The sequence below is a fragment of the Pungitius pungitius genome, chromosome 9 (assembly GCF_949316345.1).
Source record: "Pungitius pungitius chromosome 9, fPunPun2.1, whole genome shotgun sequence".
Lineage (NCBI taxonomy): Eukaryota > Metazoa > Chordata > Actinopteri > Perciformes > Gasterosteidae > Pungitius > Pungitius pungitius.
In genome coordinates, this window is record NC_084908.1 from 13,865,375 (window position 1) to 13,936,810 (window position 71,436).

A 71,436-nucleotide genomic window follows, 5' to 3' on the forward strand; every position below is an offset into this window, starting at 1 on the left:
GACGAGGAAGGTCATTCATACTCTTGCCTACAATATGCTGCACACTTTAACGATACCCTGCAGTCTGTTTCCTTGAGGCAAAGCAACATGTTCCATCCGACAAAAGGAGAATGAGAACTGATTCAATAAAATATTTTTCATAAAGGTTTTGCCAACATTAAGACTTTAAAGCTTAGTGTAAAAGTTCCTGCAATGATGGGCTAAACACAGAATCCCCATGAGGCTCAAAAATCAGTTTGTTATATTGCCAAGATATTTGCTCTGTTGCACAAACTCACAGACAGCCCCGATCATCAATCACCAGAACAAAGATGACTCATTTCTTTCAGAAAAGCGTGGAGACATCTGGCTTTTAAAAGCCAAACGTGCAGACATTTTCCAAAGAGCTGAGGCAAACTATGGAGTCCAGGGATAATTATCTGCAGATTTTTCCACTACAAGTGACACCCTTTTTATCACATATAATACTTAGATATCTAGAGTGTTGATTGCAACTGATTTATATTCACTTGTTACTCTGGTTGTTCAATATCGAAGTGTTTTTAATATGAAACTTTCTAGATTTGATCTAAAATAAAAAATACTTTAAAAAACAATAATAACACATAGTTATTTGTTAGTGATCAAACTACGTGATGGTTTGTCCCCACCTTCGGATCAGCATTTGCAGTAAACATTTGGTCAAATATTTTGGCTTTGAAAAACTGCTTGTTCTGTGTGCGGGTTGAACCTTCAGCAAACATACGATACAAAGCGTTTAGAATGAGATGAAGATAAAATGCTCGTTGCGCAACTACTGCAGTTAGATAAGTCAGGTCTGTAAGAAGAAACAAAAACTGAGAAGACAAAGCGTGTTTTATGGAAAGATCAGCCTCAGCCTCTGACTCTGTCTGCCTCCCTTCGCTCAAAGCAAACCTTTTTTCTGGTTCTTCACAAATAGCCATCCATGACGTCCATTTCAATCCAATGGAGTAATAAAGACCACGATTAGCCGATATCTCCAATAGAGGACAATTACATTAAACGAGAACCATAGATTATACAAGATGTCTGATGGATCAGCGTCTGCCCTTTGATGGAAGTTTATCAAACTGAACGCATCACTGTGTTAACAGGAGAAAGAGAAAAATAAAATAGTTCTATGCCAAGTTGTACTCAGTGTTAACTGTAATGGTACAAGTCAGAAAGACAGAGCTACATCAAAGCTTTAAACAGTGGGTTATTTTATTTTTTGCACAAATAAAAGACAAGCTGTCATCATAGTTAAATTTGGCAACAGATATTTTTTTTATCTCTCCTTTGGATACAGAAAAAAAGGTTTATCTCTCCTCCATTCCTCCCTCTACCATGTAGGTCAGTTTCAGTGAATCAGATGTAACACATATTAGGAGAAAAAATACAGAGCCACAGCCAGACCCAGACCGACCATCTGCCGATTTTTGGAACACGCCGGGGGAGACAGTCCACTTTGGAGCCATTACTCACGGAAATTACTTGACGAGAGATATTTGTTTATATTATATATTAAAGTCCTGTTGTATGAATGTCACCAGGCGTTTCTCTGAGCACCTTCACAGCCTTTTATTGTGAAATCAAAACAATTTTGGTTTGTGCAGAACAATTCACTTTGGATACCAATTATTTTTTACATGTGCAACAAATGGCAAACTCCTGATTTAATCAGTCAATGCCATCGATGAAGTGAAATTCTTCACATGTGTCCAGTCTCGGCTGCGGGATGTATGCTATTACATTGTGCTGTTTCCTCTGCTGGAGGTGCACATGTGAACCCGGTTGGGATCATCAAAGGAAGTGCAGCCCGTTCCCATGCTTGTTCCTCGGGTCTTGCAATTAAATATAAGAAGATCAGGTAAAGTGATCAAAGACCCTTGGTTTCTGGGGCTTATGTGTTGCTCCATTTCATCAAAGGCCAGCAGTCCCTTTAACCTCCACTACCTCAAGGTAACATTAAACTAGCGGGTAATAGAGCTTCGCCTTGCCTCTAAATACTGTACGTGTCGTCTTCAATGGGAGCCAATGTCAAAGAGGATATAATGACACGAAATGGCAGCTTTTAAAAAAAATTCCTCCAACCACCGTCAGCAGAGGCACCTGTCTCTTTAATCTGCAAAAGAACAATACAAACAGACTTCAAAAGAACATCCGGCCGACACTCGGTTTTCCTCCAACCAAAGTGTTTATCAGGCCAGTCCGAGGCATTGTGTTGCCAGTAACCCACTTCCTCTAGCCCCTGGGTGATTGTCACGACATGTGTCCTTCTCAAACCACAACTTGGGAGCCATTGGTATCAGCTTCCTGTTGATGACTATGACCACGTTGCTTTGTGGCGCCCGGGTTCCACTGAACAGCAGTTTAAGGCATTTGTTTTGTGTTTCTCAGCCGATTCACTGCTCAGGCAGAAATGGACAAATGAACTCTTTGATGCCAATGATCTTTTACGACATAATCTCCTGCGCACTTTGAAGTTTTCTCTGAAGTCCAATGAAGGACAATAAGTCGGCACGCTCTTGTACAGAACGAGACACAAACAGGGTCACAGTAGAGGAGGTCAGTTCTTACTGTGGCCATCCATGTTGCATCAGGGATACTTGGGAAGAAATCATCCTTAAAATATATCAACAACAACACTAAATCGGGTAAGCAGGTGCTCGTTTCGCTTCAGTTTGCACGCCAGCTCGACCAGAAGGAAAATAAAAGGAGGATTCCTTTCCTAACGCCTCTTTTCACCCATTCTTCTCTGCGTGAGAGACAGACGAGAGGTCAGACAACATGCACTGACTCCCAAACATACGGCCAGCACGTGTTGGCGAGTATCGACTATTTCCAGTATGCACAGCAGCCACATCACCACTGTGTACTTACGCTCGGTCCTCGCTGTCTGCGTGATCGATGAGTTGCTGAACCACTGCGTCTCTCACACAAGAATTATGCACGCTGACAGACCATGCAGGCCAGCGTGGGCCGTGCCTTATGCTGCTCGCTTTGTCCGCTTCAAAAGCTTACTTTCTTGGTGAAAAGTTAATTCCAAAAAAAGCCATTCAAGCTGTCCTTTTTTTTACGCCACACACAAATGAATTCAGACAAGATACGATTCACAGTGACACAATTTGTACGATTCGTTGCAATGGCTGGCTTTTCCACCGCATTCAATGGTGGCTATTGAGAATAGGCTGTTGACATTTTGCAAGAACTAGTTACAAGCATACTCTGGCTTTAAAGCCTCTTGAGCGAGACACTCAACTCCCTCAAGCTTGTGCACCACGGTCGCTGACTTTTAACAGAAATATCTGGGGGCGAGCAAGCAAAATGAGACTGTTCTCCATCACAACATATTCCATGTTGACAATGTCTTGGTGACAGATTTAGCATTTGACCAAGTAAGCGTCTAACGAACCTGAACCCCGTATGCGCCACACGCTCCCTCTGCACTAATGAGCACCTTATATTCTTTAACATAAAAAATACCTTTTTTTTCTAGCTGTACCGTCATTGCTGGCCCTCTTCTAAACTTTTTTCTGTCGACTTCTCAGTATCTGCTGCCAGCTGGCTGGGAACCCAAGTAGCCAAGTAGTGTGTATCGGCAAATATTCCAGTACAGCTCTTAGGCCGCACTTTTCCCAGACAGTAAATCTGGTGACTTCACAGCACTAATCAGATATCCTTTGAAGCTCCACTGATCTCACTTTGTAGCAGACAACAAATAACATGCACTTTTATTACTTGCTGGACATTTTGTATTTTTTCCCCCTAATCCTTTCAAGTTTGTCCTCGGCAGAATTGTGTGTGTTATGATCCCTCCCTGTGCCTCGTCCCTCTTTTTTTCTATCTAATCCCAGACGAAAGGGAGTTGGACACTCATTCCAAAAGTTGGATTTGTAAATAGCTTGAACCACATCTAAGGGAGAGACGGAATTAGCAAGAAAACACCAACTCAGAGCGGAGAAAGGAAAACACATGAACCATATTGTTCAATATAACCGAATGCATGTCCCATGAAAGAGGTAATGGGAGACGGTAATCTACATTTTAGACCCTCACTTAACTAACGATTGTTTATTCTGTTACTCTAAAGAGGCAAGTTCAAGGTAATATGATCACTTTTAGTGCCCTTAATAGATAAATCCCTAACAACTAACCCACAGTGACCATCTCAGCACCCTCATACTAAAAAACCACCTCTTTTAATGTGGCTGACGTGTCCTTCCGTCCTTCCAGCGAGGCACCGTGGTTCGATTAGGGATCTGCTGGCAAACAATACCAGGGCCCAGTGCCATCTGCAGCTGCTTCCTCGGCACAAAAGGCCTCACTGGAGTGGATTGTACTCATTTATTCTCTTTTAAAAAGACTGACATGAATGATGTGGCTGGTTATGTGTGTTTATTATGACTTGGGTTGGCAATGGGAAGAGTAGGACTCCCCCCAGAAAGTCAAAGGGCTGTTTTGTGTTTGATGCTGGACCCAAGTAGTCTTGTCTGTCTGGATCAGCTGGTTTCTCTGGGTTCATTAATTCTGCTGACATTCAGGCATGATGTAGCGTGACCTCCAAGCATCCACAGTGCTGTTTCAGCGCTATAAAAAGGCCAGACTGCACCCATTATCACACCGGTGCATGGGAGAAAAAAAAAGTTCTGGCTTGTTTTTTGATAACAATGAGAGCAAAATACGGGTTTTTGCAAAATAGAACCAGAGCTTAGAAGGGAGAATGGAGCAGGGCGTGTGAGATTACTGGCCAATGTTGGGCAGCCTCCTTACCAGCATGTGCTCCTTCTCGTCTTCTCTTCTTCAGGGCAAGGTGGCACACTGAGTTTTCTCAAAACCTAAAAGTGATGCCATGGCTTCGGCCGTTGTTGCACCAAGTACCTCCGCACTCACTCTGAACACTTGGCCACATCCCTGTGGGGAATGGCAAAGCCTCACGTCTGCAGCCGATTAGGGAGAGAGATTAAGGCCTGCCAGGAGAGACCGGGCCATGGTGGAGGTGTGGGTACTGGTGGAGATGGAATGAATAAAAGACGAGTTGAAACCACATTAGACCTGCCGGGCTTATCCGCCATCAGCTCCAGAGCGGTTGCCGCTTCCTGATAAAGATGCAAGGAGTCATGGTGGGAAGAAGAAGGGGGGAAAAAAAATCTAACTTTGAACCATTGAGTTTACTTAGGGTTCCACCCCGACTACCGATTGCTCGCATGCCATCCAAACTCCACTCGCTTATTTTACCTTCATCTCATCCCTCGCCCGATGCAATGTCTGCTTTGATTCTAGAGTCAGGCTGGTGCTTTAAGCTATCAACCAACCAAAGGAGATATTTCTGTCCTCATTGTAGTTTACAGTTCGGCATCCTTCTGTATGTATGCATTCCCAGATGAGGAAAAAAACTTCTGCTTTCTGGTTGGAGTCGTGCTTACCAGGGAATTCTGAAATGAGCCTATGATATGCATGGCCACATAATTTAAGGTTTCAGTTGAGGTGTGCCAAACAAACAACCATTAATAAGTGCTTTGCTTCGAACATCCAAATCATTTCAGGTTTGTAATTTTACTGCTGGATGCTGCAGTCTTTGTCCTCTCTTTGTCTCACTCTGGAAATACATAAGCTTTTACTGAAAGGCACTGACAATGTGGTAACAGAGGGTCAAATGCGTAGATGTATTAAAAGATCTTGAGGATGCTTGTAGCTTGTTTTAAATATGGTGAAACACACCTGTTTTAAGCGGTGATTATGTGGTTTTAAATATCCATTATCTTCCACTAATCTTCCAATTCTCCTCTCTACTTTTGAATCAGGAGCAGCTCCACCATCTAGTGGTTGCACTAGATGAAACATGTCTGCTTCCTTCAAAACTCAATGACCTCCTTCGCAATGCAACAGACCCCAATGCAGATCATAAAGAAGTACTCATGTAGCTTCTATGGTTACACAAATAACTCCAAGCCAATCATTTGAAGTTCATCCATACTGCGGTAATGATGCTAATAAGGGTAATGACAAAGAGGATCCTCAGTTCTCCTTTCATGTCAGCCACGGAACAAGAACAACAGCTCCCTTCCTTAGGACAGTATTGAATGGATTTTGGCTTCAGAGAGTTTCTCAATTCGCTTTGAAAATCAAGGTTTTCCTTTTTTTTTTAATCGCGAGAGAGGCGGCAACTGGAGCAAGGGAGAAAAAGCGGGAAAGGGATTGTTTGGAGTCAGAAACACATTTCAAAGGCTTCCCCCAAAAAACAGCCTGCAAAATCGGAGATGATATCAGCTAATAAAGCGCCACATGGTAATAAATAATGCAACAAGAGGAAACAACATGAAAGATCTGTTTCATCTCTGTGTGGATAGGAAAAGGAAGCGATGAGAATGTGTGAACGCTCAGTTCTGTAGGACTCTGGATTGTCGGACTTTTCCTTGAATCTTTGGAAGATTCGATCAGGAGGAGAAATATCTTTATGGTTCATGGTTTTGATGGCGTGCTCAATTAGTGTCGCAAACATTCTTTTGACGGGAACAACATGCTTCCATAAAGCTGGGGGAGATGAGGAGCGCCATGACCTTCGACACTTGTCTTGGATCTTTTCTTCCTTGAACAGAGTGCCAGCTGGTCTTAACGCACACCCTCTTCCGCTCTCAATATCTCTATATGGTGTAAAAATTAGATTACATTTCATCTGTTTTTTATTCCCCCTTTTTACCCCCATCAATCCATGCAAATAGAATACTGTAGTTTCCCTGATTTCATCCCCTCTGCAGCTCATCTCCCTCCTCTAGTCAAGACAGTAGAGCCAATTCTTATGACTCAGAACAATCAAGAGGCCAGAAAATCCCCCTGCGGCCAACCAAAATAGTTCTGTCCACCAGCTGACAGGCGAGGACAGAGATCAAACCGACCACAGGCAGGGGGGGGGGGGCAAAACAAGAGCAACAAAAAGGTTTCCGTTACGATTCTCTGTTAAATTAGAGTGGACGTGCGTGGTGGTGTGGGCACCGCCGACAGGATGAAGGGGCTTGAGTAGTGACTGGAAGTGGACTGTGTGGTTATAATATAATTAAAGGCAACACTGAGAGTGGACTAGTGTGTGTGTGTGTGTGAGAGAATAGGTGAAAGAGAGAAAGGGGGAGATCCCTACAGTTGTCCAACACTGACATCTTGGGGCCTGACGTGGAAATTGACCTGACGAGCCTCTGTTACATTTTCCCTGAGAGGAGTGCAACAAACAAAAATGTGTAAATGGTTGACCCTTTAGCGGGGCAGCCTATATTTAACCTCTACTTTTACAACGTATTGTGACATTAATACGTACTGGAACGTAAAAAGACACATGTGAAAATCTGTCATGTGTTTCGGTTTTTGGTTCATATAGTAAATAATAATAATCAGAAATGGACTGTACAGCTGCATTTCTTGCCGCTATACTCTTGTAGTTGCTTATAGTCACGGCTGTGCTTACACGTTTTGAGAATATGTGGCAAAAGAAAATTGACGTTGGGCCCCTGCCGCCATGTCCCAATCCCGTACAGTGCAAATAGCATTATTACTGCCACCAGTTTGTGCTCATATGATGAAATACAACTCAAACGTCACAATTTGAGCCAAATCCAAACAAAGATATATAACTGAAGGCTTTGGGGGGGGGGGCGGGTCTGGACATTATCAGTGTTTCTTTCCAAGCAGTATGCAGCGTGGCAGTAAGACATTGAAGCCAGTAGGTGGCAAAGGAGACCAAATTAAGTAGAAGAGAGAGATGCTGGGGTAGGGATGGATGGGGGAGAGACAGACAGACAGAGAGAGACGGATAGAGATGGAGGGGAGAGAGCGGATTACCGTCGTTTAAGCGGCGTGCGCATACCCCGCACGCGCCTCTCTCGCGCTCACCTGTCCTGGGACTCAGACGCGTCATAAGGGGGTGCTCGAGCGGCGCTCCTCGTGCTGCCTACTCTACTCCAGGTGCTATGGATTAACCCCCGTCTTCTCCATCCGAGGAAGGTGCGGCTGGTTTTGTGGCGCTCGTCGAAGTTGCTGCACGTCGGTCGGGACGGTTCGCGGGATTCGAGGGGAGACCGCGGCGGCTCGGTAAGGTCTTTATTACAGCCAGACGCAACGTGCCCGAAATAGATCTTCTGTCTATGTGATTTGTATTTGTTTCCAGTCAGTGCCTTGCTGCGAGCTAGCAGATGACGTCGCTTCGGCTCGACAAACATTCATTATCAAATAGAGAGAAAGACCCTAAATCATGCTCAAGACTCTTGGCTATTCCATCGGCTCACAAATATGCGGTTTATAATCTAACAAACTGGAAATGACATGAAGCCGTCATATGTGTACCCTGAAATGAGAAAAAACACCTGGCTAATTAACTAATTTAATCCTACTGTCATTGAACGTTACACCTTTCTGCTGAGTAAAAGTTACCTGCCATCCTTTTAGAAACAGCCTGATGGAGGGGTTTCTAAACTTAAAACACTGGCAGGGAGGGGGTCGTAATGCTCTCGCTCCATTCAGCTGAGACACAAACACAGAGGGATCCCCGGGCTCCTTTTGAAGCACATAACCCATTTTCCATATACAACTACTGCCAAAATAATTGATGAATAGACCAACAGTGCCTGAAATATCTGAATGTGTTTAATGCATCAATGCAACCGGAAACATGCACACACGGACACTACTGCATGTGTTTACATGTTTCATCACATTGTGCTGCATCGTGTCTCCAACCCCTGAAACGAGGCTCGCTGTGTTGATGCCAATGTAATGTTACGAACTGTCACATGCCAATCAGGGAGATTGAGTCTGCTGTATGTAGCTGGACCCCATGTGCATTTGCCCACGCCCCGCGGGGGGGGTACGGTGTATACACATGCATCCGTGTTTCGAGACATGAATACAAAGTCAACCGTGACACTTTGTGCAGAACTGAGACGGAAGAAGAAGAATGTGAGGCCGGATGTGTTCTGAAGCGTTTACTGATTCATGATGTTATTTTAGGCTCGGCTACATTTTTGATGCTTTGAATTTGTCAAGATTAATACTGAACAAAAATTCGGGGTCTCTAGGTCTATCTAACGTCGCTGTATGTAACTCATGAGGCCCTTTGGCGCTGCATTATTCATATAAACGGTAAAGTTGCGTTGAGCGCGTTGCCAGACCAAAGTGCCTGACATGAAACAGTGCACTGTTGAGCTTTAGCTTACCTGATGTAATCAGCTCCCTCTTCACTGTCTGAGCCTAAAAGCTTTACACCCGACGGGAAAATCAGAAGCCTCGTCCAATTGGGTCACGTCTCCAAACTAAACAAATGACGTAGTGAACTTTTGAACCCCAAAACTCAGAGCCACACTTTTTAAAACCTCAATCCCTCAATGCAGCTGGTAACATTTGAAGATGTGAAGGTGTCAAAAAAAGGACAGTTTTAAAAAAGTGCTTCAGTTATGCAAAAAATAAGAACACATGCACTGACTTACTGCAAAATGGTGGACGAAATACTAAAGACATTGGGAGGAACTGCTCTTATGAGGCCTAAAAGGTTTTAGGTCAACCCTAATCTCCTTTGCGATGCAGACGGCGGCTTCAGTCTGAAACCTCTTATTTAAAAAAGGCAGAAATAGTTCAAGACGGGTGACAAACTGATCTTTCTTTTAGGTCAGATTTGACCTCCATGCCTTTTGTAGAAGAATTATTTTACACATGCAGGAATGTGTTCTCTGCATTTTAACCACCCCACGCAGTGGGTTCAGTTACGGGTTAGGCGTCCTCCTCTGGGACACTTCAACATGGGACATGGAGCAGCTGGGGTTAGAACCGCCGACCCTCTCTACTCCATGCGCCGCGTGTCGGCTGTTATTGGGAATAGTGCCAGTGTCCCAGCTGCAGAGGAAACACACACTTATTCTCAGTGAGTTACTGGCTTAGAGGCAGCCATCAGTACACAGACGGGGAAGCCGTACACTTGATGCAGCCGGTTTTTTATTTTTAGATCTAAAGATTATTGTCTCAGAACTTTGCCTTTTTTCTGAATCTTGAACTCCTTTTAGATTTTGAAAGGAAAAAGGGTTTCTGCAGCTTTTTTTTTTTTTTTCAGCCGCTCTGCTCCGAAGGGAAAATTAAGTGGCTCCACTACGCTTCCTTTTACATGCTGGGTGTATTTTTGCCAATGTAGATGATTTATTCTAACGGTGGAATGATTATAAACATGTTATATAAGTGAACCATCAACATAAAGTTGTTGCACGTTTATGTCACTGCACTGACCAAGAGAAGGAATGCAACACATTTCAAACCTTATTACAGATGTTACTAAATGTGCTCGTGAAGAAAAGATTTCTGCAAACAACTGTAAACAGTAGAAATGTGGCAGATGAAAGCCACATTACACCTCCACTGGACATTGGGTTTGAATCAGTTCTAGCAAACTCTTTGTTCTTGACAGGCTCGGATTCACTAAGCTAACTCAGCAAACACATTTCCAGTCTTTTAATTTATTGTCTTGATTCAGCAGATCCAAACCCAGCTACTAAAAAGGTAACGCCAGTGGCGGTTTGTCTCAATGAGATATCCTCCCAACAGGATGAAACCGGAGACTTGCCATCTCAACCTGTTGCTTTTAAATCAATTCAAAAAAGCATTTCTGAATTAAATGGAGTTTGCGGCATTGGCCTCGTAGCATATTCTCACATCTTCCGTAAACACCTATTTAGCTTATTGACTGAGGGGAGCTCAAAGATGAATGTGTTCTCTGAATCAAAGCCAAACTCCTGCTCGCTGAGACTAACAGTTTGCATATAATAAATTGCAGAGTCACATAAATCCTGTCGATGTAGTGGGAGACCCGCCCCCTGCTAGTTGTTTGGTCCGCTGTCCTGCGGTAGACGCTTCACTTCCAGCAATTCCCATGAACAATACTATACACAGAGTTGAAGTTAAACACACAGATGTGCACAGATGTTTACATTACAACACGGATGTGTGTCTGTAAGCAGAAATATTTCAAACAAGAACGTTTTGCTGTTCCTAGGCTATTTTCGTCAGTTACAGCTGACGACACAAAGCTCCCAACCTGGCCCTCCGGATGGTTTGTTGCACGGAGCCATCTGAGCAGCCATCACTGAAAACGGGTTGAAAAGGGCCGGCACGCTCAGAAAGTACTTGGCAGTTTATTGGCTGAACCATCGGCCAATCAGACCTCTGGAGAAGAGCAGCGTCGTTCTTTTGCTATTCTTTCAATAAGGAAACACTCACACTAGTTAAGGCATATACGGTCGTCTCTGAAATCCTACCGATCGCAATGTGTGGTCCATGGAGCAGATAGGTCAAGAATCAGGAGATCAGTTATAGTACAGGAAAAATTTTGTGGTTTTAAGAAGCTCTTTTTTTTTACCAGAACATGGTGATGCAGCGCAGGCGGACGTGTTCAATGATACTTTAGTGTGGAAGAAGCTGAAGGAGAGCCCCACGTGTTAAGAAATGTGAAGCAAAATAAATTGCAGGGCCCTGTGTTATTATTCTCCCAGACAAACAAGGCTAAGGTAAGAAAAACAAAATGAAATCTTTATTTTATCGTTGCTATACTCAGAGTTTTTCATCAAGTGAGTGTTTAGATTGTGAGCAGACGTGGAACGTCATTTATAAAGTAGATGAATTGAGAGGTGTTTGTGTTCAGGGCCTTTGATGTGTTAAGTTGGACTGTACATTCTGCAGGAATAAGAATAAATCAAGATGTAAAACGTTCAAAGTTTGGAAAAACGCTTTGGCTCCTCCTGTTATTTTGTTGTATTGCAATGTACCTGTGTCGAGGTATGCACTGCAACGACATTTTAGATAAGAACGGCTTTCAGAATTAAACTAAACTGCCATTTCATGCACAGAATATTTTCCTTAAGCTTGATCAACTAGGTTTGTTAGAAAAACGCTTATTATTGTATTGTTATTGTAGTGATGATGAAGCATTTAGAAATTAGGCGAACAGATAAAAACTCACTATTTATAAAATCAGAATAAACTTGTGATTCTCTATTTAATCAGAACCCCTGTATGATTGCATCACTTTGCATGGCATATGAAAGAAAGCTGAGACTGAGTTAATCAGATATTGATACTGTGTATTAAAAAAAGCTATCAATACTAGATAATTGGAGTATTTTCTCACACACACCAAACAATTGCAATGTCTGTTACTCACACCCTTTGAATTAGCTCTAGCATAAACCTCACACAGCCACTCAAAGGATTGATGCAAACTAATATTTAACACCCACATGTGAAGCGAATGTTTTTTAATCTCTGTCTATCATATCGTCTACATCTCTCACCATCGGGTTATGGTTCACATTTCCCTTCCTCATCGTTCCTCTCTGCCGTCTTATCCGCTCTCTCTCTCTCGTTCTGTCTTCCTGTGTGCGTCGGTTTGCCTGTTAGTTGTTCCTGGTAGAGTGAAGCGGCTGCATTATCTAGATGCATTATTGATGCACGCGGCACTCGGACTAAAAGACGCACGCGCACAAACACACACACGTTGAGAAACACCACTCACTTGCATAATCAAAACATGCGAACACTCATAGAATCAAGCACATGGTTGCACATAGACATATTCATTCAGTACGTTACCACAAAGCGCATGTGCCTCAATTTGTTTTTGAATGTGAGTGAGTACGGAGGGGGGGGGGGCAGCACACGGTTCCTCACGGTTCTTTTACAGCTGAGAGGACTCAGCGGATCGTGTTTTTAGAAGAAGCAGCAGTCATTGCGCAAGACTAACATTATCACACTATTGCTAACATGCTCAGAGAGAAAGGCAGCAGAAGGGACAGAGGTACCAATAATGATGAAAAAAGTAATGAATGGCAATGTTTTGAGGGGGGGGGGGCGGGGGGCAGAAGAGTTCCCAGCATCTCGTTTACCAGGGCTTTGTAAGGGCCTCATTAAATATGGATGGTGTTTGGAGCAGAGCAGGGGCAAGTGGGACTCCGCAAACAGAACAAGCAGCTCCGGCGAGCCTGTTCTATTGAGACGGAGCCCAGCTGTCTGTCTCTCCCCCACCCACACTCCCCATCTATTCACTTGATTGTCCCCCCACATTAATTTCCTCTCTTACCTCTATCTCTGCCATCATGTGTCTGGGAAGTGTGTTTTTTTTTCTTCTTTTTGCTTCTCTTCCGTCTGGTCTCGTGTTTCACTGTGCTTCCGTCTCCTTTTCCTCTTTAACTCCTCACTAACCGTGTAAGAAAATATCAAAATGCCCTATAATCGCGACACTTGAATATTTAAATGACCACTTTTCGTGCAGAGATTCGTTGCAGAGGCTCAGAGGACGTTACACTGACCGTGATCAATGCAGATCCCGCGGTCACTGGTAGTACCTCACCAACACTGACCCCCGCCCCCCCCGCACACAGTCTCTGTCGATGCACCGTCCATCAAATCGGACGATTTTCCGATACGCAGGGCGATTTGCACTGTGGGATTCGGACCACATCAATCTAAGGCACCCCACGGCGTGCCGCTCTTTATTGTGCTTCCGTTTCTGCCTCCAGGAGATGGAGACACGTGCCGCTGGTTGTCTTCAGCAGAGCGATGGACCGAGGGAGAGCAGAGCGCGACTGTGACTGGGCCCTTCATGGAGCCCTGATACCCGGGGCAGACAGCAGGTGTGTGCTTATTTATTTTTTTCCCCCACTTTCATTGCATACAAATGTCCCACAGACTTTGCACGTGTGTGCATAGAAAGGAAGGTGACAAGTTTAGAGGATTGAAAGAGTGGGACAGACAGGAAGGAAGGTGAGTTGTGGACCGCTGAATGTGTTTTATGGTGGTAGTCTGTCGCCCTGAAGAGGGTTGCGGTGACGCTCTGTCTAATCCGGCTCAGAGGGTGTGACGCACAAACTCCCTGCAGACACACACTGTAATCCCATTTGCCTGCTCGGCGTGCGTGGGCACGCGTTCAGAGCTTTGTGCAAATATTGATTATTAACTTGTGAGTAATGCGTAATATAATGTAAAATTAGATTGTCATTCGACATTTGAACATGACCATAAGGACTGTAATCATGTGTAATTTGTTGTAAAAATGGATATTTTGGGAAGCGTTTTACACATTTTACATTTTTTAATTAAAATGTTATTGATAAAAACGTCACTTAAGTCGCACTACTTTTATCATGAAAGGTCTTTAACCCTTAATAGGTCAATTAGGCCTATACTGTATATCTATGTATAGATAGATATATTTAATTGTTTTCACACAAATTCACATTTTGTTTCAGAGAAAAAGCAAGTGATGTCCTTGTTGTGAAATGCAAACACGCTTAACAGGATAACACGGCATTTAGAGGTGACAAAGTCAATCAGTGCAGGTAGAACAGAACTTTAGGGGATGATCTGTTCAGTGAGTGCAGCAGATTGTGAGTGTCAGTGCTTTCCTTGCCCATCCCCAGCATCAGCCCTAAAGGAAGTAACCATCCTAAAACCACTTCATGGCTGTGAGACGGCTTTTTTTTGCCGTCATAATTTGGAGTCAAGTTTAAAAACAGGCGATCAGATCAATTTGTCTGTGTTGGTCATATAATTGATTGTGCTGGGGGGGGGGGGGGGGGGGGGGGTTCTGTAAACAAGAGCACAGAGCCTCAGTGGATCGTTCTTGTCTGCTCTCTGATGATATTCCGCAGTTGAAAGAGATGTGCACATGCATCTGTAGAGCAGCCAATAGAAACACTCATTCTCTGAACTCAACTGTGATGGGACAAAGTCTCCTTTCATGGGCTGCATTTCCGGAAGGTTTAAAACAGCACAGATTTCTCTCAGATATTTGAAAAAATGAAATGCTGAAATGTGTTTTACCAAATGACGGCCAAAACTTAAAAATGAATCCTTTAACGCTTGAAACCATTTTCTTTTTTTACTGGTTCAAGGCTGCGTTAGGACTCAAGAGCAGAGACAGACACTGCAGATGAGATGAAAGGGAAAATTGATGGTTCTTTACTTGTCACCAAAATGAATAAACAAAAGAGACTCCAACCGGGGAGCGAGCGAAGATCAACATTAGGGCAAAATCATGAGTCAATAAAGAACCACAAGGGATTTGCACGGGAGACACAACGCGCACAAAGGGAAGAACAACGACAAATGGACAACCGGAGCAAAGCACACAGGGGGTTTATATGAGTGATGTGATAATTGGAGGCAGCTGGGTGGACCGGGCAGGTGAGTAGGATGAGTGCAATCAGGAGAAGCACACACCGATAGGAAGAGACGTGATGGGACTTACGAGACGTTATAAAAATGTTGCATTTAACTGAAGGAGACTCGACCGTGAGCACTCTTGAATCTGTCCAAACTATATAATAAATACGAACCACGATAATGTGATTTATCTAGATGAAAAGATGAATCTCTAAATAATCGTATCGATGGAATTGTTGGAACAAGAAAGCAAAACAACATTTCCTATCCATTTATAAATAGTTATTCACTAGCAAAGAAAACTCAACCAACTGAATGCATTTAGCTATTTTATTTGAGAGACGCGAGCTATACGATTGTAATTCAATTCCATCTAGTCGGTCTAACGCGGTGTGTGGAGCTATGTCGGAGGATCCGCCGTGACTCAACGAGAGAGAGAAAATACCGGAATAGGCGTGTTGGGGGCATGGTCCTGCTCCCGAAATTACACCAATTAGCTTCAAGAAAAGAATAAAGTGTCTCACATCCCATTGATCTTCTTCAGAGAAACACGGTGTGTGGCTTCCTCTCTACCGGACACAGAGATAATATTTATGTTGCTTTTCTCCTCTCTCTTTACAAAAGGACCCACAGGTGCGTTTCCCCAAATGTTGGTCTCCCTTTAAAATATTCACTGGAGCAAGTTTTCTATTCGAACCTTTTCAGAGCCAACTGAAAAGTTTGGAAGTAAATCTGTGTCATCGGGGGTTTGAAAGACAAAGGTGATTGAATTTCTAGCACGGAATATGTATGCATTGAAATTATGTATCTGAATGTTTTTCAATGTTAAAATACTGCAAAATATTCAACCGCAAATAATTCAACCACAACATCTGGGACCTCAAGGAAGAGCAATCAATTCTAGATCCAAGATCAGGGGCGTGCGTCAAGCAAAAGGAGCGAGCGCCCAATGCAACTTGGGCTTGTCGGCACCTCCTCCTCCCCAGGAGGGACAGGGCAGCAGTTCATTGTATTGGACATGAACTAAGCGGAAGTTGGGATCCTTCCACTGACCACTTTCCTGCATGTCCTGTCGGGTTTATGCGTCTGCACGCTCTGCTAAAGCCGCTGCCCTCCTCCCTCCCCCCCCACTACGATACAGCAGCTCATGTGCCTTTTCAAGAGCGTTCCTGGTTTCAAAACTCCGCCAATCACTCCTAACAGCTTGTCAAAGGATCTCGGCATCATTAAATGAATTCAAAACTAGAAGAAGAGGCGTATTCTGAGCGGCTGTACGCTCTCGTTTAACTTCCGCTTAGTTCATGTCCAACACAGTCTGTTAATGTACAAATGTCAGCTGTCTATTACGGAATCTTACAGAAACAAACCACACTGATGGCATGAAGAAGAGTTAAAGCCCCGTTATTATTGGACATGGCTACAATCCGGTCACCGTGCTGCCGACAAGCCCAAGTTGCATTGGGTGCTCGCTCCTTTTGCTTGACACACGCTCCTGATCTTGAATCTAGAATCGATTGCTCTTCCTTGAGGTCCCGGATGTTGTGGTTGAATTCTTTGCGGTGTAATTTTTTGCAGTATTTTAACGTTGAAAAACATTCAGATACATAATTGAAATGCATAAATATTTAGTGCTAGAAATTCAATCACCTTTTTTCTTTCAAAACCCGATGACACAGATTTACTTCCATAGAAAAGTTTCAACTTTTTGGGAAAGACTCTTAGCATCAAGTATACTATAGGTTTCAAAGAACATTAATTGTTAACCATGCGTCTGCACATCAACATGAATCGATGTGAACAATGTGAACCTTTCTGGGTGAAGTCCACCCAGACTACTACAGAACAACATGTCTGCGGTTCCCACTTGTCTGACATGATTTTTCACATATGTGGTCCGTTTGCTGTGGCAGACAAATGACTCTCAAGCATCCACTTGCGTGTTGGCACTTTGTGACTCTGGAGGAGATGGAGGTATAAGGCAGTGTTCAGTCTCTTGTTTACTGTCATTGAGTCACAGTTCTACATTATACATGCACATGAATACGGATCTCTCTATGTGACCTACATAAGTAAACAAGAGCGTCAGCAAGAAGATTGTCTATTTATTTATATAGAATTATTACTAATGCATCTCTTCAGTGTGAATCCATGCAATATCATCAGGTCATTCAGCAGCAGCCGGCCCACAGCGGGTAATGTGTAGATAACTACGAGTAAACGAGTAGAGAATGCTTTCATTTTCATTTAAATTACACTCCGTGATGGATGCACCCAGAATATTCATGAAAATTTTCAGGCTGAGAATTGCAATCTTGTGTTGTGGTTAAAGGGAAGTGCAGTATAGCATTCCCAGCAGCCTCTAATGTTAGACCTTAAAAAATATATGCCGACATTTCCTGTCATCTCATATCTTAAACGCTGTGGTTGCAGAACGGGAACTGTGCCCTCTCAACACAATTTGAACACAACGGGTCGGATCACTGGACGACTTGGCCTGTGCTTCATCAGTGTAGTGAATCAAAGCCAGAGAAAGGAAACCTGTTTATGGGATTACACGGGATTAGATGTCTATAAAGGCTTCACCCCAATGTTTTTTTAAATGCACAGGCGTTTGTTCGGCTGCAGTCCGTCCCTCATCATCCACTTCTAGGAAAATGGATCTCCGATTTCAGAGCTTCAAATAACGCTTCTTCACATCTGTGTATGTATAGATTTCCCGTGTGCAATGACCCCCCCCCCCCCTGGTGAGCTGTTTGGCTCAATCTGACCCTGAAAAAAACCACGTATAGGTCTGTGTCTCCGTAACTCGAGACGCGACATACTGTAAGTGAAGCAAACGGCCCGAGTGAGCTATGCAAGAGATATAAAGAGAGAGAGAGACAGAGGGAAGAGGGATGTTCACAAGCAGATGGATGGATAATGTGCTTATGACCCAAGATCCCCCAGGAGACATTGCTGTCTGGGTGTGTGTCGCTCGCCACTTCCGCCATTAACACTTCCTCCTCTCTTACCTCATATCGTCCTTTAGTATATCATTCGGTTGTCTCATCGCCGATAATGACGCGGGGGACACGCACCTCCTTTTGTATTTGTTCTTCAGATACCAACCCCCCCCCCCCTCCCCTTCCTCCCTCCCTCCTCTTGTTTCCTCTAATGGACGGTGCTAATGCCCATTATCAGCCACGTCCGTCTGGGGGAGAACCCTGCGTCGGCTCTCTGAGGGACGCAACCGACCTGCTGGGATCCTTCACACATTAGTTTCATCCATTTATGAATTTATTCAATTATCTGCCTCTTGCATCACTCTTGTTATTGGTTGATTTCTTTTAATAATGTAAATTATTCATTGTTTTGAATGGCTTTGATGCTTTTTAATCCGTCGTTCAGAGTGAGGTGATTTTACAGAAATGCTCAGTATCTCTTTTCCACTCCCGGTCGATGATGTAAGGGGGGTAATGGCTAACGGTTAATGACCGAGTCTTTGGCTAAATGTCCCCCCCTAAACCCTGAACTCTGATCTCTCAGGGACTTAACTGACGTCACCTTGTAAGTGGTTGAGTGTGACAGCCTGAGGGCTTGTAATGGTGTAAATATCAATGGGACAGCACTTTGCTGGAACGTACTAAAAAATATGATGTACAATTGAATAAAATGAGGTGATTTTAAATAATATTTTGTCAAAACCGCATCAATGACTAAATGTAATATTTGATGAATAAAAGATCAAATATTTTTTTGATTTCATATTTTTTGTTTGCTTAATGTCTCTGTGTAAATGCAATATGACGAGCTTGACACGTGACGTTTTGTTTCGTCTCCACACTTTCACTGCTTAGCCCGTGTTTAACGTCACATTGCAAGGACTTGTGGGTAATTCCATTTGTAAAGTCAGCATCTAAAAAAATAAGGGTTCATAAAGGGCACAAGAGGTCTGCCAGAGAGCCCTCAAACACTCGTCAGTGTGACAGGACTAAACCCTCATGGAGTTAGCAAGAGCAAGAAGTCAGAGAGAGGAAGAATTTGAGTTTGTTAACTAAATAAACCCATGAAAGCTGGTTAGCAGTAAACCACTCACTACAGTCATAAAAGACTATAAAAGATTATTTGACTGATCCTTCCCATAAAAGACCCATTTAAATGTAAAAGTACATACAGTATATTTGCTGTCTCAACCAAAGTAATTTCTGCTTTATTATTTTTTACTTTCTCAAAGGAAGTCTGCGTTGCCTAAAAAGAGTTGCTGCACAGACACCAAGTGTGTTTCTTGACAAATGTGATCACAACTGTGTAGTTACGCAATGGGATTATGAAAATGTATAATTAATTGGCCCTTTTGAATAGAATTTTTTTTTTAAAAGCTCAAAATCTCATGTTGTTTTTAGCTTCCTAAATGCTATGATTTTATATTTATTTTCCATATAAAAAACGTGTCATAGTGAATAATGTTGTTTTTAGCTTCCTAAATGCTATGATTTTATATTTATTTTCCGTATAAAAAACATGTCATAGTGAATATATATGTGTGTAAGTGTATATATATATATACATCATCATAATGGGCCTTTATTATTTTTCACCAACATTTCATATACAAAGTGATTAATAGCAGGACAGGCACCAGACGCGACCCGTGTCCATTACATCCTTCGTACCAGCCTCGCCTCAGTCTTTTATGACGACCATCTGCCTCACAGCAAACACAACAGGGACCCATTTAAAAGAGACACCACCATTATTGATAATTAAGAATTATTGAAATCGATGTTTACATAGACTAGAATGCAACAGGCAAATGGCCCATAAGTCGGGCTTAGAGACCATTAGGCTGCATAAAGTGACGAAGCCGAGCAGAGTGCAGGTCTGAAGAACTGCATTTTAATCTTTAATCTTTCCTTTGTGAATGCAAACAATCTCATGAGTCAGATTTTACAGTTTTGTGAACACACAAAACACTGGATTTTATGCTGCTGGCATGTTTCATTGCATTTTGTCGTTCATTTTGACCCGTACAAATATTTCTGGCGTATGTTTAACCCCTTTGAACTTTCCGCCCCCCCCGTAGGTAAATGGAGGTGCCGGACAGGAGCCGCTCCCCATCCCGTAGAACCAGCCGGGTGGAGCAGGTGGTGGGGCGATGGCTGAGACGGTCCCGAGACCTGGGCAGCAGGTCTCACTCTCTGAGCAGGTACACCTCTGCTTATTCATGTTCACAGGAAATCCACACCAGTCTAGTCTGTTATAATGTATTATTTCGCTCTTTATAATATATACACCAACATAAAGATGCGAAGTAGGATTGTGAATGAATCCCCCACCTGCTCTTCTCCAGAGACCGGGTTACATTGGATGGGAGGTCCGCAGAGTGCAGCGGCTTGGATCAGAGGAACTACCCTTTCCGCTTCATCGTCCAGATCCAACGGGACCCGGACCTCAACTCTCACGGCCTCACTCTGTCCTCGCAGAGCCCCATCCTGGTGCAGGAGGTGAACCCAGGTATGACGAGACGTAGGATATGTAGACTATGTAGAGGAGGCACAAGGCAAAGTAACAAAGAAGTGCGGACAAAAAGGATTTCGTTATTGCCCGTTAAGCGCCTCTCTTCCCTCTAGCGCAGATAATGCCGATCTCTGGAGTCATAATCAAGGTCAACACGTGACAACCTTGTTGTCTTCTGCTAATGAGTAGCAGGAAAAGGGTGCTTTTCACAGTGTGTGAGTTTGATTTCATGGCTGACACAGCATGTTTAGGTGAACCATGCCATGTTTGGTTGGTATTGCTTAGACCTCTTCCAACATGGAATATCACATTTTATGTGCCAGTTTTCATTTTCCAACCACTGCGACTGTTCAAGTGACTACTGTAACAAAAGCATATTACTCACACCTAACACATTGATATATGCTGTGCTTGTAGACACAGAACATGATGGATTCAGTGTGTGCAGCCTTTCCAAATGATTTCACTGCCGGACCCACCCAATTTCATAATTGATAGCAGGGTGTTAAAATCAATACAGATATCTGCTGTTCTTTCAGGAACAGATCCTTTTTTTCTTCCCCTCTCCCCCTGTTGTTTCTTTTTCTGTAAGTCTCCACTGCAAATGTAATACTAGAGCTGAGCCAGAGAACTGCAGGCCTCTGGCCAGTGTACAAGACAAGCTGTATAAAGTGGAGGCTGAGACTGCATACTGGTACACAAAGTTACATTTGCAAAAGAAACCTACTTGTGTGTCATCTTCAGCATAATCAGGAGGCAAAAACGAAACAGGCGCTTTGGAAACAAACTCTTTTTCACCCTTTATCAAGGCTGTCAGGCAGCACACCTCTTTTGGGCTCTACACTGCCCCAGAACCTCTTACGATCAAATGCGCTTTCTGTCGTGTGAGATTGGGATTAGGGTCTGATCTGGGACTCGGTGATATGCACACAGCTGAAGGTGTGCCTTTGGACCCTTTACTCACAAGTCCTCAGCTAAATGACCATGCCTGGGTAAAAGGGTGTGGCACCTTTACCCCGTCTCATAGCACAGCCCCTCCTACTAATCACACCATAGATCTGTGATTTTTTTTTAACTATATGATATATGAGTGGCAAAAGCAACACAACTTTTTTTAAAGTAGTATTGTTGGGGTTGTAAATAATTTTTTTAAACATACATTTTCCACAAAAATACAATTTGGACTTGTTAACAAATTACAATCACAGCTCTCAAGACACCATGTAGGTTACACCCAAAGGACCGCAGTCCAAATTGTTGAAACAATGAGTAAGGACAATTTAATAAGCCTTTATTATAGTGACTAAGTCATTAATAAAAGTGTCGACCACTGTGTCTTTCCCGTGCTATTTTAATAACACAGTATCACATAAATTTGAGCAAATGAGCCGTGTGGCAACATTTTTACTGCCCCCAAATACAATACAATACAATACATTAATGTCTTCCGATGCTCCCTTCCCTTCGGTGGGGACGGGTGGAGCAGCCAGAGCCCCTACAACAGGTCGAAGGCAGCAGTAAAGACACGCCTTTCCAGCTGTGGGTCTTGTTCACGTGTGAAGATTATATTGGAGACAGTTTGACAAAGAGCCTAAACTTACTCAGTACCTTCACATAAACAAAACCAAAATGGGTTGACATTGTTCCAACAATATCAATGAACAAGAAACAGTGCACGCACTATTTATGTATCCTGTTCTAATGCAGGACTGTATAGCTAGATTCAGTGTTTGTTAATTCCCTACTGAAAAATTGCATTTTCTCTGAAAGCAAAAAGGAATCTCGTACATTAATGTATAATCCGATTACATTGGATTACTTCCAGGGCATTGAAACAGTGTTGTACTCTATTCTTGTTCAAGAAATAATGTGCAAACGCATCATAACACTTAACCTAATGTCATTGTAAAGTGCTTTTTGATCATTGTTATAGAGCATTATGAATTTATGTGTTAGAATGCTTCCCATAAATATGATTCGATTGCTAGTCTCTCCGCTGTTAGTTTGGAGAGCGGCGTAAACATTTAGGCTTCGCCGTGCGATGAAAGGAGATCACTGGATCACCTGGCATCAACCCCAGCCAGTCAAACACCCTCAGGCATGACAGCACAAGGGCATTTTGTGTGTCCAGGTGGGCCTGCAGATGGCCGGCTCGTCCCTGGCGACCAGCTTGTGAAGATCAATAACATTGCTGTCGATGACCTGACCCCGGAGCAAGCTGCTGAAATAATCAGGTCCGCCTGCTGACAGACACAAACGTGCACACCTACACACACACACGCGCCCGTCAGCACACACACCGGTAATAAAGTCCAACCTTAATAAGAAACTGTTTTTTTTTTCCTTTCAGGGAGTGTCAAGATTCATTAACAATGACTGTGCTGAGAACGATGCTGGTGAGTCCAGCCACAAACACACAGTTACATTTTTCCAGTGAATGTTGGCTCATCCAATTCCAGAAGCATTCAAGATGACCTTCAGAACGGCCCTTTTGTAAAAGCATACGCGAGGATGCACATGCTCAGACCTGTAGATGTACTGTGTCTCTATACGAACCCATCGATTACGTTGATAATGAGGATCTGTGGTCAAGCACCCTGTGTCCCACCAGTGCATCAGTGACAACATCATCCTAAACTCAGATTGACACACACTCTATCATGATCACAACATATGTGTGTGTTTGTTGTGTGTGTGTGTGTGTGTGTGTGTGTGTGTGTAGGTTGCTGATCTCACTCTGTGAAGGGGGCGTGTGTGTTTGCACTAAGGTGAAGTAGATCGGTAGATCAGTGGCCGCTCCTCAGTGATGCTCATTAGCTGCTCCGCTGATAGAAGCCTCGTTTCACCATCTGATTCATAGCGCTCATCTACATCAAGAAATGTATATTGAGCTTTGAGAAATGATCATCATTTTCAAATTTCCTCTGTGTGCACGTTGATGGTGACAAAACAGTATTGGTCAGTTTCTTCCGCTGCTTTTAATCCACCATCCAGCACTAAACTGGCTTTGCCGTCATGACAGCCGCAACATGCTTTCTTACTGAGCAATCCTATGCAGAGCATGACATCGCTGCTGAATGGAGGCGTCAGGGGTGAAGGAGGGTTGTGTTTGGTGCACGCTGAAACTAACTGAGGAACAGTTTGTAAAGTGTGATCGCAATAATACGATAGTAAGTCTTGGTCTGCAACCTGCCCTAGAGGTCAACCGAAGAAAGTTATGGTTTATATTATCAAACGTAGAAATGTTTTCGGTTACATCTCTGTATGCATGCATGCAAAAGCAGTCTGTGTATTTTTATTTCTCCCTATATATATATATATATATATATATATATATACATATATACTACTTCATTACTAAAATATCATCTGAACATTCTAAATTTTTAAAAGAAACACTGTATCAAGCTGATTAAGTGATTTGTAACCCACATGTCCAGGGCCCAAAGTCATCATTCATCACACCAGAGAAGAGGGCCAAGCTAAGGTCTAACCCTGTGAAAGTTCACTTTGCTGAGGAGGTTGAAGTCAATGGACACTCTCAGGTAAGTGAGAGAATTTTACCCAGGCATGGTCATTTATACCTTGCTGTAGGCAGGTATAAAAAAAAAGATTTTCCGTGGTCCCTACTTTTATTTTCCTTTCCCTTTTTATTTCACTCACACACATATGACAAGATATGCTGCAATACAAGCAAGGAGGTTGAAGAAGCTAGTAAACCCTAGATGTAAACAATGGTGGCATTTAAAGTCGGCTGCTGGGGTGTAAAATGAGATTTATCATTACTAATTGTGCAATTAGTATTATTGATTGTGTCTGAAGGGATGATTTTGTAATTGGTTGGTATTCTCTGATTAGCCTGGCTCTGCTTTGTCAGAGTCCTCATCCTGCCAGCGGATGTGGAATTAGCTGGATGAGGAAAACCACTGAAGCTAGAGTGGCCATAACTAATCACAGAGAAAACACTGATCGATATCTGCCTCATGCTCGAGTCCTAATGTCTGTGATTACAGGACATTAAGCATCGAGAAGGGAAAAGTGTAGAGAACAAAGGGTAGGGTACACAGGAGGGTGGAAAGGGAGGAGTTGTTTAAAACTTGAGAGCTCTCCATTAAACTTCAAAACAGACAGACATTAATTTTGCATTACAGCTCAGTGTCAATACAGAAGAACGGTTAAGATGACTCACCACAGCGAACAGGCCGTGCAGACAGAAACTGGAAGATGAAGAGCAGAAACTGAGACAAAGCTTATCTCTTATCGAATTTTTTTGTGGGTACAAATGCAGAAGAGAATTAAATTATGATAATAGGGAACTATATTATTAGAGGGATTTCCTTGCAGCTGTTTGTAATGTGGTATTTTATTCCACCAATCATTAAAAGCTAAATGTATCAATGTGCCTGGAAAACACATGTAGGATGTATCATGCGTATTATGAAGCCTGTGTAGCACCAGGGAAACACAGATCTGTGTGCAGTGATGAAGAGACTGCAAAAATGCTGAAATGAATACATGAAGCTTAAAGCATTATCTTGATATCCACAACTGGAGGATTAGCGATATTGTTTTCACAACAGCAATGTTTCCCCCCACTGAAAAAAGTGTGCAATTTTTACAACACTCGCAGTTACCTTTGGCATTCCATTGACCTTTGACCCCATGTCTGCTTTGCAGGGCAACTCGCTGCTCTTCTTGCCTAATGTTCTGAAGGTGTATCTGGAGAACGGGCAGACCAAGGCCTTTAAATTTGATCCCAGCACAACAGTTAAGGTACAAAGTAGTGAACAGAACCATGTTGATATTATTTCCTATTGTAATTTTGAATACCGCATTCTATAAATAGAGTTCAGAAATGAAGCTGAGGTGACTCTGTAATGGAGGTATTTTCTTTGACACCTAATAACTAAATAATAACTAAAACTAATAACTAAAGTTATTATTCTGACCGTACCTTGATGATGTTGCGCAAAGTCTGCAGTAAAGCCCATTTAAAATATAACGAAATGAGATCAGTTGGATTAAATTCACGGTCTAATTTTAAAAAAACGTATCAGTATAAACTATGCACCAGTTTCCTTGATTCGCCAACTACTTAGCGCTTATCTTGCTCTACTGAGACCTACAAACCTCAGATTAGCTCACCTCAGCAATTATGTTTCCCGATGTCTTCAAATATTGTCTCTCAAGAGGTAATGTTCTTCCCTGTGCATCAGGACATTGTGATGACTCTCAAGGAAAAGCTTCCTCTGAGCCGTATTGAACACTTCTCCCTGGTGCTGGAGCAGCAGCACAGCATTTCCAAACTACTGCTGCTACATGAAGAGGAGCGGATACAGCAGGTACGCACACACACACACACACACACACAGACACACAACCACAGACACTAATAACCTTTCCTTTACTTACATCTATATCTGAAATGAGCCTTTAACCTCCATTTGAGAGTGAGTTTAATCCATGACTGCGTCAGTGCATTCACCTGAACTCAAAGAAATACATTTGAGGCACATTGTGTGTGTCTTTCTGTGTTCAGGTGGTCCAGAAGAAGGAGGCCCACGACTTCAGATGTCTGTTCCGCGTTTGCTTCATGCCCAAAACCCTGCAGACGCTGCTACAGGAGGACCCAGCATCCTTTGAGTATCTCTACCTGCAGGTAGATTGATGAGCTTTGGTCTCCCCCCGCGGGAGCTGACTCTTCATAACATAAATCTGTTGTGATAATTTGTACATTTTCCATTATCCTCACAGTGAAGTTGTGTGAGACCTCTGAAAAGTCCAGATAGTGTTGCATTGACACATTTCACCTCAAAAGTTGGATTCTTGCTGTGTCTATTTCCATCGTTTGGTTCAGCTCGGCTCGACTCACTTTTGGAACCAGTCCGTGACTTCGTTGTTTATGCAACTTATTTTTTATGCATAGTTTTGCAGACTGGTGGTGGCTTGGCTATTTAAAAATGGCGGGTTTGTTCGAATTAGGCTGCACGATGGTTGTGACGAGCTGCAAGAAGAGACCCGATGATGCTCTCCAATCAATAAGTGGTCTAGATAGTTTTAACTCAACTTTATAGCTCCACAGGTATCACAGAAAGTAGTAGGTACCAGGTATTATTCACAACCTTTTTCCAAATGGAAAACCCCAAAAAGAGTTCAGCCATGCTGCACCATGCAATTAAGATGCAGCATCAGTTATGGATATTTCTGCTCAGCTCACTCATATAAACCTAAATACTGCAAATGAGCCGTGCCAGTAGTTAACAAACCACAGATGGTCTTACGTGTTTTTAAATGACATGTTTGTTTATTGTGTTGTGTTGGTGTTTAGGGAGTGAATGACGTGCTGCAGGAGCGCTTTGCAATAGAAATGAGGTGCAACACCGCCCTGCGACTTGCTGCGCTGCACATTCAGGAGAGATTGGCAAGCTGTGGACAGTCGACAAAGACCAACTTAAAGACAATTACGTGAGACACACACGCACAGTTTGAAATAAAGAACAAGTGGAGGTTTTATCTTTTTGGCGGGACGAAAATACATTTTTACTGAAGAACTGAATGTTAAATTAGTTAAATGTCAAGATTGTTAATTATATAATCTTCAAGAAAAAAGGTTTTAAATGGTATTCCAATTCCATTTATTGTAAATTCCCACATGCTGACGGCCGTTTCAGCTCTCTAATGGTCTCAGACTCTTGTTTTTCTGTGTTTGCTCCAGGAAGACGTGGGGCATAGAGAACTTTGTGTCATCCACCTTGTTGAGGAACATGCGAGAGAAAGATCTAAGGAAGGCCATCGGCTACCACATGAAGAAGAGCCAATCACTCAACGATCCCAAACAGAAGGGTCTGTCGGTCGATCAGACCCGGATAAACTACCTGGAGGAGCTGAGTGAGCTCAAGTCCTTTGGAGGGAAATCCTTCAGTGCCACCATGATGGTGGGGCTTTGAAGTACTCGCTGTAGATGTAAAAACGTTTCATTTCTCCTCATCGTCTATAATGTAATTCTGTTTAACCCACCCCTCAGCTTCAGGACAGGGAGTCGATGGTGACCTTGTTGGTGGGGGCACGCTTTGGGGTGAGTCAGGTGGTCAACCACAAGCTGAGCATCCTATCCACGCTCACGGAGTTCACCAGCATCACACGCATCGAGCTGCTGCCTGAATCCGACAAGGTCAGCCTGGTCAAAATATACCTGCAGGACATCAAGGTAAGAGCAGGAACACCCCCCCCCCCCCTAATTTACAGAGCAAAGAGAAAATATTAAAAAGCTTAACAAAAAAGCACTTTTACTTTGAAGGAACTGAATCAGCATTACAAGCACGACTTCAAAGGTGGGTTGTATTGGATCGTGTACTAATTCACATTATTGGTTCCCCTTTTGTTGGGCCAATTTTGCAGGCAGATCACAAGCTCAAGCTTCTTTCTGGAGGTCTAAAAATTACACATCAAAAGGCCTATTTCATATTTTGAGAGGGCATTTTACCCAAAATGAAGAATACATATTTTCCATTTTACCCGTAGTGTTAGTCACTTCAATATTATGGGACTCTTGGACAGTTTAGTTCCAAAATAATACAAATGAGAAACTCAACAGCAATGTCTCTTTTCAGGAATCAAGTCCTGGTTGCCCGAGATGACCCCTTGTTAGCAGTTTATGGTTGAACTATTTAATTTCTACTAAACTACATACACCAATCACTTAGCAGAAGGAAATATTTAGCTGTACATGATACTGGTACCTCACATCACACTGAGGAAGTTAATGTTGAAGCTCAGATGAGGAATGCAATCGATATTAATGAGTAGATGAGCCTCCTCCCGCACGGTGGTTCAATTTGGAAGAAAGAAAAAAACTTTCCTACATGACACTGCTAAAGACTGCTAAAGTGTCCAGGTCATCATTTCTTCGAAGAGACATTGCTTTGAGTTTCACAAGTGCATTATTGTGGCGGTTGAGTGCTGTATAGTTTCAGAAGAAAATGTTTAAGAAAAGGCAAAAATAAGCAAAAATCAAATCTAGATTGATTAATAGCACTACAGGTGGGAGGCAAAATCTTTACTCTTATATCATTTGGTGTAGCTGAGGTTTTAAGTGTGAGGATTTTATGTTATAAAATGTCCAGACTTCAGCATCCAAAGAAGTACAACTGCTTTTTCATCATGCTCATGGCCCTTTTGGATTCGATAGGATGTGTGATGAGTGTTTTTCCACTCCTGGAATTGACTTGACACCCCCGTCTCCTCTCTCATACAAAGCCCATCACATTGCTGTTGGAGTCAACGGCTGCCAAAGATATGTCCTGCCTAATAGCCGGTTATTGCCGAGTGTTTGTTGACCCAAACCTCAACGTCTTTCCCTGGATGCATAACTCCAAGAAGCATCGAGTGTCTGCTGAGGAAGGTACACACGCGCCGTAATATTCAGCCACAAAATGTATCCATACATTCCCCAAGTGTCACACCGGTATGTTCTGTGTTCCCAGGTTATGTGTCACGATGCGGCAGCGACTCAGACACCTCCTCCGACTTGGACATGGAGGAGCTGGTCACCTTGGTGTCTTGTGACGAGCGGTCCGGCCATCGTGTCAGATCCTCATCGGACCCGGAGGGAAGAAAAAGAAAAGATCGCAACAGAAGGAGAAACAAGGATGGCAAAGAAAAGGGAGCTAAACCTTGGCAGGATAAAAAGCAGAAGGAAGAGAAAGATGCTGACACGGAAAAGGAGAAGTCTCCCCCAGATAAGAATAGAGAGAGCGAGGACACAGTGCACAATGAGGAGACAGAAAGAGGGCAGGATGGTCCGCAAGCTCGGACGGAGATAGCCGACAATGCCTCTGGGGAACAGAAAGGACAAGAAGGTCGGGATGAAGTGCGCGCAGCAGAGGAGCAGCCATCTTTATCAGAAGCGTCGGATTCGTGGAACAATGACTCTCGTGCCATCACCAGCCCCTCCTGCGACTCCCTCGACGCTTTGGAGGAAGATGACTTGGTTTCGTGTTCTTCCTCCTCCTTCCACTCCAATGCTCCGCCGCAGATTCACAGCCACTCTCAGGGGCACGTTCAGCCGCACCTCCTCGCCCCTCCACCAGCGCACGTCCACCCTCTCGTCCACCTCAAACCTCAACAGGGACAGGGACAGGGCGGCAGGAGGTCGGGCGACGGCGCTGATCCCCAGCTCCTCGCGGCGGCGTCCCCCTGTGCGAGCCTTCGCCGCATGCAGAAATATTCAGGTAACCCCGACGACAGCTCCATGTGTTTCGCAGAGCTCTCCCGCCTCGTGGACTTCCTGCCGAGCCCTCCGGAGGCCAGCGAGGACGACGAAGATGAGGAAGAGGAGTTAAGGAGGAGGAAGAGAAAGTCGGCACGAAGAGTGGGGGAGAGAGGGAGCGCAAGCACTGAGGCCAGTTTTACAGAGCCAACGTCCCCGTCCTCCAACATTGAGTTTGTGTTTAACTTCGACCAAAGCGACTCTCGCTGCTACTACAAACTCTGCTCCAACATCACCCCCGACAGCGCCCGCAGCCTCCCCCACCCTCTGCATCATCAGGAGGAAGAACACTGGGGGGAAGGAGAGGAAGAGTCTGTTAAGGCAGTGGACCTGGAGCCAATCCCCATCCTTCAGCCACCACCTGGCTTCGGAGACAGCAGCTCTGATGAGGAGTTCTTTGACGCCATCGACCGCTTCACCTCGCCTGAAGATTCCACCTCGGGGGCCATGCCAAGAGGTGATTCGCTTTTTCCTTTTGAGGCTGATCACATGAAAATACAGGCTGTTATTTGGGCTTTTGCTACCACCTGGTGGTTGAACATTTTACTGCACAAAAGGGCCAACGTTTCACTAAAAAGTAATAAAATGTCATTGTGGAAGTGTAGTGGACCACACTTCTGACAACTCCAACTGTACCCATGCCTGTCTGTATAGATTCACTTTATATAGCATGTGGAGCTCAATGCCATCGAGCTTCACAGCCAGAGAAGAGAATCATGTATCCAATACTCTTCTGCAAAGATATTTATTAATTAGTTACACAATTAGACTTTCTGCTACTTTATAGTTCTATTGCACTAATGGAAATACTGTACATTATACGTTCACTACTCTTCAGATACAATGCAAGTTAAAGATTAAACCAGTTGTTCCCAAGCATGTGACCACTGACAAATATTTGTCCTGATTTGGCCCTCTTGTCAAATATTTTTCTGCCAATGAATTGTTAGGTTTCTCCCCTAGAATTCCCTAATGGCTTCATTTGTAGACGTGAAATGGTCAAATAATTTACAAAACACCAGAGTGTTTGAAGGACTTTTATGTGTTGTTATAGAATGTTATTTTAATATTCTTAAGGATTGTTGAGGATCTGACTAATTAACTTAAACACTAAGGTGACATTGGTTATGTAATACCATGATAAATGGTTAAATATCTATTCAAAATTGCTATTTTCATTAATTCTTCAAACCTACTAAATCTTTTTGGGATTCTCCTTGACAAATGTTATCGGCCTATTGCCATTTTTACTTTCCAATTTCCGGCAGTTGATTTGTGTATTTCATTGTAGCATTCATTTTTATGATACTAGCGGTAAATAAATCTATACAAATCAATACGAATAAATATGTATGCAACCATGCCATCAGTTATGAAAAAGAGTTTAAAAGCGCAGCCGGCCCTCGGAGACCCATAATTGAAAGAAGTAGCTTGCGAGACGGGAAAAGAGTGGGCACCCCTGACTAACATGAAGTAGAGCCCTGCTATTGCAGGTCAGACAAACAGTGTTAAAATCCTGGCAGCAGCCGTTTATATCATTTATTTTATCTCTCATTATTGTGGATCATTCCAATCAATAATACAAATAGGATTCTGATTTACCCTATTTTAAACACAAGATTGCTGAAGCTGAGACTTCTTTACTCTGTTGCAGATATTCGCACAGAGATGAAACTGGACCTCCTCAGCACCCTCAGCCTCAGTGACATCAGAGTCTCGGTGACAGATGCAGGGGAAGAAGACAGAAATGTAGGAGTCGAGGAAGGAGGAGGCAAAGAAACGTTGTTTCAGCTCAGAAAAAGATCCCGTAAGCGTCGTTCGTTCATAGAAACCGATTTCACTTCTAGGGTGTCATATCCAGAGCCAGATCCAGAATTGAAGGACATTCTCTCTACTAGGCTTCATGAGAACCTCATGGAAGAAGAAAATGATGCACACACTCTGAGTTCAGATCCTGAACCTTCAGAGCAGACCCAGAATCCCAGTCCGACAGTCTCCTCTTTGACCCACTCTGAAGGGGAACCAGCCCAGCTTGAGTCAAAGCCCATCCTGTCTAAATCCCAGTCACATGGACCTGAGTCTCCTTGTAGTTTAGGGTCTCCTGAGCAGACCAGAGATCCACTGGCCACCTCCAGGACGAGGAAACAGGAAATGGAGATGGAACCTGACTCAATGGAATCCAAATCAGTCACTGATCTGGCGAAGGCATCGTCTCCTACCATCACAGTTTTCCGCTGCCGGGTGGACCCAGATGGAAAGGAAAGTGCTGATCGGAGGGGTGATGGAAAGGCGGAAGGGCGGGAACGGGAGGACATGGGTGAGGGGAAAGAGGAGGGCGACGAGGCAGTAGGTGTGTCAGGGATAGGGAGATTCACTGGTCATATGTTTTTGCCAGAAAGCACTGAGGAGGAAAGTAAAGGGAAGGAAGAGAAGAAAGACGGGCTGACAGGGAATTTATCCAATTCAAAGAGACCAATCATTGGTGCAGAGAGGCAGCCAGAGGCCAACACACTGCCTTCATGTTTGATGGATCTGACTAAAAAGAGGAGTAATGGCATTTTGGGACCCCATCTCATTGCCCGAGAGGAAAACTTGTATGGAGAGGGACAATTGCTTGAAGGTGTGTATGAAAAGTCAAACCTTCTATCATACTCACCACAACCCCCTCCACCCTCATCACCTCTTACTCCAATACCAGTTCCTCACATATCCCAAAGTGACTGTTATTTGAGGGGAGAAGTCAGTGGAGAAAATTTGGGAACCTTGACCAAAATGTCTTCATCTTTTCCTGAAGAGATCCCAGAAAGACACAGTGACAAAGCACAATTATATTTAGACCTTCATGCCAGTATTATTGAGGATGATGCCAATGGTGTTGTTAGCTCTGCTAGGACTATTAGCGATGAAGTTACAGACAGCACCAATTCGGACAATGTTTTCTTTGATGACTACATGAATAATTCCTTAACTTCTAGTTCAAGTGACAAGAAGGATGAGTGGGCTGTAGCTGGTAAGCATAGCATCAGCTCAACTTTGGCAACAAGAAGTGACGAGGATTCTCAAATGGGTAAGAATTCACCAACCAGTGAAGCTCCTACGATGATTAGTTCAGCACATTCTGACTATACGCGAGCTATAAACTCTATCACCGCAAAGCTTGGAGTTGCAACAAGTGCAACATCTCCTACATTTATTTCAGGGCCCAGATTGCGACGTGACATTTCAGATGTGATTGCATCGAGTTTTAATCAAAATATAGACAAACCCATAAGTGATTCCACTATGCAAAGTGCTCCAGTGGAAAATAGCTTGGCGAGCCCTAGCTTAGCGAAAGCTAATACTGTCATATTACACAATCTTTCCAAGATGCCTCCTTCTCCAAATCACTTCCTCTTCCAGACCTGTTCCCCTGGCATTATGGGTAGCTTATCTTCATCCACACTCAGGGGCAAGATTCAAAATTTACCCCTTTATTTATCACGCTCACAGGAAACCCTCAACCAAGCTGAGATGGGTATCGTAAGTCACAGTTCAGCTGAGGACAACAGTAAGGACAAAATCGAGATCACCATCAAAGTTACAGACGTTGATGACGTCACACAGACTATAGGCTTTGAAGAGGGACCAGCTGAAGAACCTGCAGAGTCAGATGATTCGGATACAACAGTTACAGGATCTGAGGTGGATGGGGAGTTTGTTGAAATAAACTCAGCAATGAGTTTTCAATCATTGTCAGAGGTAAAGGAATTAGGCTCGGCATTGCCCGTCCAGGTAGAGCCCAAACAACACCGGCATTTGCCTTTGAACGCCGGACCTATCAAGGACACACCAGGACCAATAACAGAGCCTCCAGTCACCACAGGGAACAGCCTCCAAAGAGACCACATGGGTCTGAAGATGGACACACCTGGCCCCATAAAAGAAGCTCCAGAATCAAAGATGACGCTTACGAGTTCAGGTGAAGACATTCCAGGTCATAAAATGACCACCCAATCACGTCCTTTTGCACATCCAATAGTGGTGACCACACAGAATCTGAATGGACCAGGACCCCCTTTTCAGGCACAGAAAGTAAGACGGACCAGTAGCGACAGACCTTTGATAGCTCTTTGTAGGCCTACAGAGCGAAATGTAATCTCCCCAAAAGCACTTTCTTCAGGCTGCAGGGTGTTTACCATCTGTGATGATTCATCCCAGACAAAGAGCCCAGCCATGGCGGCTACTACCCCACCCTTGAAGCCTGATTTTAGCTGCACTTCCGTGCTAGCGTCTGGATGTGAGTCCCTAGTGGAGGAGGTGCAGGTGCCTCTGGAGGCTTGTGGTTGTCCGACGGTCTATACCAACTGCTTCGGCAGCGGGGACAGCTTTGACGAGGAGCTGACCGTCTACGAGTTCTCATGCCGCACACAGAGCAGCGGTGTCGCTCAGACCTCTGCAGCGGTTCTTCCTCCCGTAAACTCTCCGCCCATTTCCTCTTTCCTCTCCACCTCCTCCCTCTCTCCCTCCTTTCCACGCTCCAACCTTTTCTCCTCCTCTGCCTCAGAGCTCAGCCCTCTACTCTCGCCGTTATCTGACTCGTCCGACCATTTCCTGCCCCAAACGCACAAGGACAAAATCGGTCGGCTCGGCCAGCAGCGCTACCCAGAACCCCCGAAAGGTTTCCAGGTACTCCGCATAGATGTAGACCAGCTCCTTTGCATTCTGGAGAGCACCGGTGTGGACAGATCCGTAGCAGGCCCCGCATGTCGCCACCCAAGGGACTCCTGCCCTGCCCACTTTACGGAGAACAAGAGGGTGCTCCAGCAGGAGGCACGGCGGTTGATGTCGGGCTGCCAGAAGGTGGTGGGGATTGGCCAGAGCCCCGAGGAAATGCTCCATTCCCTGGCGGACAGCTTCCGGACCCTGGTGGAGTTGGCGGGTATATGCCTCTGGTTCTCTGGTTGCGAAAGGTGCGACCGAAGGAACGCCGAGGCCGTGGCCGGTCTGGCAGATGTGGCCCGTTCATTCAGGGACTTCTGCCTGGCAGCGGAGCGGGCCAGCAGCAAGCGCAGCTGCCAGGACCTGAGCTCCAAGCTGCTAGCGAAGCAGTGCACCGCGCTCACCGCCTCAGTCTTCTGCCTCACCCAGCTGTTCCGCACCCTCACTGCGCTGTGAGCCAGCAGCAATCGCTGAAGTCTTATGAGAGGACCGCGGGCAGCCCGTGGTGTGTAAACTCTGCTTCACAGGTTCACTAGTGAGCCAGACGCGGGCGGGGCGTGACTCAGGACGGCCATGTACGGGACGGTGTGAGGGGGAGGTTACCTCAGAAACACAGTGATGTCACTGAGAAGCGGTGTCAACGCCATGGAGCCTGTTGGAGATCAAGGTGCATGTGGTTACTGACTATATGCTGTGCACGCACCACCGAGTGGTGCTGCTTGTTTCCCAGTAGTGAGAAACTGATGTACTTGAATGTATTATAGGTTATTGTTTATTTATTCATTTATTTATTGAATTATAGGTTACTGTGGTTACAGTGAGCAAATATGGAATGTAAAGACAAGAAAGAACGAAATGTGGAAATGTTTACAGGCATCTCTTTAGATGGAGCAGTGGGCCTTTTACACATACACAAGCACACAACCTCAAACACACAGAGAATCTGTATTTGATTCTGATCATACACATGCCTTTTGTGTGACTGATTGACCCTTCAGTTTACTGATGCTCATATATATCTTTACATTCTCCAGGAGGCAAGTGAGTGAATGTTACTGTTTACAAGTCCAAAAATCTAGAGTGAATAGTGATTTGCTCAAATCCCACAAATCAAGCCTAAAACTGTATTTGCCATTTTATAAATGAATAGAAGAATGCTGATGTATGTGCATTACGTAACTGGATGAGATGCAGTCCTTTGCACATTTAATTTGTTTTCATTTTGTTCACAGGCTCAGTGTGGTTTATTGAAATGTAATACATTTTCTATCTTTTAATTCATTTATTTGTCAACACTCTTTCTCTACACCCTGTGGAAACACTGAACCCTCCTGTGCATGGTGTTGTGGCTGTCAACCTCCAGTCATTTCCATACAGGTCATCTTTAGTACCAACATGTCCATCAAGAACAGGGATATCCAGAATTCGATCGGAGACTTGGTCACACTTTCCGATAGATATATAAGGTACATTCTTTATGGGAATTTTATGTTAAGCAATTTACAGTTATTGGTAACAGTCAGGAACGACTTAGTTACGACTCTATCCCTTACACGAAGTGCATTATATTACAGATTTCCCAGTATGTCCACAAATAGGGGTAAAACAGTGACTGACCATGAGCGAGAGCCCAAGCATTTGCAGCATTACAGAGTGCAGCACATGCTGTCTGCATGGGCTTTTCCTTCTACTAAACAACACATTGAGTGAGAGGGTCTCAGAGGACATCTATAAAACTGACCTAATCATTGGTTGATATGAGTTTGTTGATCTCCACGCATTTGCCACAGAATCATGTATGACACTGACTTACGTGATGCTTTTTATTGTGGATAAGCTGACATAATACAGCATTTTCACTTGGAATGTTTCTTTAAGTACAAAGGACTGATGCACACTGGACCTGCATGTTCACTGGAGAAATTAAAGTCATCAGAGAGAATTTCACCACATCAGTGTTGGGAACACAGTCTGTTGCAAACAGTGTTTCTATATACAGTATATATTTATAATAGCAATTGAAACTTAACGTGTCCTGTTTTGTTTCCCTGGGTTTGCAAAATAATCTTTTTCTCTATTGTATTCCCTATTTTCAGCAGTGAAGAATTGCATTACTTTTACTATGATCTCCATGAGAAAATTGCCCTAAACAACTGATGGAAAACTTTTAAAATAATCTGTGCTCACAAAGCATGCTTTAATAAGCCATAAAATGCATTGTTGTTTCATCAGGGATTTTATCTGTGAATGACTGAATGATGCCGTCTGCTCTTGCTTTGTAATGCTCAACTACCACCATTAAAAACAATGTTAAGATTTTCTTTTTAGGATTCTTCATTGCCAAACCATTTGTACCCTCCAATTACCAGGATAGGTTAGTTTACACATGTCGAAAAATACCTTTGTAGGTGTAGGAGACATGCAGAACTTAGAGCAGTGCAACAAAGAATCACAGGATGGCGCCATTTTAAGTAATGATGTACCATAAAACATCAATCATTACATTATGGATACTATTACAAATAGAACAGGCATCTCTGCATTTAGGGCATCTTCGGACTGCAATATTTTTTCAGAATAAAAATTATTATGACCTACATCACTTTCATTTTAAGTTAATTGTGCCCGAGAGCAGCAAACAGAATTGGCATGAATAATCAATATTTATTTAAAAAAATGATAAAGGTATAAAATCCTGGTTTTTATAAATGATTCAATCAAATAAAATGTATTGGTTAAATCGGGTAATATGGTTTATTCTTTTGGTAGATAAGACCAGCTAAACTTCTGAAGACTACATTACTAACTGTACTTTTAGACTTCATCATTGATCTTGCTGTTTTCCAATGAAGGAAATGTTCAGGAAATCTTTTGTCTGTCCCACAGCAAGGAATTCAACAAACAATTATGGCCAGAACGGGGGTCGCACCCACTTCCTTCAGGGCTATTAGCACATGAGGAACCCCCACCTAACCCAATGACATGTTAGGGTAAACTAAGACAGTCACGTAAAACCCTTTCCCATAAAATAAATGTGTATTTGTCCCGGTTTCTGCCAGAAGTAGGACTCATGCACAGAACCAATGTTTCAAACCAAAGAACTCTGGTCCAAAAAAAACAAAATGTCAGGAAGCAAGCTGGCACAAGGCCATTAAAACCATCTAAGGACGCCAGTGAGTGGTCGCAGGGAAAACCCAAGAATTTAGAGAGACAGGAATCACATGTGAGACAAAGGACACACGTGGCTTAAATACACAGGGCAGGTGCAGGTGATTGGACACAGGTGGGAACAATTAGAGACAAGGCAGCCAACCTCAAGGGAGGGAAGAGCCCACCTGGGGAGAAAGTACAGCAAACAGGGACAAAATAAAAACAGGAAATAATCCCATACCGTGAGAGTATTGTTAAAATAATTGAATTGTAAACACTTGACAAAATGCAATCTTTTAGCTGAAGTTGAAGTTATCTGCCCATCATAAATTAGTTATATCCGATCTATTTCAATTATTGTTTTATGTAACCGACATTCGTAAGAGGAACACAACAATTGTGGTTGGCGTCTTGGCATTTTAATACATTTCAATTTTAAATTTAAAGGACAAAATAATTTCCTAAATTTCTTTTAAACTTTAAGCTCTGATAATTAGAGAAAATACTAGCATGCTTACTTTTAACAAACATATCTGTGTCTTTGGGTGGGGAGGTGCATTGTAGTTAATGAAATTATTTTCTAGGACTCACTGACATGGATTAATATTTTCGAAAGTGATCAAATACAAAAGGGCTGATTTCTGAGTTTTATGTTTTTATTATCCCGGCCATTTTCCAGTTCTTGGTATCAGTATAATCATCGAGATCCTTGAGAGATGCTTCCCAGCACTCTGTGTGTTCATACTGACATCACAGCCTACTTCATGTTAGTCTTCCACAGTAGAAACTTATCTTGGAATTTGTATTATTGTTTTATAATTTCTTTTAAATTGCAGTATCGCGGTGCCAACTGTATTTCAGTGTGAATGTGGTGGCCTCCAGTAAAAGCCTTGATTCTGTGTTTCTGTGAAAAAAGCTGCTCAACAGTGAGCTTTGGTATCATGTTTGTTTTCCTGGCCTGTTCGTACCTTTGCTTAGTAGCGTGATCTGTGCTGTTTCGTGCCGACTTATGGGAGCGGTAACTTGAAGTGCGTGCGGTGTGATCCATCAGAGGAGGATTCTGTTTCCTTCGCTGGGCTTTTCTCATCAACACTGGACCCCTCCTACTGGATGTCAAACGGAGCCCAGAGGTCGCCAGGTCACTCCCAACTTGTTTTCGTCTCCGTAGGAGCAGAGTGGAGGAGAAGATTGAGTGTGTGAATGCATTGCTACAGAATGAGGAGAACTTGTCTCGATCACTTGTTGACTTGTTAGCCTAATCGGGGCTCAAGTCGATTCCTCTGCTGCTCACTGATAACCTTGTGTGTTACATGTTCATGATACAAGGTCTTTTGATTAAATTATTTCCGTCTAACAAACACACCATTATTAACAGTTATTATTATACTTTAACACAAATCATTCTTTAATACTATCATATAGTATAGTATCATTTAGACCCAGACAATCTCAGTTTACACTTAGGTAGTATTAACCTGAGAAAAAGGTAAACTCATCACTCATAAAAACTTGCCAATACATTATCAGCATACAGCCTATTAGAGGTAAATTCAGACTTTGACATATATACAGATGACCTATCTATGATTGAACCAACATGTAGGCTCAGTGTTCAAAAGGGTTTTTTCTCTGTTAAAAATTAACCGCAGTGTGCAAGATGCGAGACCGACACTGAAGCTTCTCTTGGCGAGACCCTAAACTGGTCATGTATTATAATTGCCACTTTCTAACATATTCATCTCTGTCAGTTGGCCTTTGCCTTTAAGAGTGACATGAATGACCCAGTACGCTGGAAAATGTGCTTGAATATGCTGTAAAAAGAAACAATGCAAATGGGTTTCCTGAAGTCCATAACCCTGAAAAGCAGTCTGGGACCATCATAAGATTTGATAGTAGTTCCTACAAATGCTAGACTCATAGTCTCTTTATGAAACACCCCATATTGTTTAGCCCTCTATGGCATACTGTTGCCCTCCGGCAACGCAGTATGTTTTTGCTCCTTATACTGCCCCTTTAATTTTTTTAAATTAAAATCAATGTATATAATGTCAGCAGACATGTCTGTGTCCAATCAAATGAGGGTCCAAAGTGAGTTGGACCTTTTCTCTTGAGGTGAAGCATTCTTTTATGGCTGCCAAGCTGCATGGGACAGAGTGCCACTAATCTGTAAGACAACTTTTTAAAATGAAATAACTTCATTAAACAATGTTTACATGTGCATGAGTATGTAAAGAAGTATCTGTGATCGTTTAAATACTTAATTTGTTATTGTTTCTTTACTAAAACAGGGTTTTTGGTTCGTTGCCTCAAGGCAACACTGTGCAGTTAGGTCATTGACCATAGTCAATGTTTTTGCTGTACCAACATTCTGATATTGAATGGGAATGGACGCAAGAACCTTTGTGGGCGAAAGGTTCAGGATCAAGCAATTAGGGCCAATACCTCTGACAGTGAGGACACTAAGCTAGAAATTAGTCAGGAAGATTGGATCACTGCAAAAGGTTTGCCAGACAGTTAGGAGATCAAGCGTCAGTCTACAGAACAATGTGTGTCATTCATTCATAATCGTTCATTTCGAATGACATTCAAATTTGTCCTTTCTTATTTCCTTTAGGAGAATGCATGTCTGATGACAGTGACAGTGAGTCTGTTGATCGAGACGAGGATGAAGATATAGAAGAGGTTAAAAATCCACGCCTACCCCGGTGGAGAACACCCCACAATACATTCTGTGCTCGCCCAGCCGTAACATTTAGAATGATATCCTGATATTATGTGTACAAGAAAAAACCTTGGTGTTTCAGTACCCCGGTAGCATACTGTTGCCCTGAGGCAACAAACCAAAATCAAGTCGGGGGGCGTGGGGGGAATACATTTTATTGTTTATATTGTATCAGGGAGCCCAAAGCTCCCCAAATATGGGTTAAAATACTTGTTACCCCCCAAAAGTCATGGGGGGGTTAGGGTTCTGTATTACATGATACAACCGCTTGTAAGCTAAAGGATATAGATTTCTTATAGCACAAGTAAGACACAAACTAGGGCTATGGCACGCACATTGTGTAGCCTACTGCACTTACATGCCATTATGCAGTGGCGCAATATAAGTCATACAGTAGTATAACGTAGCGTAACTAAAATTCTGTACTTTCTACTCACAATTTATTTGATGACTTAAAATTTACTAAGTATAAATCAACTAATAAATATAAATATGTATTAAATATAACATTATATCAAAGATTAACAAGTAGAGAATTAAAAAATGTAATTAATATTAGCTACACCTTTACCAGCTACAGTGAAGTGATGTATGATCCAAAAATTCCATACATTAATCTGAAATGGGCCATTCTTCTCTGAATGATGTTTTAAAATGTAAAGCGTGTTTGAGTGCTTTAAAAATCACTCTATAAATAAAAGGTGTTAACATTAATATTATTATGAGTCATTTTACTCCTTAATATATTGAAATGCTAATGCTTTTTTCGACTTGTAACGACTAGTTTTACACTGTGCTATTCCAACTTGTACCTAGGAGGAACCCAACGTCAACCCAATGCAAACGCCCGGCGGAAAGGCACGTCGTAATGCGTCCTTGAATGCAACATAAGCTCTTCCCATTGGCCGTGACGCCCCAAAACAGCTGCACGAGCTGGTTGGCTCGGACACGTTCTCGCAGCACGTGCGTAACTTTACCCCGAGCCCGGTCACCACCACCGCGAACCTAACCGCCGCTGTCCTAAAGAGGGGAAACCAAGTCCGGCCTGAACACACCGCACCGATGGAGGCTCCTGCTCGGACGCCAATTGAATATTTCGAGGGGGTGAGGGAGGATTTGAAGGCGGGAGAAGCAGCTCGCCCCGCGCGCGGCTGCGGGGATGCGTGGGGCGGTTGTCTGAAGAAAATGATCGATTTTATACCCCCCGACTACCGGAAAGAGATGGTTCAACTCGTCAAGCTGGCGGGACCTGTGGTAGGAAGACTCGGCTACCAGTTGTTTTTTACCATATCTGTGCAGTATTAGGAACACTGTCCCGTTACTACACTAACGAACTTTATTTTAGTGGTAAAAAATAATGTTTTTGTTGTGTATTTGTTTCAAAGTTGGCGTATGCTAAACAACTAATAGACAATGTTGACGATAATAATACGTGTTTTGGGTTGTTTAACGTTATATAATGCCACGTAGCTTACTAAATAGCCAGATTCATCACCATTACAAGATGCTCCACCTTTGACTCGACTTTTTTTTAACGTCGACATTTAGACGTTAGAAATGTCACTTTTCAACGTCTTTGTCATGTTTAAAGTCTTACACAAGGACTTACACATCTATTATTTGATTGATTTGGATTAATTATTAATAAACAATAGGAATATAACATAACCGTTTCCTTAGATAAAATCTGTTTACCTGAAATCTGCTCCATCAGCTCCATCTCCATCACTTGATTGTTGGCAGACATGAAAGATTCCTCTGGTACCAACGTGCTGTTCAGTTCAAATAATTTTATATTGTTTAGCCCAAAATGACAAATTATCATCAGTCTGTAAACATGCAACATCCTCTCGGCACAGAAAAAACTCCACCGAAAAAGGAAAAAAGAAACCCTTCAACTTGGAGAAACCTGATGGAGAACAGTAGACGAGTAGAGAAGGAACCACTTGATGATGTGCAGCACGTTTCACTCCTACTACAGAAATGATTCAAATAATGTGGATTATTAAGCCAGGTGTAAGGCAAGACCACTGCAGGGACAGCCACCATCCGATGTAACCTCCATCAGACGTAGCCACCATCCACAGTGAGGAGGGACTCCTGCTACTTGCTTACTAGAAGAGCAGCCTTGCACGTGTTGATTGAACAGCACAAAACAAATACTGGTTATAGTTCCAGGTGTGCTTCATTAAGACACTGTATCACCACGTTCATGTCGCTCTGCTTCCATTGAAACTTTGCCTCATGCTGCACCCGGTCAAAGCTCTGCAAGCATTAACTATGATTTATGGAGGAGTAAAAAAACTTCATTCCATTAAAAACTGATTGAATTGTTAGTTAAGGTGTTGATGATGAGGTAAAAACTATATTTCATAGGATTTTTTGGTTTCTGACAACTTTTGGATGATTTAACATGCACCGGGTCAAATTGACCCAGGAACATCATTGCTGTACCTAAGAAACGAACATAACAGGAGGGTTAAGTACTTGCACACAATTACGTATTTAACAGTGACGTTTCAAACTGCCCGCATTACCATGCATCTAAAGCATCTTGTTAACAGCACACAGTCTTTACCTACATATTTATGACGTTCAAGTGAAATATTGAATACGTTGAAATCACAGACCAAATTTTGCTGACCAGTTTATTATTTATTACAAAAAAATCTTGATGATAATATCGTCTCTCATTCAACCTTACGTTACAACAAAACACTTTATGAACGAATTGATGTTTTTTGGCTTGTTGATGTTTCGTCCACTTTCTAGCCAGTTGAAGTTCAGACCTCATTTCAACCCAATTTCAACATTGAAATGACGTCTCATGCTCACTGGGCGAGAACAACTACACATGGTGCCATGTGGGGCTTAATGTTTACTTCTCTTGCTGGATGAATGCATCTGCCATTAATATTAACAATAAAAGTGTTTGTTTTTGTACTTTAGGTGATTTCCCAGATGATGGTCTTCATGATCAGTTTTGTCAGCACTGTGTTCTGTGGTCACTTGGGGAAAACTGAACTTGCAGGAGTAGCATTAGCCATAGCGGTAAGGAGTCCTAACTGGGTATTGTCATCCCGGCCTTACTGGCCACTGAATTATCACTTTGTATGTATATATATGAATATATTCATTCAAAAGTAGTGTATTGCGCATTTATATTTGTGCACTTAAAAAAAAAAAACCTGTGAAAACTATTTTAACTATATATTACCATATAGATATACTGTTCATACAGTATATAGATTTTTGGCCTCATCAAACATCTGGTGGGAACCGTTGATAGCTTTGTCTTTCTGCCACAACGTTGTTCCTTTAACGTTGAACGTTGCAAACTTTTTCCAAAACCAAAGTTATCGCTAGGAACATTCAATGCAAAAGCTATGTTTTTATATCCCTCTCCTGCTTTGTGCAGAGCAATTATCTCTTCTCTTAACTTTTTGTACCATTGTCTTGACCTACCTTCATTTCAACTATGCAATCTTGAATTTAGAGAGACTAATTCTAACATTTGTGGTGTTGAGTTGTTTAAATGGCCCTTGTTTGTGATGTTTATTAAAAACAACTGAAAGATTGTCAGTAAATCTCATTTGCATTTGGGGTTAAATCATTTGAAGTGTAACTATATGAGTTATGTTGTAATGTTTTTTTGCCTTTGCAGGTGGTCAATGTCGCTGGTATTTCCATTGGAACTGGTTTATCGTTAACTTGTGATACCCTCATATCTCAGGTAGGGTCCTCACCAGATGTTGCTCTTTCACGTAATTTATCTTACCTAGACAAAGCCAACTGATACAGTACATAACAAAGCGCTTTGTATCATGTTAGTTTTCTTTCACCCATCACACCCTTTGTGATTTGGTGTTTTACAACTCGTATGCTTATTTGAGTATCCGTCTACCTGTTTCGTGCAGACGTATGGGAGCGGAAACTTGAAGCGCGTGGGTGTGATCCTGCAGAGGAGTGTACTGATTCTGCTGCTAGCCTGTTTCCCCTGCTGGGCTATCCTCATTAACACCGAACCTCTCTTACTTGCTGTCAAACAGAGCCCAGAGGTTGCCAGGTAAGCCATTATTCAATCCCCTAAACGATACACACTAGGGCTGGGCGGTCTGCTGTTTTAACCTGTTCTAGTTTCAGAAGATAATGTTTTGTCTTGTAATTAAAAAAATATCAATTATTTATATCCAGACCCAACCACTGCACCACCAGGATGCTTCCCAATGACTCATAACCTCATATTTTAGTTAAGTGGATCAAAGTCTTATGTTTCAACCTCACAACTACATATTTGTTTGTTCCTTTTTTGCATGAAGTCTCGCCCAGCTGTATGTGACAATCGTCATGCCTGCTCTGCCGGTGAGTTGGGTGCATTGTAATTTATCTTAAATGTTTTAAGATAATCATATAATACAGACATACTGAGGTTTTCCATTGATTGTTAAGCTCAAATTTGCCAACAGCATGCCAAAGAGCCTCTTTTTATTTCCTTTTTCAGGCTGCTTTTATGTACCAGCTGCAAGGGAGATATCTTCAAAATCAGGTGCAGCAATGCAAACCCACTAATGTTCAAGTTGATTAAGTTATTGAGTATTATATTAATACCAGAGGTTGTGGTTTCCAGGGAATTATATGGCCTCAGGTCGTGACTGGAGTGATTGGAAATATCGTCAACGCAATCATCAACTACGTCCTCCTCTACATTCTGGAGTTGGGCGTTGCGTAAGTTTTCCAACTGCATTATTTTGTAGTAAAGCTCAACAACGTTAACATCCTTTCCTTTGAAACGTGAAAATCCTGGTTGAGGCATTCACGTTCAGAACACTAAGCAAAAAGAGCCAACCAGGCAGAAACTGTTTTGATATGGATACGCTTTTAATAATTATCATGTCACATCAAAGTAGATTGCATTAAATATGCTAGAGTATATACGCTTGGATGGTTAATAAAATACGATTAAAACGTATATAAATACAATAAGAAGTATTGTGCCACTTGTATTGTGGTCTTGTCTTCTGTTGGCGTGTCCTGCCTTTCTCTGTTTGGCTTTTTTTGCTAAGTTAATTACTTTGAATAGGATTTTCATTTATTTTCGGTCTAAATATTCTGTTTCTTTCTTATTTAAGTGGATCAGCTGCATCCAATGCTATTTCACAGTATGTGCTGGCTGTGGTCTTGTATGCTTACATCTGCTGCAGGGGTCTACACAAGGCCACATGGGGAGGTCAGTTGTAATATGCATTCTTTTTTTTCTCATGGTGTTGCCTGCTTTCATTATATTATTCTTTCTTGTAGTTTTTATTCTCATTCCTCATTGAAGCCTCTTGCCTCTTTCAACTTTTTCATGGGTTGTCGACTTTTGAGTTATTAATGTGTAACAGGATTAGTTACCCTCTATAACTGTGTAATGTAGGGGGCAAGACTGGTTCTGTCGATGACTCAGCCAGTCCAAGTTAGGATTCACTTTCAAGTTGTATAATTTGTAAGCTGTTGCATAAGACTGGCAATAATTTGCCAGTTGCACAGTCATTCTGACATAGCAATTTAAGTCAACCCTCTAAAATGCAATTCACATTTTAAATAATGAATTTATGCAGATAGATTTAGTCTTTCGGCACTGCCATGCCTACTGTATGTCGATTCTTTTCTGTTTTGCAATTTTAGCATAACTGACTGCTAGAGGAGTTATTATATCATGATACAATACCTGAAAGACACCCCACAGCTTCATGTAAAGACATGCGACCCACAGGTTGGTCAATGGACTGTCTCCAGGAGTGGGGACCCTTCGTCCAGCTGGCCATCCCCAGTATGCTCATGCTTTGTCTGGAGTGGTGGATGTTTGAAATAGGAGGATTCCTGGCCGGACTGATTAGTGAGGCTGAGCTGGGAGCTCAGTCCATAATTTATGAGGTGGCGGTTGTAGCTTACATGGTAAGTCCTGTGTTTTGTAAATGTTCTGCCCGAACCATCAATTATGTATTAATTGTAAAGGCTAACCTTCTGCTTTTTAATTGTAGCTAAATGGATAGTTTGCATCTGTTGAAGTTGGGTTGTATGAAGTACTTATCCATAGTCGATGTAATACAGTAGTTGGCGGCAACCTTTTCATGTGAAAGCAGCCGCAAAACATTAAAGCCACCTAAGAAAAGCTCCCTTGAATTGTATGCAATTTCAAGAATATTTTCCCTGCTTTACCTAACTATTATTTAAAAACTATAACTTTTACAAACAAACCAATGGAGGCAGCGGTAGGCCGGCCAGTCCTGTGTTCTGTAAGCTAAAATGTTGTTTTTGTGAATGGAGTCTGGCCGTTTTGGAGAGATATAGATAGAATCTTCTTCATCCTGCTCCTGTAGTTATTGACGGACTGTGGTTAATTACCTCGTACAACCACACTTCCACTATCTCATGTAGAAAAAATAGCGTTAATACATTTTTGAACCTTACTTTTCATAGTTTCCATTAGGACTGGCTGCTGCTGCCAGTGTACGTGTTGGAAATGCTCTTGGTGCAGGAAACATAGAGCAGGCCAAGTTGTCTTGCAAAATCCCCATCATTTGTGCACGTAAGAGCCAATGCATAATTTGCTGTACATGTTGCCTAAATAAAGTGGTAGGCATAGCTTAGTGGCCATTTCTAGGAACAATATACATTTTGCACATTGTTCACATTAACATCTAAAGCCCTTTTGACACTACCAGTTAAGCTATACAACTGAAATATATAATGGAGTTAATATATACATATTAATATGAAAGCTATTTATATTAAAACAAGAGTAAAAACAAGTTGACTGAATACTTGGTGACGCGATCAAGAGGTCTATTGGGTCATTATGTTCCACTAGCTCATTTACTGGTTTTTATTGCCAATCCTGCTGTGTATGTCAGCTCCAAGAAGTCTGCACTGAACTTCATGAGGGCTTTTAGTTTGGACTGAACAGTCACACAATGGCCAAAGGGAGGAATTAAAAGTATAAACTAAACAGATTTCCTCACACGAACCATTCCACTTCCATAATTTCTCTTCCCCTGGTAATTTCATCATGTTAATTGTAAAAGAAAACACACTTTACGTTAACTGTGCAATATACATATATCTCTTCATTTTTTTTAATCCCCAATGCAGTCGTGATCGCCTGTGTTGTTGGAGCCAGCCTCAGCATTGCCAGAAATGTCATTGGATACATCTTCACAACAGAACCGTGAGTCAAATCTTTGACCCATTATTCTTTACTTTCTTGTACGGACTGAATGGTTCATTAATTTTACTCTTAAGTACAGCCTGAGTTTCATATTTCCATCCAGACTATCTTACAATAACTAAGAACATCACCTCCGTGCTCACAAACACTAGACTCGAGTTATCATTGCAGCCATATTAAACATTAAAATTAAGACGTTGATTCTCAAAGTGTCTGCCATACATATCTGTGGTCCAAAAAATATATATCTTTGCTGGAGGTGTTTGAATACACAATTACTCTGTGGGTATTTACACACAAAGTGATGAATCCGTATCATTGTGAACACTCAAAAAGTAAAAGGTATAACGTTACAATGTTTTCAGTCTCAATCTTGTAATATTATGTTTTGGCAATCAACCTGAATATATATATATGTAAATATATATACATATATATATATGTGGATATAACACAGCTTTTCAAAAGCGATCATAATACTCTGAATATAGTGGATGTGGGGAGAAAAGCAGAGAATCTGCTGACCTAAAAGACACATTCCCTCTTTACAACTAACTGCACAGTATTCTTTGTGTAAGCGCCGGTACCTACCTTACAAATGTATTTCAAGCGGAAAGCGTTGAAAGAGCTGCGGACAAACCGCACTGAGTCCTCTTTCAAATGAACTGACGATGTGAGCGCAAATCCAACCATGGCCCTTTTTCTGTTGATTCTTTAAGAGGACTGAAATGGGTTTGTTTAAATGCAAAAACTGAGTAGACTAAATCACTTAGGACTGTTGTCATGTCCATCTTCTTGCCAAAACATTTAGTGTCCATCAAGAATCTCTTTTCTTTTTTTTAGGGACATTTTACAGAGGGTTTCTGATGTCATGGTTGTGTTCGTCTTCACGCATCTTGCTGATGCTGTTGCAGTAAGAACGTTTTTCTGGCCAGCAATAAGAATTTCAGACCCAATATCGACCCATATAGAATGCGACTTGACCAAATGTCTGTTGTACATGTACAGGCTGTGTCTGGCGCTGTTCTCAGAGGAGCAGGAAAACAATTGATCGGTGCTCTTTGTAACTTGGTGGGATACTACTTCATTGGGTTCCCTATTGGTGTGTCTCTAATGTTTGCAGCAAACATGGGCATTGTAGGTAAGACCAAACTAGTAATTTGTTGTCCTTAAATTCTGAAGTGTTGTGGAAGGCCATTAAAACGCTGCTCTCACCTCTGTAATAGGACTTTGGATAGGGCTCACAATTTGTGTGTTCATGCAGTCGATTTTCTTCGTCGCATTTGTGTCCAAACTTGATTGGAAGAAGGCCAGTGAAGAGGTGCGTTCCTTCTTTGACCAAATACATCTGACTTTTTAGATGAGTTTGAAGTTTGAAATCTTTTCAAAATCAAAAAATGCATATTTGTTCTCCTTTATGTATTGCTATGATTATTGGATCATCTTTAGCAACCAGGTCATGAGACATGGCTGTTAAGCTTCTCAAATGTATTTGTGGATTGCCATATAGGGCTATTAAATTAGACAAAAGGAAGACATGTGACCAGCTGATTTCTTTCTCACTAAATATTACGACAAATAGGTATGTATTTTTGATTCATGGGTAATCTGTCCCTCTACTAATTGTCTTGAATGTCTCTGATTAGGCTCTTGTGAGAGCTGGAGTCCAGATCAAAGTAGAAAAAGAGATCGTCGTGGGGGGAAATGCAGGTAGGCACTTAAACCTCATTGTGTGACAGTATTTTGTGAATACTAAACATTCTCCCTTAATCCTCTAGACACATATCAGAACCAGGCTACTCCTTCCAGCGCTGAGGAGGACAACACAAATGAGGAGTTGCCTTCTCCTGGCCAGAATGTACCCAACACCACCACAGTGGGCGATATCCTATCCAAAACCCAGCTGGTCCTACGCCGTGGGCTGACTTTGCTGATCATGGTCCTCATCCTGCTCGCTGGAATCTTTGCAAGCAACCTCCTCACCAGGCTGCTGAAATGAGTCCTCAGCTGGAATACAGCTGGCAGCCACACCGATGTGCTGTCAGGATCTGTGGCGTCTTCGGGCCGTGGAACCGCACTTTCTAGTCGACAATGAATTACGTTAGTAGTGAGTGGGTTACTATTAATCGCACGGATGACCAACCCCCCCGGAGCCTGCTGCTTTGGACTCTTTTAGCCAACAACCCTCTCGTTTGGGACTGGACAGCCGCTCTGTTGCAGAGAATCAGACGAGGCAAACTGAGCGGAACAACTGGCAATCCAGAAAGCCCCAGAATTCACATCCTCTTTAACAAGCACTAGTAAAGATTATTAAACTGATAAATAGCTTAATATAAATGAGCCGCTGAATCTTGACTATTGCACAAAGGAAATGTTGACTTTGAACGGTTTGATTAATATTGCCCGATGAAAAGTTCCTATTGAAGCGGTTTTGATCGTTTTGAGGTTTGACAGCACTTCAGTTTCCCCCCTTCACGCACATAAGGTGTAGCAGCCCCTCACAAAAGAAGGGCATTAAATAGCCCCATGCAACAGTATTAGGGTTCATAAGGTCATTTTTTAGTTTTGTATTTTTATAGTTTGGCAATGGAAGACCTCTGCCAATGACACCCGTCGCTGCACCATAAGAACGTAGCTTCGTAAAAGTGTACAGATTCTACTACTAAACCATTGGAAGAATTTAAAAAATGATATAGTATATGGAAAGAGAAAACAGAAGTAAGAGAAAGAAAGAGATCAAGAAATGATGGAACAGAACAACAACAAGAAGGGTCAAATCCTCCCAAAGCTGAAATTATACTTGTTAGAAAAATCTTTAAAGCGAACATTTATTAATAACACTTGCGAGTAGGAGACGAGACATTATTGCCTAAGATAAAACATTGTATAAGTTCTTCCTAAAACACTGCGAAACCTATTTTTTCTTTTGTACGAGGAACACAGTGTTCCATATTACAGCCAACACTCAACATTCCCCGGGTGAAGACGACGAACGACTCTAAAGGCACCATGACCACTACAAACCACAAACTGTAAACCTGGAGGATTTCATCACCAGACGCAGAGCCATTACAGCAGAGAAACTTAGACTCAAGTGAAGAGTCCAGAGAGCCACTTCACAGAATTCCAGAGAACGTCCACTGAACGTCCACTTTCGTGCCATCAATGCGACCACTTTTGGAAGAAGAGTCTGCATGGAGCAACCACAGGGGGCGGTGGGAGGGGCGGAGCCTTGAGAGGGACCAACCCACGCACACGCGTCACAGCAGGCAGGGGGAGCTAAGCCTGGATTCTGCTGAGGACAAACTGGTACATGGAGTACTTGCGTCAGAACCCAGACGAAATTGCGTTAACTATTACAGGAAAAAAATGTCAGAATGCCTCACGCAGGCTGATTCACTACATTTCACAGCTAGTTGGACTAAATTAAAATATTTGAGGAAGTAACGAATGGAAGAGAGGAACAAAAAGATGGAGTAGTTCTGTGTGATGGACATTTATTGGACAGAGAATGCAACTGCTGTCTCTGTTTCTCTGTCTTTGGCACAATGTGAGTTGTATAATGTGCGCCCTCGGCACAAGACCCAGGAAGGGAATGGAGGGACATGTCTGACCAGCTGCTGAGTCAAACTCACTGACTTCAGTCACACAGAGCAGCAACACAAGTTTCCCAATCTGCAAAGTGTGCAAGGCTGGCACACAGAAATCAGTGTGGTCAAATCAGATGTGCAATAACCTAAGTAACGGGAATGGTAGGGCACAACCTCTGCGGGGTGGCGTGGCCTTAGAGGTTCAATGTGTTTTCTGTTCTTCTGTGTGATAGTTTCCTATCATATTGGTATATGACAAACCATGAAAGCCACATAACAAACAACCAAATGCAACAAATGGCATCGCCCCAAAATCAACACCAGCAACATCATCGGGTTGATGTTAGCATTCCCTAGCTGCTCGCTGCTACATATCATGGCGTACGATTTGGTAGAACAGCTATTAATTTATCCTTGCGGATTAATTACATGCATTTGAAACCATTTTGAGTAATATGTCAATATGCCCCTGACTGACAATTGGCTACAACAAAGTTTGTGGTTCCATTGCTGCAGTTTTTCTGTCCACACGTCACTAAGTTCCTCTTAGCTCTTAACAAGCTCGCCGCACCAGTTCACCTCTAGTGACCTGTCCAGATGATGGCACGTGTTAAACTCTCCCTTGGTGCCGGGTCAACTCGACCTGCATTGCACTTTAGCACTCTGATCAAACAGCTGTGCTATTTAAACCACCACTGACTTGCACCCTCTGACGTTCTCACTTTTAGTTCGGTGCATATACTATTATCAGAAGGAAACATTTTTACTTCGCATGTACTTCTTCCACCTTGCACAGTGTATAAAGTTCTTGTACGTTTGCTCTGAAATCCATAGAGCTTCATTGTGTTTAGAGTGCATGCTGTAGTGCATCTTGCTCACTTGCTACTTTTGCACAAGAAGAAGAATGTTCCAGTGTCGAGGCTGTTTGGCCGATTTGTTTTGTTTTCTCAGTTCGATTATCTAAATATCTGAAAGAATATACAATGGATATAGAATTAAATAAGTTGCCAATGTTTTAATAGAAGTGATTTTTCAGGCCTTTAAAGGGACTAAATTAGAAACATGTGTTCATGGGGTATCAAGTATTTAAATATCACATTGGAATAAAATCTTGATCAAAGAAGTGTTCATTTCAGAAAACAGAAAAGCCAAGTTTCTAGAATGCACACTTATAAAGACACAACAAGAGAGGCCTACTACAGAAGTAAGTAACAACTACCCCTTGACCTGCAGAGATAGACATGTATACACATTTATGATGACTGCACAGTATACATATTCGTAAAGAGAAGCATAGTTGTGAATAACGTATGACCTCTCTGCCAATTTATCTCCCTTAATCCTACACACTGCTCCTTTTAGTGCAACTTTGTAAGAATTTATTACAGCATGCATCATGTTTGGATGAAAATAACAAGCAATATCAGTTTGCTTGTTAAGGGGCAGTATTATGTATCACAGTGTAGCATGTCAAGTTAAGAAAGTGAAATGTGTTTATCTCACTAATACAACCACCACTGCTTATTTGAATGCCTTTGTCAAACAAGTCAATGTTTTAATGCCAAAGACAAAAATCAATCAGTGAAGATCAATGCCAAAGAATGTATGTAAGCAATTGAGTGTTTTTGATTATATTAGTATTATCATTGCCATGTTGAAATAAAAAATATAATTCCTGATACAACTGTGTTTTGTGTGTGAAATTCCTTTGTTGAAGACTGAAAACATGTAAAACCAAGTTAGCGTTGAATGTTGCACTGTAGGAGGCACACACGGGCAGCTGGGCTTAAACAAGCTACAGTATCAAGTAATAGAAATGAATGGACAGGTTTCGAGGTGAGGGTTATGAAAAGCTCACTGGCAAAAGTGAATGCAGGTCAATCAAGCATCAGCAATACTACTAGTCACGAGAATTTAGGATGGCCTTCCAAAAATCTGTCTGACTCTTCTTCGTGCTCTTTCATCACCAACAGCCCGGGCCTAAAGCAGCAAGGTGGGATGTCCAATATTAGATCATTTTAACCTTTAAAGCTTGTGAGAAGTAGATTTTTAATTTGGACAAATAAACATTATTTTTACTGGTCAAAGCAGCAAAAAAAATGCAATCGTGTTTTAGCATGTTTCACTATCTTCTCCTCATCCTCCTCCTATTCTCTCCTCATCGCGCATCTCCCTGCGCTCTTTTTCTTCCGTTTCAGAGCTTCCATCAGAGGGAGCTGTCTGCCTCCTCATCGTGCACAGCGCAGTTAACCTGCTATGCTGCTGCTCTTTCCATTGCCATATTAGGAACACACTCCCCCCTCCCCCCCTCCTCTGTTGTGTCAATATTGGTCATTTTAATATGGGTAAATCTGCACAGATTTGTCCTCTTAAAAGCGCTGTGAATATACAGATTGAGCAGAAGGACGTCCGTCCGGGACCACCATCTCTTATTTCAGGTCATTCACAGACTTCACTTTGAATGACTTTTTACCTGTAACAGCGCACCTGGGTTACCTAGACTGCAGTGACAGATTGAGAGTCAATAAGTGGCTGATTAGAGGCCGCCGTATATAAGGAGCACAAGGGTTTGAGAAAGAAGGACTGGTAGAAAGGCAGGAGATTGGTCGGTGAAGGTGATTGAGGTCACTAATCGATGCAATTGCCGTGTGGCAGCTCAGGCAATCTAACACTGCCAAAGAAAAAATATATATACATCTTATTTGTATGAGGGTAGCAATAGAAGCTTCAAATGGGGGTATTTCAGAATCTGAGCATACAAAATAATAAAACAAAATAATCAACAAAATATTTCCAGTTTGAAGTGTAGCACAACCAAGGCCACTTTTGGTCATCTAGTCCCTTTGTGTTTTGATCGTCTCATCCTCCTCAATTTGCTATGGCCTCTCATTTCCTGCTTCCCTCCCGGTGCACTGTCTTTTTCTTTTTCCTCATGTCCTCTTCCATCTCTATGCCCCTATCCTTGATCCACGGCCCCATATTTATCAAGGAAAATAAACCCACAGTAATCATAGGAATTTTAAATGTTCATGAATTATTTATTGTGGTGTACAGCCTCAAACGACACATTAAACTCCTGGTGCCTGTTACAAAACGAGCTTGCCAACTAAGCAAAATATTGTTAATTTAATACATTTCACAAAATATTCCTTTTTATTTTCAATACTGTTTTTCTGGAACCGGGCCAGTAAGAGACAGTAGTTGATTGAACGACGATATGACCTCTTGTCGTGTGCTTTTCAAACAGACAGATGGGGTTGCATAGGGCATAGTAAGGCATCTGAATAAAGTGGGCGAGTCTATTTTAGAACAGGAAGTGTATAGGCCTCAAAAGGCTGCTTGTATAAAGCCAGGATTGGTAATCTTCTTCAAAGACTTTTTTTGATATTGTTGTTGGAATTGAGATTGTGCTGCAGGCTACTTTCATTGGAAAAGAGAAAAATGGTAACACTGGACTGGGTTTTTCTCTGGGATCATTTTCTTAATCTAGCTATTGAAGACACCAGCCCTCCCCTTAAGTCTGTCAATCGGTTTTATAACTAGTAAATGCATGGGCCTGCATTGAGCGCTTCGGCGAGTCTACGAGGTTTCGAAAAAACAAATAAGTTTTTACAGAAAGTGCCGGATTGCCTCTGTATTTAATGCTCCCTAAAAACAACTGTTAATCATTTGAGGTACACAACAAGGTATACAATGACAACTTTTGACCCAGTGGGTTTAATGGCAGAGCCAAGTCGCAGATTCAGTCTCTCCTTGGGCCGCGCCAGTCTAATGGGCTCATTTCCAAACAAAGCTATTCATTGGACAAGAGGTGAAGAGGACTTCCCGTTCTGTTGGAGACGTAGAAACAAAACAGGGCGACAGAGCTTAGGGAATCCGGACAGGGTGCATTGTGGGGAAGTTAACCTCTTAACATCAGTTTCCCTTGCACCTCACAATCATGTGCGTTCTTCAGTTCAATCAGTGGAACCTAAAGGCGCAATTGAACAACACAAACACCCAGCATGATTACAATGTAAGGAAAAAGTATTGTTGTGTGAATCATTATGAAACCTAAGTTGCACATAAGTATAAGGATACACATGTGTGTCATTCAATTCCAAAATAAATCAAACACCAGCACAAAGATGAAACAGAGAAGGTGTGTATAATTGTATCAAAGTATTTTTAATACAAACGGTCAGGAGAGTCCAGCTCTGGCTGACCCAATGTTCCTTCCAGTTGGAAATAGATCCTATTCCTCCCACTCTTCCTGTCCCTCATGCTCTTCTCAATCTTTTCTGAATCTTATCCTGAACTTGCCAGGGTGTATAAACCAGTTTTTTAAAAACTGGTTTAAACATGCTCCTGTTTCCCAATTGTCTGGGTTTGTTTACCAAGCCTCAGCCCTCTGCATTTTTATCATATGCCACCCCCCTCCCTCTATTCGCTCCACTGTCTTCATTCTCCAACTGAGCCCTGGCTCTGTTACTGGCTTCCTGTTGCCAGCATTCTGCCTCACTTCCAAATCCATGTGTGTTTTCCTGATTTGAACTGGTGACCAGCTGCAGCTGCTAAAATGTGTTATTGAAAATCTGTATCCCACCTTGCCGTGAAGCTCAGTGTTTGTCTTGAATCATTTAAATGGTGCCACATTTGGCATTGCAGGTGTATTGTACTTTTTAATACAACTTGAATTGCTTAAACCCGAACAAGAAAAAAAGCATTTTATGTTGAATGCTGCATTTCCCTCCTGATCCTCTACACCCTCTTACACAATACCAAGGCCTGGGCGGAATACAACATAATGTGAATGTGCACGTATCCTTGGGGGAAAACCTCTGTCCGTTCACCTGGATTCTTCTAAATGTCTTTTTAATAAATGCTGTGAGACATTTTAGAGTTTTCACATTACAGGAATTCCTCAAAGGGAAGTTAAAAAGAAAAAATAATTCCACCACAGCAGGTTCAGCTTAGTATGAGCTGCTTTTCTTTTCTAGAAGCAACATATATATATATATATATATGTACCAGCATGTCTGGCCATAAAAGGGAAACATTTTCATTTTAGTTATATAACTACAAGAAATATTTTCTCATATCAAAAGCAAGAAAGAACAGGTCTTGGATGGTCACGCATATCTGGATTACCTGCCTGGTGGATTCCTACATGTCAATGAGTTTTTTTTTCGGAGATATTATTTGTCCTACACTGTAACGAACGAACTGTGAAATTCACAGTTATTAACTGGCAGCTAGTGACAAGTAACTAACTGTAAAATGAATCACAATATACTACTGTGAAAAGAATCACAGTTATCAACTGGCAGCTAGTGACAAGTAACTCACTGTAAAATGAATCACAATATACTACTGTGAAAAGAATCACAGTTATCAACTGGCAGCTAGTGACAAGTAACTAACTGTAAAATGAATCACAATATACTACTGTGAAAAGAATCACAGTTATCAACTGGCAGCTAGTGACAAGTAACTCACTGTAAAATGAATCACAATATACTACTGTGAAAAGAATCACAGTTATCAACTGGCAGCTAGTGACAAGTAACTAACTGTAAAATGAATCACAATATACTACTGTGAAAAGAATCACAGTTATCAACTGGCAGCTAGTGACAAGTAACTCACTGTAAAATGAATCACAATATACTACTGTGAAAAGAATCACAGTTATCAACTGGCAGCTAGTGACAAGTAACTCACTGTAAAATGAATCACAGTATAATATCGTAATTGTTACTAATGTATTTTTGAATAGCTTTTTGATTGTGAAACAAATTAAAAATGTACCAAGATATATCTTGTAATAGTAATTGTGTTTGAAATCGCAATATAAATCCCATCTCCAAGTAGTGTAATTTTGTTCACGGGTTAGAGTTTGACCTGTAAAATAAGTGGTACGGTCTCTTTTATGGTAACACCGTTTCAGCTGCAGAATAAAATTCAGTATTCAATACAATAACGGCTGGTTCTATATCGGACTAGACACCACTCGATCCAACTATCAGGAACTTAGTAACGAAGACCCACAGACATTGAAATTTCTTCACTCCATGCAGGTTTATTTGCAAATGAAATTTTCCATCCACATTTTGGAGGCAAATTTAACAAAAACAATTTTAGCTAATCAAATTATTGTGGAGGCTAATATCACATTTAACATGAACATTAACATTGAAAGAAATAATAAAAAAAATCAAATAAAAAAAACAAAACAAATAGGAACCTCTTCATGTATAAATAAAGAAACAGTTAACTCCTTAATTTAAAGGCAAGATCATTATACAAGCCTCACCTCCATCTAATCATTTAGCAGGTTGAACATGGAGAAGTCCCTCATGAATGATAGGACGCGTTGGTTCATGCCTGAGCTTTTGCGTTTAACCAGTCTTCCGGTTTCCCCGCTCTTTTTGAATTTGGCACCACATTTGCTGGAGTCTGGGTTGATCCTGACAAGGAACCTAATAAAGGAAAAAGGATGTTAATATTTGGAATGAGCCAGTTTTGAGACCTGCATTTCATGTGAAAGTCTGTTATACAAAACAGACACAAAAGACATTTTTTACAGCCTTATATGTTTAAGGCTTAAGAACTGGCCAAATTACCTGGTGGCCCTCACAGAACTTACTGTCTAACTCATGCATACAGTATCTGATACTCCCAGAAATACACGGTCGTGTCAACCAGAGTCCTGCCAATAGCCTTGATGTGCATGAATGTGTGAGTGTCCAATGTTACTAGTTTTCCCCCCCTCATTTTTGTACTCCAATACTTGATACGTAATACTAATTTAGATACCTCTGAACAAATTCCAGCGTTGTGGCGGCTTCCGCCTGATACTCTATGTTGAAGACGTAAAAACTGGCGAACAAGACAGCGAGGGCAGTTGGGAAATCTGGTATGGGTGGTGAATGTGCGATCACAATACGGCCTTCTATCGACAGCATCCACCGGTTCGCAGACCATGCGGTTTCTCCTGCAAAAAACAAAACAAGAAATTCAATATGTCTGACGGTGTTTCAATAAGGTTTACATTCTTCTAAATTTTTATCCTGTGTGTAATTGAAAATAAGACCCAATGAATCATTAAATTTGTACTATTTAAGAGTTATCTGTATATTATGTATGTCTACCTAATTGTATTTATCTTTCTCAGACATTTTATTTAATAAGAGTTTTACCTAACACAATGAGCCTCGGGGTGGTGGGAAGTGAGCATTCCATCTCGGCATCAGCAGGCGTCGTTGTTGCCTGCAAATATTTCAATCTAGAATTTAGTTTAGGTTTTAATTATGGCCAACAAGCAATAAATAAAAAAATGTAATGTACAGTTCATGAACGTGCAGAACGATGCAATCGTGTATACCAAAAAATGATTTACTACATTGCATAGACCCCAGATTTCTCCCTATTTTGGCCTACTGTACAAGACAAAAAAAATGAATTGTAAGCAGGTAAAAAATTACATATACATATGAAAACTTACATCAGCTAGGACAAAAAGGCCATCGTCTGCTTCCTTGAAATATGCCATCATGACCAGCATCGCGGCAAGACCATCCGTGCCCTCTCTATCCTCCTTCAAGGCTTCTTTAAGAACAGTTTTAATGTCCTTACTCCACTTCATCATCTGACCACTGAAGAACTCCAGGAGCCTCTTCCCCTTTTTGTCCAAATCTTCATTCAGTCTGGTGTACAGTTCAACACCAGTGAGAGTGGTGAAGTGGGAAAGTAAAAACTTCCAAGACTGGAAAAATGGCCACCGCTTGCTTAAGTCCAGAATAGTGGGGGATGGGCTTGCATTTATGTCTTCTCTTTGTTTTATATATGTGATTGCCATTAGCTCCTCTACTCTCCCTCTCTCACTTGCTCTTAGCCCCTCTTGATTCAATATTTCCACCATTTCTTTCCTCTTTTCTTCAAGTGAGGCTGATGTTTCTCCCTCTGGGTTCTCCTGTGGCTGCCAGCTAACACACCCATAACTATCAATTCTGGCACATTTGGCAACTGCCGGCTGGTCATCATCACTGGTCTGAGAGCACCTGGGCTTCCTGAGACGGGAGAGGGTGTTGCCTCTGTTGACATACTCAACTCTGGTCTTGAGCTGATTCAGTAAACTGAAGTATCCGCATCCAATTATTTCTCCCTCATCAGTTTTATCTAAAAAGCTCACAGGATATTTCTGGGTTATACCTTTTGCTACTGCTGTGCAGTCTTTTCTTGTGGGGTTCAAGCAGTGTTCTCTCATGGAATCGACGATGACTTTCACCATGTGTCTGCGATCTTCTACCTCTGGTCTATTATTATTGTCGATGGCTCTTCTGAGAGTGGGCCTCATTTTGTCCCATGGCACCACAAAAGTGTCCAACCAAATGCTGTTCTCCTGTGAACTGGTAAAATACAAAATGCTGGAGGAAGTACTATTTTCGGTCTCAGGTAAAGATGTGGCCATGGTTGATGTTGTTTGATCTGGATACAAAAACAAAAGCGAGAAGAATATTTGCAACTATGCTGCAAGCTTATTGGAATCATTTGAGCAACAAACAACTTAAACATGTACATACATAGCAGAGCAAAATAAGCCACTACATCGAAATGCTTACCCCTTTTGCAGCCATTAATGATTTTTCTGCACTGAATCGGTGTTAGAAGATGTCCAATGTCTCCCTCCGTGATGAACTGAAGATCATCTGGTGTTTCCACTCCAAACTTGGACACCAACTCAACAACAACCGCCTTCAGTCTCTCACCATCTAGTTGTGGCAGCACTGCCTTTATCACATTCTCAATTGAATCCATTTATTCGTCTTTTACATGTAACACACAGAATGGTGAAGAGCAATCAAGTGAAGACCAAAGTTATTGTATTCATTCAATGGGTAGTAATCAGCAAGACTCTGAATGGTCAGACACTCATAATGAGCAGAATTAGGGATTTGTAGACAGTACACACCAAGATCCACGACAGGCACTGAACGATACAGCTCTAGAACAAAATGCACACTCGACTGATTGATCAGGATGAGCACAATTTTTCCAAAGGTGTAGCCAATATCATTTTGGGACACTACAACTGCCATGCCTCTTTTGTACAGTGTACCTTTAAATGTTACAGATGGTGTTTCAATAGTGTCTTCTGGACGAAGGTCTTTGAGCCTGACAGCCCTCTGAATGCCAATCTGGTATAGTTGGTCATCAAACTTAGTTGCTTCCCCTATTTGAAGCAATGGAGGAAACAAGCTGCCGGAGTGTAAATATGCTTGTAGCAACTGGTGTCTTTCAGCTAAAGTACTGCAGAGGTTTTTAAAGTTATGCAGTTTCCTAGCACACTGCTTAAAATAGCTGTGCTTGCTTTCAAAGCGCAATGTCCACAATCTAATAAGTGGACCAAAATGAAGGATGAGCTCAGGGTAGTGCACAAGGTAGTGGTGTTTGGCTTTTAGCAACTTTCCTGGAAACAAAGTGCTTCTTTGATGGAGGTATTCCTCAATAAGAATCTTGAGATATGCCACTTGGTTGGTATGGATCTTGGGTGCACAGATCAGATCAACAACCTCCCTTAGCTTTAGCAATAACTCCCAAACATCACCTTCAGGTGCAGTTTTGATCCTGTCCCCAATCATTACAGGAAGGAGACGCAAGAGGCACCAGTTTTGAGCAGCATGCCCACCCAGCTTTTCCCCATTCGGGCTAACCTCACATGGTTTGTTGTTAGCATCACTGCCTTTGAATGGAAAGTTTGAAATGATCCTGTTTAGCTGGCAATAGGTGAACCTTTTCTCAACTGTCACCAAGTGCTTGATGTATAGAGCAAGATCAACAGAAACAATTCCTTCAAACAGGTCATGACCCAAACAGGGAGGGAGGCCAGGCTGGCAAACATGATAATACTTCAGCTGATTGAAAACTGAGTCAAACTTAACCCCACCAGTCATTTCCTGATTTAATGACGCTTGTCTCACCAAGGTGTTGTAAGTTTCTACAGATCTGACAGGGCCTGATTTTGTAGGTGTTTGCTTGAAGGTATCACGGTCTATTAGGCAATACCTGCAAAAATATTTGCTTTTACTAAAGTTCTCCGTAAAACCTCCAATGCAGTGGGACCCTAGATTGTCCCCAGTTATAGCAACTACAGTGGCCTTGACAATGTTCCCATCAGGGCCATGAATTCCGGTTTCTTCCATTTCTTTTAAGTCATTAATTAGATTAAAGAAGATCTTTTCTTGGCCAAAGAATTTGAAGTCCTCTTCCCTGCATAAAAGGACTAGCTGCATTGGATCAATGGAAGACCTGTTGTGTGCTGCAATCTCCGCCAGGGTCATATAAACAGCTAAGATCTTGTGTTTCTTTCTTCCAGATCCAAGGGGGTTGGCAACCTCAAATGAATCTTGATACAAGATTATTGATATCGAAGATGGGGATTCCTGTAACAATTTATTGTTTTTGAGGTTTTTACCATCTCTTAGGTCTTCCAACACTCCAGGAGATGGTGCTGTGTCAGATTTTGCTTGGAGATATTGGTCTTGAACTACATTCTGACCAAGTAGTGCCTTCAGTGTATCTTTAATGGAAACATACTGGCAAAATCTCTCTTTTCCATTAGCATCAATACCCAGGTACATTGTGGTTGGCTCAACATAGTTGAATTTACTCTTGAAGAGAGTTTTTCGCGTTTGGTCACTTCGAAGTACACCCTCATTGCACATTTTCAGGAGGTCATTTTTTAGGAGTTTATCAATAAGATCTTTTATATCATTCTCAGGCACATTTAGCATTGTTAAGTCTTCATGCAATTTAGACAAAAGATGGGCTGTGCTGTAACTGTGTACTTCCTGGAACTCTACAATTAACTTCTGAATAACACTGGCTGGTAGAAGCATTTTAGCCTGCATTTTGAGATAAAATAACGCAAGACTGTTCATGAAGTCATTCTCATCTACTTGATTACTTGCGTTATCATTTCCATCATTCAATTCCTCCATTCTATCATTTTCATCACCATCCAATAATCTATGAGACGCTTGGCTCACTTCACCATTTAATGAGCCAACAGTGGCAGTACTTAAGTTGCAGGGAGATTTTGTTTTATGTTTACGGGTCAAGTGCGAGGAGAAGGATGAACAGACATTAAATATATTCAAACAGTTCTTATAGGGGCACCTCACTTGATTCCCATCTTTGATGTGGAGCTTAAGATGCTCACACAGGGTTGAAATGTTCACTGACACGTAACCGCAACCCTCAATTTGGCATTCCAAAGCATCATTTTCCACTTGTGTTTTTCTCACTGGTTTACCATTGACTGTGTGCCCATGGAATCGATACATGTGCTTTTTAATTGCACTGACTTTTGCAAAAGCAGTTGGACATTCTGCATCTCCACACGGAAATCTATTATTTGCTAGATTCCTGTGAATTTTAACATGTAAAATGAATGCAGAAATTGATGCTGCACTGAATTTACAAACCTTACATGAGTATGGCATTTGGACAAGTTAACAGAAGATTGCTAAAGGCAAACACAATTTAGAAACGGTTGGAAGTAAAAAACATTTTTGCTAACAAAAAACACAAATAAATTACTGAACTGATTATTAACGCTAGATTTAGTCAGGACAGAGCATGTTCAGGAAAGCATTTAACTTACAGGCAAATATCTTGTCTTTTCAGATCCAGTCCTTCAATGTTCTCCCACTCGTTATTTGTTAAAAAAAGTGGCATGAAAATTTAACCAGAACATTTAACCAGCACAAATCCCGTAACTCAATTTAGTACGCTAGTTGTGCAGGGTAACTTGTTTTTCCACTCCAGTACTGTTGTGCTGAGCTGTACGACCATCCTATCCATTGAAATCACTCAGAATGAGCGCAGCTGTGTCAAAAAGAGAGGAAACGAGTGCAAACGAATACTCCACCTCAAGTTCTAACAATCGTCTTGATTCAATGAAGTTGCAGTTGAGAGCTTTACCATCTAAACTTACCTACTTGCATAATGTGGTATATATGGTGAAATTTGTAAAGAAATACCATCATATGTTAAATAAATAAATACACAGTACACTACTTGGTGTTCTGACTTTCTACAGTAATTTTTAGGTAACTGTGTTTCTCACATTTTTAATGACTGTGACTATTTGGTTACTGTGTTTTTTTACAGTACACAAATAGTTAATTTGATATTATCCAGTACGTAATGTGTTGCTGTGATTTACAACAGTAATTCTTACTTACTGTGATTTACTACAGTACCTTTTTGGCTACTGTGTTATTCTAGAGTACTTTTTTATTTGCTGTGTTTTATACAGTACGCAATGTGTTGCTGTGATTTACAACAGTAATTCTTACTTACTGTGATTTACTACAGTACCTTTTTGGCTACTGTAATCGCTCACTGAATATCCAGTAAATTACTGTGATATTGTTTTACAGTAGCTTACTGCTCACAAACACAGTAAATAACTGTAAATATCACAGCGATTTTTTACAGTGTAGTACAGTGTGTTCCCAACTCACTCGGTGTGTTTGTCACACACCGAGTGAGTCAAACACCTAGTGCTGAATGATTATTAGACATTTTTAATGAGAGCTTCATCAGTGTCAGACTCACCTACTACACCAACAGCTGATCGCACATCTGTTCTCAAACTTTGGACATTTTATAACAAAAACATGTGCTCAAATAAGAAAATGATTCTTTCAGTTTGAATGATTCCACATCACACAGACCAAGTGCCTTGTGCAGGACACTTAGCCCCAGCAATGCTCCTGTGACTTCAGTGGATGTGTTTTAGTTACTGATGGGCAGGTGGCACCGTGCGTTGTAGCCCCTGTCGTCAGTGTATAAATGGGTGTGGATGGTGACATGTGGTTTTAAAGCGCTTTGGGTGGTCCGAAGACTAGAAAAGTCCTTTTAAAATGTCACGCTTTTACCTGTAAATTGACTGTTCAAATCGTTCATGAGTAATCATAAGGAAGTCCCCATAGCTCGCCTTAGGAAATTGCAAACCCTGAAAAGCTATGCAACATTGCATGTGGTGCTGTAATGTTGCAATACACAGCAACCAAACTAAATGAGAGGAAAACTTTCCATGTGATTAACTGAATGCTCGATCCACTGAACCACATGGACACGACAAGCAAAGCTTTGTGGGTCTCCTGGGCAAGGAGGATGTTGTGCAAGCCCACACGCCCACACTCAAACTAAAGTGGAAGAAAACAAACCGGAGATGTGTGTGCGTGTGTGTGTGTGTGTGTGTGTGAGGGAACTTGGTGGCATCTGTCATGCTGGCTGTACATTCACTGGGAAACACAGCGGATATGTGAGAGGTAGAGAGGTGTTGTCACTTTGGGTTTCAGTGTTGGAGGAGAGAGTTTTGATGAGAGGAGTCGCAGCCATTATGACACAGTTGTTATGGAAATAGAAGAGAGGGAGAAGAAGAGGAAGAGAAAGAGATGCTTACAGAGAGAAAGGAAAGAAGGGGTGGGGGGGGGCTGATGATGCCTGTCAAACGAGGCTGGGTGTGCCCCACATGCTGACGCACCGTTAATTGGTTGCCTGGTGGAGCACTCATGCAGTCACCAATCACGCAGTGGCAGCTTCCTCTGCTGCATCCAGTCCGACCCGCCCACCCAGTAAGGTTTAAAACCAGGGGGAAGGTTGGTATCCGATTCTACAGAGTTCTTACCTTCTTTGTTGACCGAGACTCACATTCAGACCCCCCTTTCCCGCTTTACCAGCAGAGCACTTTGTTGACAACTCAAATAGACTTTTTGCCGTCTTTATTTAAGAATCTGTTTTTTTTTTTTAGTGTTGCTCCCAAACAAGGTGGATGAGTGTCACATCAATCTTACTCTTCCTGGACTGAGTTAATCACCTGGCCTGTTCTCTGTCCTGTGAGAATAGCCTCTTCACATCATCACCTAAGAACTGACCCGTACAGTTTACCCTAGGTATGTATTCAGTCATTCAATATCCTCACAAATGCCTCCTGTTGGTGACCTAAAATGTTTACTCTTATGTGCAATTCCACGTGCATCCACAGAAGGAGTGTGTGTTTTTGCCTTTGAGAAGTCCATTTAAATGGGCTCAAACTAGGACACACTGAGAGAGATGCTAGAAATAGCCCTGAGGGGCACCGCGTTGGAGCCAATTGGGTTATTGTAGTTTCCATTCTGTGACTACAGCTGTCTTCTTTGTTTTTTCAATGTTTTTTTATAAGCTGTAATTTTCCACTGCACTTGGTCATGGACCTCAGTCAGACACCTGTGCATATATTGCATAAGTACTATAAGGCTGACTTGAACTAATGGGAATATCTTTTCATTACATTTTATTTATATTTGTTTTGAAAAAATACTCTATCTATTTTAATTTATCTTTGTGGTAATCGCTAACAAAATGATTCTCTTTAATGATTGTATAGAAGGCACTGAGCAGTTGTTTTATATAAGTTGATGCAATTTTTTTCGCTGGCTCTCAACTTACTTTTTGAACTGCATTTTTGTTTTATCGCAATTTTCCACCTCTCTTCACCTGACTACTGACTTCCTCAATGTCATCGCACCTTTCCTCCTCATACCTGCGATTATCGCAGTCGCGCTTAATCAATGTCAACATCCATTTTCACCCTGAACAAGCCCTTGAGCTCCCTCTAATAGATTAGCATTCATTGTCCATCCTTGATGTTGACGGCAGGTGTATTTTCAGCAGGTCACGTCTTCGCCTGCCAGACCTTTGAACACCAGTCGTTGGAAGGAGCTTCATTAGAAATAATGTTCTTGGTTTCAAAGTACTCATCTCTTTGAATCCCGTTTTAGAAATCGCTCAGAATACACAATAAAGTGCAGTGAGAGTAACATTTGGGCATAGTAGCAAATGTGCAGATACTGTAGGTATAGATACAATTTTCTCTTCCAGAAGTCTTTTACAGCTAGCCTTTAATATCCTTGGTAGTTGTGTTCACAGCCCATGTAGCAATAGTAATTAAATGCCTACAGCTGACTCTTCCTTGTGGAGGTTGTTGTTGTGCGCGTTAAGTCTCAACATGTGGTTTTCAAGATGAGATTCATTTCAAGCCTGGATCTGTTCCAGAGAAATACATATTATTGTTGCATGTCAAATTTTAACAAAAGAGATGAAGGGAGAAAGCTGCTAGTTTTACTTTTACTTTCCTCCTCTGTCTCTGACTTGTCTCGGACAAGGTCACATTTTGATTGGTCCATTACATCTACTTAAAAATGTAGAGCCTAATAGCAAGTGCGTATGTGATTAGACACATGTTGACCTGAAGTGAAAGTCGCCATTAACAGTCCGTCCTTTGTTCCCCGCTTATGCCACATGATAGCGTCCCGAAATGCTCCTCACATCTCCAAATTGCAGGGGGAGGAGTCTTCAGCACAGTCGGTCTGAATGGAAAAGTACTGAGAGGCAGGGACTTGAGGTGCTTGCGTGTGCGTGACTGTGTGAAATAGTGTTGCTGCGCCTTCTGCACGCACTTTTGCACCTGTAGGAAATGAATTACCACACGAAATGTAATGACAGAGATAGCCCTGGGACCATGGCGCTCATCACAGAGGACGTCGATCCTGGAGACAAAACAGGCCTGATTGGAACAACGTTATGCACCTTGATAAGAGACGCACGCACACCAGCGTGTGAAATCGTGCTGTTTGGTCACTGGCATAAAGCATCAAACTCTAACGCTCTGCGACAACTTTACGGGGGTTAATAACACACAACTCAGAGTCCACTTTGGGTAACAGAGGTCTGCCCTGCTTTGTCACTCGGGCCTGCCTCAGCTCCACCGGGCATCTAACCTCCGTGACGGGTTCTGGATTTCAGTGTTGTCACTGATGGTGAAATCAGTGCAACATGTATTTTTTTGCGCCCACGGGAAGCGCCCAAAGAAGTGGTCGTGGTCTGTATTCACGTTCACTTCTGCCAGTGACAGTAGACGCGGGACCTGGCGCTAGACGCCTAAAGGGGCGGGGAAGCTGATTCTCAGCGTGGTGTCTCCTTTCTGAAGGGCCTCTGCTTTGGCCTCCTGCCTGGAGTTCTGTTACACGCGGTCAGCTGGCAAGATCCTTTTTTTTTTTCTCGCATTTCCTTAAAGCACAGAGGGAATGTTGTCCAAAAATATAACTAAATTAATTTGATGAATTCATAATCAATTGGAATTCATTATTATTATTGCTGGCACATTAGCTGAGACACCTTCTTAGGCAGTGTATTGTCAGGGAGCATAATGAGAGCTAATGAAATAAGCAAATATTCAAATTAAGGATGTTCCTGGGACTTGAAAAGTTCCTTTGTTCAAAGATTGAAAAAACAATACCAGCAGTGGAATTCTGCTGCACGTGTTATTGCACAGTGCCCAATAAAAATGTTCCAGCTCGAAATATTTATTGTAATTGTAGACTACTAGCGACTCCCGCATCAAAGCAGGCTTCTGCTGTTGCGTATCACAGCTGCAGCTAATGGAGCTACTGCTACTGTGTGCATTGCTTACTGGATGTTCCCAAGCTGTAGCAGCATTTACACAACTGAGCATTTGTAATGTATCAGACACATGTGTTTTTTTTAGTTTTGTACTGTATGCAAAGGGTTTTCAGAATTCCTGCTTTGATGCCAAGACATTCACACCTGTTGCAGCAACCCTTATAATGGAGCATACTTTTTGTGTTGACTGCATGTCAAATATTGTACTTGTAGCTTGTAGCTACACTTGTCAGCATCAATGTGGTGCAACAAAACCAACATCAAAAAGAAACACTGTATTAGCGTACTGTAATGCTTGTATTGCCATTGGTTTTAATGTTTCACTGAGTGCAGATCTGTGTTCTTTCAACCCATATGGTTTGCACCACAACATGTCCATGGTGATCAAACACATAGAAGCAGTTTACACCATACTGTTACCGCTATGTAGGGGGATGTGGTGTACACTCACTCAATCACTGTCACGGTTTGGTCTCTCTTCCTGTTTTAGTTTGAAGTTTCATGTTCCTTGTGGTCTTGGGTTAACTTCACTTCCTGCCTTGTCCTGTGATTGCCTGAGTGTTTCCACCTGTGTCCAATCACCTGCACCTCCCTTGTGTATTTAAGCCCCGTGTGTCTGTTGTCCCCTGTCGCGTCATTGTCTAACGTCAGTCATTGTTGGTGCACGTTCTTTTGGCTTCTGTTAGTTTTTGTGCAAAATAAAAAGCACATTTTGGAAATCTGAATCCTGCATTTGAGTCCTGCCTGCCTGCCTTCAACCTGCACCCTCGACACACCTGACAGAATGACGCGACCACCGAAGGACTCAGCAGGGTTCAACGTTAAAGACCCGTTTTGGGAAGTCCTCAGCGCACGCTGGGAGCAGATGATGGAGCTGGCCGCCCACATCCAGGGCTTGTACGACACCATCGCCCCAGGACCCCCGTCTCCGCCCGAATCGGCCCCAGGACCCCCGGCCCCAGGACCCCCGTCTCCGCCTGAACCGGCCCCAGGACCCCCGTCTCCGCCTGTTCCGGCCCCGAGACGCCCGTCAGCGCCCGTTCCTGCCCCGAGAACCCCGCCAGCGCCCGTTCCAGCCCCGATAACCACGCCCCCGGCCCCGCGGCGCCTGACCATGACCCCTCCCTCCCACCCTCTTGGGACCGCCTGGAAGTCGGTCCTTGAAGGGGGGGTGGGGTCAGGGGTTGGGCCGGAGCCCCCCGCCTCGACGACGCCGGAGCCGCACAGCTCGGCGCCCCCCGCCTCAACGACGCCGGAGCCGCTCAGCTCGGCGCCCCCCGCCTCGACGACGCCGGAGCCGCACAGCTCGGCGCCCCCCGCCTCGACGACGCCGGAGCCGCACAGCTCGGCGCCCCCCGCCACGACGACGCCCGGCCGCCGCCCCGCCAGACCCCCCCAGACCCTGAGGCCCGGCCGCCGCCCCGCCAGACCCCCCCAGACCCTGAGGCCCGGCCGCCGCCCCGCCAGACCCCCCGAGACCCTGAGGCCCGGCCGCCGTTCCGGCCGCCCCCCCCGAAGGACCCGACACATGGCCGCCATCACCCGGAGTTCCCCTCGCGGTCCAGGATCGTCGGGTCCCCACCCTCCCTCCCCTTGTCTGATTTTCTCCGGTTCTGCTCCCCTTTAGGACCGTCTGGAATTCGGTCCTTGAGGGGGGGGTTCTGTCACGGTTTGGTCTCTCTTCCTGTTTTAGTTTGAAGTTTCATGTTCCTTGTGGTCTTGGGTTAACTTCACTTCCTGCCTTGTCCTGTGATTGCCTGAGTGTTTCCACCTGTGTCCAATCACCTGCACCTTGTGTATTTGAGCCCCGTGTGTCTGTTGTCCCCTGTCGCGTCATTGTCTAACGTCAGTCATTGTTGGTGCACGTTCTTTTGGCTTCTGTTAGTTTTTGTGCAAAATAAAAAGCACATTTTGGAAATCTGAATCCTGCATTTGAGTCCTGCCTGCCTGCCTTCAACCTGCACCCTCGACACACCTGACAATCACTTACCCACTCACACACATGCATAAAAAAAAAAACACATGGTCCACAAAAGTAAGGTTTCAGGCTTTTGTTGAGTTTGGAGTGGAGCCAAGCAGCCTGGTACTTCCTCACATACACACACACACACACACACACGTTTGCCTTTTTCAGTGCATTCATATGACAAACATTTCCTTCTTTGCATCTCTCTGTTCTCTCAAGAGGTTGCATATGCATTCTTTTCTCCTCACGTTTTTGTGATCCAGCCAAAAGCTCTTTGTATAATAAAATGTTGTTCACTTTCTTTTGGCGGGGGGGCCATGGCGGTGTTGGCATTTGTTTTTTCACCATGAAGATCCTTTTCATGTTTCTGTTTATAATGCAGAAAAGGTTTTCTAAGAAACTTCCTTACTATGTAAAGTAGCAGTTAAAGATAAAGTTAAAAAATTAATGCTTTTTTACAACAACAAAAAACTTTTGGGAAACCATCTGTACAACAGTTTCATTAACTGCAAACACATAGGCACACATGTGTACACACTAACATTTTGTGTTCACGATGTTTGGGTTCGAAACTCAGGCTGCCCAACCACTGAAGACGGGGGACAACATCTGTCCGCCATCTTGTCAGTGCTGCAAGTATTATGGTGAGACCCCTCTTTGCCTCTTTGACTCTCCGCTCTACCATACTCCAAAACACTTGCCTTCTTCTTTTTTTTTTTCTCCCTCCACTTCACCCCTTTGCGACACCCTGTCTCCCCTGTCTGCAGAGCAAGCAGAGCTCATCCGCGATACTGCTGCTCTTTCATTTTTTTCCCCCTCCACATTAGCCTTTTTCTTTTTTTACTGTCTTTATTTTTAAAAAGACGTATGAGTTTTTTTTTTTTTCATCTTTACTCAAACTCCTCAGTGCATTCATTTAAGCTCAAGCTACTGGCTTCCATCCGTTATTGCTTATGGTTTGCGCTTTATAGCTTTCTGCTCGTGATGAACTTATCTTCTGTTTGTCAGAATCATCGATGACGATCCCCAAGCCCCCCCCTTTCCCTACAGTCCTTCTATGGCTCTCCACATAAAATATGATTTTGTATGCGCATTTGGAGATTTATAGCAGTCAAATAAAGAAGCATTGTAAACAGTTAATGCATATTTCTGTCCCCAGCTTTTTGCAATTCAAGTCATTTTATTTTCGTTATTTGTTATGGCTCTGTACAGGAAACCCATTCAGCAGTAGATCGATATGGTTCTCAATGTGCCGGGTCTGGTGGTCATGGCGGGGTTCTACATGCTGATCTTAGGAACGGGCATCTGGGCATCCATGCGATCCAAGAAGGAGGAAAAGAAGTGCTCAGCAGACGGCATGGAGATAACACTTCTGGCCGGACGCAACATCAACTCACTTGTCGGCATCTTCACTCTTACTGGTAAGGCAGGCAGAGTTCAATCAGATTGATTATTGTGTTCACGACATTAAATATTAGACACATCTATATTTATAATATTAACAATAACGTGTATGTCTGCTGTTTATCTCCCTGCAGCTACATGGGTGGGTGGAGGCTTCATCCTCGGTATAGCCGAGGCAACATACAACCCGACACTAGGCGCGGTGTGGGCCCTCATGCCTGTGCCATATGTCCTGACCTTCTTCTTAGGTGG

The 71,436-nt window shown here is 42.5% G+C and overlaps 3 protein-coding genes and 1 long non-coding RNA gene across 7 annotated transcripts in view; 3 read left to right on the forward strand and 1 right to left on the reverse strand.

The window, feature by feature from the left end:
• The first annotated feature begins 7,788 nt into the window (after window positions 1-7,788).
• Window positions 7,789-36,964, forward strand: LOC119218286 (FERM and PDZ domain-containing protein 1). 2 transcript variants are annotated; one of them, XM_037472587.2, is made up of 16 exons: window positions 7,789-8,079; window positions 13,539-13,652; window positions 20,246-20,368; window positions 20,513-20,676; window positions 22,811-22,913; window positions 23,030-23,075; window positions 24,120-24,224; window positions 25,357-25,452; window positions 25,896-26,021; window positions 26,219-26,338; window positions 27,008-27,144; window positions 27,395-27,614; window positions 27,704-27,886; window positions 28,936-29,080; window positions 29,163-30,404; window positions 31,602-36,964. In XM_037472587.2, the coding sequence occupies exons 3-16, from the start codon at window positions 20,250-20,252 to the stop codon at window positions 35,099-35,101; spliced, it is 6,306 nt and encodes a 2,101-aa protein (XP_037328484.2). In that variant the 5' UTR covers window positions 7,789-8,079; window positions 13,539-13,652; window positions 20,246-20,249; the 3' UTR covers window positions 35,102-36,964. The 2 variants fall into 2 exon arrangements, with proteins under 2 accessions (XP_037328484.2, XP_037328485.2); XM_037472588.2 differs by lacking the exon at window positions 7,789-8,079 and adding an exon at window positions 11,226-11,531.
• A 2,944-nt stretch (window positions 36,965-39,908) lies between these two features.
• Window positions 39,909-51,857, forward strand: LOC119218367 (multidrug and toxin extrusion protein 1-like). 2 transcript variants are annotated; one of them, XM_062564531.1, is made up of 18 exons: window positions 39,909-39,961; window positions 40,410-40,477; window positions 41,334-41,771; window positions 43,467-43,568; window positions 44,182-44,250; window positions 44,435-44,583; window positions 44,837-44,879; window positions 45,019-45,063; window positions 45,145-45,242; window positions 45,647-45,744; window positions 46,273-46,454; window positions 46,980-47,088; window positions 47,652-47,727; window positions 48,571-48,640; window positions 48,736-48,868; window positions 48,954-49,048; window positions 49,374-49,437; window positions 49,506-51,857. In XM_062564531.1, the coding sequence occupies exons 3-18, from the start codon at window positions 41,580-41,582 to the stop codon at window positions 49,724-49,726; spliced, it is 1,746 nt and encodes a 581-aa protein (XP_062420515.1). In that variant the 5' UTR covers window positions 39,909-39,961; window positions 40,410-40,477; window positions 41,334-41,579; the 3' UTR covers window positions 49,727-51,857. The 2 variants fall into 2 exon arrangements, with proteins under 2 accessions (XP_062420515.1, XP_037328646.2); XM_037472749.2 differs by lacking the exons at window positions 39,909-39,961; window positions 40,410-40,477 and having other exon boundaries at window positions 41,282-41,771.
• Window positions 51,858-58,180: 6,323 nt separating this feature from the next.
• LOC119195404 (uncharacterized) lies at window positions 58,181-58,936 on the reverse strand. Its single transcript, XR_009956958.1, has 3 exons — window positions 58,804-58,936; window positions 58,499-58,568; window positions 58,181-58,293 (listed from the first exon to the last, which is right to left on the reverse strand). It is a non-coding gene; the product is annotated as an uncharacterized LOC119195404 (long non-coding RNA).
• A 6,061-nt stretch (window positions 58,937-64,997) lies between these two features.
• LOC119218372 (high affinity choline transporter 1-like) overlaps window positions 64,998-71,436 on the forward strand; it is a 15,265-nt gene continuing 8,826 nt past the window's right edge. The window contains exons 1-4 of one of the 2 annotated variants that reach the window (XM_037472759.2): window positions 64,998-65,266; window positions 70,358-70,424; window positions 70,993-71,201; window positions 71,319-71,432. In XM_037472759.2, the coding sequence (XP_037328656.2) occupies window positions 71,018-71,201; window positions 71,319-71,432 (298 nt within the window). In that variant the 5' untranslated portion in view covers window positions 64,998-65,266; window positions 70,358-70,424; window positions 70,993-71,017. The remainder of the gene's footprint in view (window positions 65,267-70,357; window positions 70,425-70,992; window positions 71,202-71,318; window positions 71,433-71,436) is intronic. The other variant, XM_037472758.2, reaches the window with a different exon arrangement.

What these genes read in the sequence shown, in the direction of transcription:
- LOC119218286 (XM_037472587.2), top strand. Translation starts at nt 20,250, where the DNA reads ATGGAGGTGCCGGACAGGAGCCGCTCCCCATCCCGTAGAACCAGCCGG. An exon ending in AAGAGGAGCGGATACAGCAG is followed by an intron (nt 26,022 to 26,218) that starts GTACGCACACAC and finishes TTCTGTGTTCAG; the next exon opens with GTGGTCCAGAAGAAGGAGGC. An exon ending in TATACCTGCAGGACATCAAG is followed by an intron (nt 27,887 to 28,935) that starts GTAAGAGCAGGA and finishes TCTCATACAAAG; the next exon opens with CCCATCACATTGCTGTTGGA.
- LOC119218367 (XM_062564531.1), top strand. Translation starts at nt 41,580, where the DNA reads ATGGAGGCTCCTGCTCGGACGCCAATTGAATATTTCGAGGGGGTGAGG. An exon ending in CAGAGCCCAGAGGTTGCCAG is followed by an intron (nt 44,584 to 44,836) that starts GTAAGCCATTAT and finishes TTTTGCATGAAG; the next exon opens with TCTCGCCCAGCTGTATGTGA. An exon ending in TGGCGGTTGTAGCTTACATG is followed by an intron (nt 46,455 to 46,979) that starts GTAAGTCCTGTG and finishes TACTTTTCATAG; the next exon opens with TTTCCATTAGGACTGGCTGC.